This window comes from Danio aesculapii, chromosome 8 (genome assembly GCF_903798145.1).
Source record: "Danio aesculapii chromosome 8, fDanAes4.1, whole genome shotgun sequence".
NCBI lineage: Eukaryota > Metazoa > Chordata > Actinopteri > Cypriniformes > Danionidae > Danio > Danio aesculapii.
This window is the reverse complement of record NC_079442.1, coordinates 44,636,966-44,709,054: the sequence shown is the minus strand read 5'-3', so window position 1 is coordinate 44,709,054 and position 72,089 is coordinate 44,636,966. Positions and strand designations below refer to the sequence as shown.

At 33.9% G+C, this 72,089-nt stretch overlaps 4 protein-coding genes across 5 annotated transcripts in view; all 4 read left to right on the top strand.

Moving 5' to 3' along the window:
- Positions 1–8,693, top strand: part of otud5a (OTU deubiquitinase 5a) — a 63,905-nt gene extending 55,212 nt beyond the window's left edge. The window contains exons 8-9 of one of the 2 annotated variants that reach the window (XM_056464040.1): positions 1,965–2,081; positions 8,177–8,693. In XM_056464040.1, the coding sequence (XP_056320015.1) occupies positions 1,965–2,081; positions 8,177–8,298 (239 nt within the window). In that variant the 3' untranslated portion in view covers positions 8,299–8,693. The remainder of the gene's footprint in view (positions 1–1,964; positions 2,082–8,176) is intronic. The other variant, XM_056464041.1, reaches the window with a different exon arrangement.
- A 4,279-nt stretch (positions 8,694–12,972) lies between these two features.
- pim2 (Pim-2 proto-oncogene, serine/threonine kinase) lies at positions 12,973–19,245 on the top strand. Its single transcript, XM_056464042.1, has 7 exons — positions 12,973–13,479; positions 13,725–13,825; positions 13,907–13,957; positions 14,875–15,095; positions 15,175–15,344; positions 16,191–16,367; positions 17,762–19,245. The coding sequence occupies exons 1-7, from the start codon at positions 13,416–13,418 to the stop codon at positions 17,908–17,910; spliced, it is 933 nt and encodes a 310-aa protein (XP_056320017.1). The 5' UTR covers positions 12,973–13,415; the 3' UTR covers positions 17,911–19,245.
- A 17,851-nt stretch (positions 19,246–37,096) lies between these two features.
- On the top strand, positions 37,097–65,831 carry slc35a2 (solute carrier family 35 member 2). Its single transcript, XM_056464039.1, has 5 exons — positions 37,097–37,426; positions 49,747–49,929; positions 50,193–50,344; positions 53,134–53,822; positions 65,161–65,831. Exons 1-5 carry the CDS (start codon positions 37,345–37,347, stop codon positions 65,192–65,194), a joined length of 1,140 nt encoding a protein of 379 aa, XP_056320014.1. The 5' UTR covers positions 37,097–37,344; the 3' UTR covers positions 65,195–65,831.
- Positions 65,832–69,133: 3,302 nt separating this feature from the next.
- The window catches only part of bcap31 (B cell receptor associated protein 31), a 53,591-nt gene continuing 50,635 nt past the window's right edge, over positions 69,134–72,089 (top strand). Inside the window, exon 1 of the mRNA XM_056464038.1 lies at positions 69,134–69,244. The gene's annotated coding sequence lies outside the window, so the exon portion shown is untranslated. The remainder of the gene's footprint in view (positions 69,245–72,089) is intronic.

Genomic DNA, 72,089 nt, shown 5'->3' with positions numbered 1-72,089 from the left:
TTTGGCTGCAGTACCAGATATGACCACCAGATCATACCCAGTTTCCATTTCCTATGTTTTGAGGAATAATAATAATATTTTTTCATACTTTTGACAATATTTGTGAAGTAAACAGACAATTCTGAAGTAGTATGGGAAGTTTGGTTGTATTTGATTTGGATTTAGCCTCTAAAAAAAGTTTTTTACATGTAGATTGCTGTAGCAAAGTAATGCTTTATGAGTGTCCTTGTTGCAAATTAATAAACAACTTTGCTCCGTAATATCTATCAAAACCTCAGACAAGTTTTAAGCTTTTAAATCGTATAAAGTTATATGATTTCATGATTGCTTTATGTTTAGAGTACAATATTATGGTTTAAAAATGCATAATGAAATTAATGAGAATTATCAAGTATAATTATTATCAAAAACTCATCAGAGCAACATTTTATTGTTAAATGTTGTCAATTTTAATGGAAAAATTGTTTATTCGTTAATATATTTTTGTTAATTCATTTTTATCATCTGTTCATTCTATCTTGCATTTGTTTGTTTGGTCTGTCTTCTGTCCATTCTTTTTATTGTTAGTTTGTTCTCTATAATGTTTGTCTAAAAAAAGTTTAAAAAGTTAAATAAGACAATAGTTATGAGCCTTTGTTCATGAAAATAATAAAACAATAAATGTATATTGGCGACGTAGTGGCGCAGTAGGTAGTGCTGTCGCCTCACAGCAAGATGGTCGCTGGTACGAGCCTCGGCTGGGTCAGTTGGCGCTTCTGTGTGGAGTTAGCATGTTCTCCCTGCGTTCGCGTGGGTTTTTTCTGGGTGTTCCAGTTTCCCCCACAGTCCAAAGACATGCGGTACAGGTGAATTGGGTAGGCTAAATTGTCCGTAGTGTGTGAGTAAGTGTGTATGGATGCTTCCCAGAGATGGGTTGCGGCTGGAAGGGCATCCGCTGCGTAAAACATGTGCTGCATAAATTGGCGGTTCATTCCGCTGTGGCGACCCCCGATTAATAAAGGGACTAAGATGAAAAGAAAATGAATGAATGAATAAATGTGTATTTGATTATATTACATAAAATATTTTACAAAACCTGTTTTAGCCAGATATTTACAGAAAATGAAAGCTAAACCTGTAAACAAATTATAACCCAAATTTGAAGTCGATATCTCAAAAAATGAGCTTTCAGTAAGATTTTGTTTGGCTGCAGTACCAAACATGACCACCAGTTGACATCAGTTTTCATTCCCTATGTTTTGAGGAAATTAGTCATATTTTTTCAGACTTAGGGCAATATTTGTAAAGTAGACAGACATTTCTAAAGTAGTATGGGTAGTTTGGTGGCATTTAAGTTGTATTTAGCCTCTGAAAAAACATTTAAAATACTTTTACATATGGATTGCTGTAGCAAAGTAATGCTTTACAACTTGGGTTAGTGTCCTTGTTGCAAATTAATAAATAAATTTACTCAATATCTATAAAAAAAACAGTAACCAGATATAGAAACTTGACAGCTTAAGCTTTCAAATGGTTTATAATTTGTCATGATTGCTTTTTTTAGACTACAATATTATAGTTTAAAAATGTAAACGTAAATGGTCCCACAGGTTGTAGGGTGACAGTAAATGTTTTAATCTATTATTCTTCCTACATAACAAAAAGCAATGGTAAAATATGTATTCAGAAGTCTTAGACCTTTCCGAAGATATATAGTTTATCATGATTAGACTTTATTACAGGATTTTATTGCAAACAAAGTGATTTCAGAAGGTGGGACAGCAACATTTAAGGAGTTAAAATCACATTGCTAAAAAAAAACAAAAAAAATCAAGCTGTTATTTATTTTGATGGGCTTAAACATGACATCTCTGTGTAATTCACCCAAAAGCACAGTATAGTACACAGGGGAACTCTCATAGTTAAAAGCCCAGATCTTTGAACTTGAGTCTTTCATAATAGAAATGTCCCGTCTCGCCGTTCAGGTCCGAGTAACCAGGCTTGCGTTGGACCAGACAGACCCACCTCGTCTTCTCTGGTATCTCTGTATCCAGCACTCGGCTATCGGGCCATTATGCAAGAGATGTCCCCTACTGCATTTGGTGAGGACGCAAAATCACACTTGCCAATTGATCTAGCAGTGCCGCCTGATTCAGTATGAAAGCATGTAGGGCTCAGGAATGTCATGTTAATCGCTCGCCGTCCTCACACAACGGGAATCTGTGATGTGATTCAGTGTTTTTGGTGTGTGAAATGCAGTCATTATGTGCTGTTAAATACGCTAGATTAAGGCTGAGTATCGGCACACCCCTCACACTGTTGACTTGGGCTTTGTTTTGGCTTAGAACTTAAGGAGGTGCAAATAGGGAGTGATTGCTTTTGACAAATGGAGCACTTGTAATGGACATACAGGAGTCTAAATGGTTCGGACACACCTAGGGATATTTATTATTGCTGACTGTCACATTTGGAAATGATAATAAAGGCATTAGAAGTGTTTTGTTGATGTGACCGTTTGTGAACCTGGACGACTAAATCAGTCTATAGGCAATAGACAATAATACATTGTATAGATCCAAATTAATATTTTTTAAATGCCAAAAAAATAGAATAATAAGCAAAGATCATGTTTCAAAAAGATTTTCTAATGCAAATATAATAAAATTCGATTTCTGGTTAGAAATGTGCATTGTTGTGAACTTAATTTGACAACTTTAATAGTGATTTTCTCAACTCTCAGCTTCCATTTATATAAAGAGTTGTATGTCAGCCAAATATTGTCCCATCTCCGCAAACAGTACACCATTATAAAGCTTTTTATTCAACTTTCTTTAAATTACAATACAAAAATGGTAACACTTTAGTTTGTAATAATACATTTAGTACCTGCCAATTATTAAGATATGAACTGTTTATTAGCACTTATAAAGTATGAGCTTATTATACATCCCTAACCCCTAAAACTACAACACCTACAACTACAACATTACTAACTAGCAGCAAATTAGTAGTTTACTGAGCTAAAAATCTTAATTAATGGTTTTTTAATAACGTGAATTGTACATTAAAATAAAATGTGACTATAAATGACAGTATATGATTGTTATTTATGTTTAAAGAGATTCATTTGTAGACACAATAGACTAATGATAAGATGTTTGGAACTATTATGATTTTTAAAAATATTTAGCTTTTTCAGTATTGTGAAATTGAAGGTAAATATTTGATATATTAATAGATGTTTACATGTAATCTGTTCTATGCATTTGCTGTAGGGCTGATTGATTATGGGAAAAATCATAACCACTAATATTTTGGTCATAATTGTAATCACGATTATTCAAAACAATTTACAGTTGAAGTCAAAAATATTCGCCCTCCTGTGAATTATTATTTTTTTAATATTTCCCAAATTAAGTTTAACAGAGAAATTTTTTACAGTATTTCCTAAAATATTTTTTCTTCTGGAGAAAGTCTTATTTGTTTTATTTCGGCTAGAATAAAAGCAGTTTTAAATATTTTTAAAGCAATTTTAAGGTCAATATTAATATCCCCCTTATACTATATATATATATATATATATATATATATATATATATATATATATATATATATATATATATATATATATATATATATATATATATATATATATATATAATATATATATATATATATTTGAATGTCTACAGAAGAAAGTACTGCTATAAAATGATTTCCCTAATTACCCTAACTTGCCTAATTAAGCCTTTAAATGTTACTTTAAGCTGAATGCTTGTAGGTTGAAAAATATCTAGTCAAATATTATTTACTGTCATCATGGCAAAGTTATTAGAGATGAGTTATTAAAACTATTATGTTCAGAAATGTGTAGAAAAAATCTTCTCTCCATTAAACAGAAATTGGGGGTAAATAAAAAGGGTCGCTAATAATTCAGGAGGGCTAATAATTCTGACTTCAACTATATACAGTTATTTTCCTTCCTGTAAATAAGGAATAGGAAATAAATAAAATAGAATAAAAATATGAAACAAACAGTGCTTTAAGCATCTTTACTGTAAGAAAAAAACTTTAATTATAGCTACAAAAGTCCTTCAGTCAAGAGTAGTGAGTGATTTGAACCTTTTGTTGTTTGATTAATGATAAAAACAGTAGGCAGCAGGAATATTGCGCGCTGTCACTTTAAGAGCAGTACGGTTCTGATTTATGGTTTCACTTTCACATGTCTTTTGATTCTCAACTCGTTTGTTTATTACACAAATGAGAGTTAATGTGATAGAAATAGTCACTAAACACCGCGTTTTGACACAGATTCGCATGTATTTGACCATTAAAGCACTCACATTAAGATGACGTTAGATGTGTGTGCTCTGCTCGTCTCTGAGGCTGAGCGCGCACACACACAACAGCATGTAATCTCTTTTACGCTTTTAAAAACATAAATGATTGGAATGTACATCACTGAACGATGCGCATCCCGTGCTGAAAAGGTTACATTACAGTACATGCTTTTAGTAATTTTCACGTGCAACTGAGCTTTGCAGGTGTACAACTGGAAAGGGGGCGGTATATAATGCAAACTCTTTTTATTTTGATTAATGTTTTTCATAATCGTTAGAAGCCAAAATCGAAATTGAAACTTCATTTCGATTAATTGCACAGCCCTAATTTGCAGCATGATTACTCGAATGTCACATGATCAATCAGAAAACATGTTTAAGGGACAGATCAGAGTGCTTCCAAACCTTCATGACTTTCTTTATTCTGTTGAACACAAAGTTAGTCTGAAAAATGTTGGAAAAACAGCCATTGATTTCCATAGCATTTTTTGTACTATTAAAGTCAATGGCTGTTTATTTTTCCAACATTCTTCAGTACATGTTCTTCTGTGTTGAACAGGGCAAAAACAAACTAAAAACAGCTTTTAAACAAGGTGAGTAAATCATGACAAAATAAATTGTTTGTGTGAACTGTCCCTCATTTTGTTCATGTGACACTGTGGAATAAAGTAATGCAGACTGAAAATTCAGCATCATAACAATAAAATACAGTTTCAAATATATTTAGTTGACCAATTATGTTTAATTATAATAATGATAACAATAATTCATATTATTCATATTTTATCATATTTTTGGTCAAATTACTGCAATCTTGTTAAGCAAAAGAAACGTGTTTATATATATATATATATATATATATATATATATATATATATATATATACACAAACAGTTGAAGTCAGAATTATTAGCCCTGAATAAGTATAATATTAATTATTATTAATACTATTATTGATTTTTTTTTCTCCGTTTTTTTATATTTCCTAAGTGATGTTTAACAGAGCAAGGAAATTTTCATAGCATTTATTCATTCATTCATTTTTTTTTCGGCTCAGTCCTTTTAACTATCCGGGGTCGCCACAGCGGAATAACCGCCAACTTATCCAGCATGTTTTTACGCAGCGGAAGCCCTTCCAGCAACAACCCGTCACTGGGAAACATCCGTACAAACTCATTCACACACATACACTACGGACAATTTAGCCTACCCAATTTACCTGTACCGCATGGCTTTGGACTGTGGGGGAAACCGGAGCACCCGGAGGAAACCCACACGAACTGAGGGAGAACATGCAAACTCCACACAGAAACGCCAACTGACCCAGCCAAGGCTCGAACCAGCGACCTTCTTGCTGTGAGGCAGCAGCACTACCTACTGCGCCACTGCGTCACCCCAATTTTTTACAGTATGTCTGATAATATTTTTTCTTCTGAAGAAAGTCTTATTTGTTTTATTTTGGCTAGAATAAAAGCAGTTTTTAATTTTTTAAAATGCATTTTAAGGTCAAAATTATTAGCCCCTTTAAGCAATTTTTTTTTTGATAGTCTACAGAACAAACCATTGCTATACAATAACTTGCCTGATTACCCTAACCTGCCTAGTTAACCTAATTAACCTAGGTAAGCCTTTAAATGTAACTTTAAGCTGTATAGAAGTGTCTTAAAAATATCTAGTCAAATATTATTTACTGTCATCATGGCAAATATATAATAAATCAGTTATTAGAAATGAGTAATTAAAACTGTTATATTTAGAAATGTGTTGAAAAAATCTCTCCGTTAAACAGAAATTGCGGAAAAAAAATAAACGTGGGCTAATAATTCAGGGGGGCTAATAATTCTGACTTCTACTGTAGATAACAGTGGTCCTAACGTATTTCCTATTTTACATTTTTAATTACCATAGCTTCTGAGAATCCTAAAAGGTCCACATATTGATAAATAAATATATGAAAGCTGTTTTAAAGGTGTTTATGTAAGTTTTTGACTTTTAAAGCTTAAAAGAACCATAATATATTTGCAGATATTTAAGAAACATGCGAAGTGAACATTCTTTTTTATCTGAAAAACAAGTCAGATATTCTGCTTTGAAAATTTGAGTTCCGTGCCAGAACGCTGTCTTTGTTTCGGCCAAACTCGCCCAATTCTACTTTAGCTAATTATATTTAAGCACCTTGGGTTGCCTTGGTGGAAAACTGTGTATTTCATTCATTCAGTCACGTGCCCACGACCAAAATGTGACCTCATGGTGGACAGAACCAGATTCCGAAATGAGACGCAGATTCAGAGTTCCACATGAGGTGGTTATTAATTAGCAAAAAATATAAATATTATGAATGTAAATATGAGGTAAGCAGGTTACATTGTAACCCCGATTCCTAACAACATGCTATGTGACGAGATTTACAGTGATGTTTGGCTATTTGCACTTAACGAAACACCACACAAATTTAAATATAGCCATTCAGAAGCACAGAATACTGCACTTAGTGCACTCCAACGAAATAATGAGGTTAATAATCTAATTAATACATATTAAACCTCTTTAACATTATTAAATGTACATGCTGAATGACTGATATGTGTTGGTTTTGAAGTGAGTCACAGCTCTAAAGTTTAATTTCAAATGGTTTCTTTTATTTCCAAGATCTGAGGTGAACTATCTGCTGATGCTTACAGTAGTATGGCAATAAATGTCATGTAAATGGCATTCAAACTCACATTATTAGCACTTAACACTGAATAAAGCACATGAGGTGTACCTGAGCTGATCATTGTCAGTTTTCTGTTGTTCAGCTGCAACAAGTAGAAGTTTCTAAAATATAAAATCCAGGTGTTGTTTAGAACAAAAACTCCTTTTATTGTGGATTATTTATTCTGCTGTTGCTTTTATTTAGAACACTACTTAAATGTGCCTTAAATCAGCCTTCAGGCTCGATAGTCAGCCATGCTGTTGATGTCGTCACTCTGACAACCTGCGCTTGTGTGTGTTTTGAACCAGGGGTGCAATATCTAGTTCATCTACTGGGTGTCAAACTTACATACTGCACCTTTAACATTGAGACATGATTGAATTGTCTCTTGTTATTAAGAATAGTTTAACAACAAGCAGGAAATGTTCATGTGCCGATGGCATCACCACATTGAAATCTTTTACTGGTAGCATATATTTGTCTACACATTCGATTTTAAGCATTAAAATTTACAATGTTTATTTCACGAGCGCATATTGTTATTCTTTAGGTGAACAATTAATCTGTGCAAGTTAATCCACTGAAATAAAAAAGTTTGTTTTGGTAATCTTTAATAAAAATCTAAATAATTTACTTATTCATTTGAAGTGGAGGTCCTTCTCTATTGACGTCAGTTTGATGGATTCAGATACAATATTCTTAACCACACCACTCTTACCGGTAATTTGCTATGAGCGAATGATGCGCACAATAAAAGCCCCGCCCCCTACTTAATATTCCTTTTCAATGAGAAGCACATCAACATACTGAAATAAAAGTCTCATCAAATTTCAGTTCACCCAGAGTTTTAAAGGGATAGTTCACCCAAAACTGTTAATTCCGTCATCACTTACTCACTTTTCACTTGTTCAAAACATATTTGAGTTATTCTGTTGAACACAAAATTTTGAAAAAAGCTGGGTTGGTGCTGGCACCCATTGACTTCCATTGTAAAATTACTTCCATAGCACCCAACATTCTTCAAAATATCTTCCTTTGTGTTCAAAAACGAAATAAATGAGGTCATTTTCACATTTGGGTGAATTACCCCTTTAAATCTTTAGATGAGAAGTTCTGGTGTGTGTGTTTGTGACCTGTTTTGTCGCTCCCGTTTCCGCAACAGGCCTCACGGACTGGGAAGACGACGAGATACTGGCGTCGGTCTTGGCCGTGTCACAACAGGAATACCTCGATAGCATGAAGAAAAACGCCATGCATAGAGAACCTTCTCCAGACAGCAGTTGATAATGGAGGCTCGAGGCACAGCCGAAGCAGGAGGCAGAAACACGGGGATCAAACCAATCACATTCTCTCCATCATCATGCAGGTCACACTGTCCTCCCTCTCCTTTATCCATCCATTCATCCATCTGTCCATCACTGGCCTCCGCCATCCAGCAGTAATGGCCCATTGTCGTGATACTCGCCTAACCACTCCTTTTCTTTCTTACTCCATTCACGCCATCATCGGACTTCTTTAGGTGCATGTGAAAACCAACATGACTGATATCATTATAGAATACACCGGGAAAACGAAAAGTTATTGAAAAAAAGTCATACTTTATCCTCTTAATAATTGATTAATATAATCTTGTTTTATTTTCTTGTTTGGGATGAAAATGCTCTTTTTTTTCTTGGAATAAAAAAAGAACTTTCTGAAGAAACCGTTTTATTTGATGGTGTCTTATTTATGGTATAGCAGTATCACTAACAATATTTGGCCATGATTTACTAGATTTTTATTAGCGTTTGCTTAATTATTTAAATCACCTCTGTACAAGTAACACTTAAAGGGATAGTACACATGAACTAAAACACAGTTCTGGCTCATCAGCCGGCAGCTAGCTCTCTGCAACTCTTACATGGTCGCCCACTGAAGCTAAGCTTGGCTGCGTCCGCTCAGTACCTGGATGGGAAAGCTAGGTTGCTGGCAGAAGTGGTGTTAGTGAGACCAGCAAGGGGCACTCAACCTGTGGTCTGTGTGGGTCCTAATGCCCAGGTATAATGAAGGGGACTCTATACTGCTCAGTGAGAGCCGATGAGACGGTTAACCGAGGTCTAAACTTTGTGGTCGTTAAAAATCCCAGGATGTCCTTCGAAAAAGAGTAGGGATTTAACCCCGGCATCATGGCCAAATTTGCCCACTGGCCTTTGTCCATCATGGCCTCCTAACCATCCCCATATCATAATTGGCTTCATCATTTTCTCCTCTCCACCAATCAGCTGGTGTGTGGTCTGGTACAATATGGCTGCCGTCAGTCATCCAGGTGGATGCTGCACACTGGTGGTGGATGAGGAGATTCCCCCCAATGTGTAAAGCGCTTTGCGTGTCCAAAAAAGCGCTATATAAATGTAAGGAACTATTATTATCATTCACTTGTCACAAACCTGTTTGAATTTCTTGTTTTTAATTTATCTAACTTTAAACGTGGCATAGTTGTTGGTGCCAGACAGGCTAGTCTGAGTATTTCAGAAACTGCTGATCTACTGTGATTTTTCACGCACAACCATCTCTAGGGTTTACAGAGAATGGTCTGAAAAAGAGAAAATATCCAGTGAGCGGCAGTTCTGTGCGCAAAAATATCTTGTTGATGCCAGAGGTCAGAGGAGAATGGCCAGACTGGTTCAAGCTGATAGAAAGACAACAGTAACTCAAATAAGCACTCGTTACAGCAGAGGTATGCAGATGAGCATCTCTGAATGCACAACACGTCCAACCTTGAGGCGGATGGGCTACAACAGCAGAAGACCACACCGGGTGCCACTCCTGTCAGCTAAGAACAGGAAACTGAGGCTACAAATGTCCACAATTGGACAATAGAAGATTGGAGAAACGTTGCCTGGTCAGATGAGTCTCGATTTCTGCTGCGACATTCATAAGGTAGGGTCAGAATTTGGCCTCAACAACATGAAAGCATGGATCCATCCTGCCTTCAATCAACGGTTCAGCCTGGTGGTGTAATGGTGTGGGGGATATTTTCTTGGCACACGTTGAGCCCATTAGTACCAATTGAGCATCATGTCAACGCCACAGCCTGCCTGAGTATTGTTGCTGATCATGTCCATCCCTTCATGACCACAGTGTACTCATCTTCTAATGGCTACTTCCAGCAGGATTACGCGCCCTGTCATAAAGCGCAATTCATCTCAGACTGGTTTCTTGAACATGAAAATGAGTTCACTGTACTCAAATGGCCTCCACAGACACTAGAGCTCAATCTAATAGAGCACCTTTGGAATGTGGTGGAACGGGAGATTCACATCATGGATGTGCAGCCGACAAATCTGCAGCAACTGCGTGATGCGATCATATCAATATGAACCAAAATCTCTGAGGAATATTTCCAGCACCTTGTTAAGTCTACACCACGAAGGACTAAAGCAGCTCTGAAGGCAAAATGAGGTCCAACACAGTACTAGTAAGGTGTACTTAATAAAGTGGATGGTCAATGTATTCAAATGGGGGGGGGAAAGAAGTCCTTTCCATGAGGTCAATGTATAAACTGTATTTGACTGAATTTACAGAAATGTTACTAAACCATGTTGTGTATCATTATTATATATGACTATACTGATGATCTATAACGCTATATTAGTATTGTATAAGTGTAATATGTAACACTACAATAAGGTTATAATATTTAATGTATTTACTAACATAAATAAACAATTAACAATACATGTATTACTATATTTATCTTCATTAATGGAAATTAAGTGGTTCATTGTTAGTTCTCGTTAACTCACCTTGCGTTAACTAATGTTAACAAGCATAGATTTAGATTTTAATATTGCTTTAGTAAATGTTGACCTATCATTAGTAAATGTTTCATGAGTAGTGTTCATGTTAGTTAATACATTAATAATTAATGAAACCTCGTTATAAAACGTGACCAGTTTTTGTGATATTTTGGGCATATGCAGGCTTTATGTCAGAGTTTAGATGACTTCATTGCACAATTATTCTAAAATGTGCATCAATTATTATAGTTTTACCAATCATTTGTAGTTAATACGCTTATATAATAATTGTGGTCATGAAATTGTTCTGTTTTGATGCATGCATCTTTAATGCAATGCTGAAATCTATACGAGTCAGGCGTTCGAACAGGTCGTCAAGGTTGTCTTGGTATATCTGCACAAACCCAACGCTATCGTTTCCGGTTCCGCTTTTCTCAGTAAATCATCATGGATATGAAACCGCATTAGATTTTGAAAATAGCTGATGTGGGACTGTCCCACATGCGCAGAGCTAAAGGAAGAGTCAAATACCTATTTCAAGCTGCTCTAAAAACATCTTATTTATGCATATGTGGACCATGCTTTGCAAAATGGCTGCCCTTCAGCAACTCGTTATATTGTTTGTATTTTTTTTTAATTACTTGTAACTGAACAGGAGGAAGTATTGTGTTTATTGCTGTAGTTGTTGTTCATTAATTATTATGTTTACTTCGTAGTTATGTGTTATTACTGTTAGAGAAATTTATTTAATATCTTTTTTTTATGGATGAAGACTTTTATTTATACGTTAATTATTTTATTTTTGACATGTATTTAAAGTTGTATGTGGCATTTACCCCAGTTTCATTAGTAACTATTTATTTAATACTTGTAATATTTTATTAATATTTATTTCAGTCTTATTTATACTTTGACACCATATCTTGTTGTAAACAAGTGCATTTCTTGTCAGATTTATTACGAAAAAATATTTTTATATATTTATTGTTATGATGGAGGACTTTTATTTATTTATACATTAATTAATGATTTTTTGACACATTTATTTACGTCTAAATGAAATGCATTTAACGTTGTACGTGGTATTTACCCCAGTTCCACTTGTAACTATGTAGTAAGTGCTTGTAATAATTGATTAATATCAATTTCAGTCTTATTTATACTTTGACACCATATCTTGTTGTAAACAAGTGCATTTCTTGTGAGATTTATTCAGAAAAAATACTATTTTATCCTTTTTTTTTTGGAGGGAGACTTTTATTTATTTATAATTAATGATTTTTTTTAAATTTTTGACAGATTGTTTTTACATCTAAATGTAATGCATTTAAAGTTGTACGTGGTATTTACTATATTTAACTATGTATTTAGTACTTGTAATAATTAATATTAATATCAATTTCAGTTTTTATTTATACTTTGACACCATATCTTTGTTGCAAACAAGTGCATTTCTCATCAGATGTATTATGAAAAAACACCTATTTTATCTTTTTTTTTGTTTTGGAGGGAGACTTTTATTTATTTATGCATGAATCAAATATTTTTATTTAATTTTTGACAGATTTGTTTACGTTTAAATGTAATGCATTTAAAGTTTTATGTGGCATTTACCCCAGTTGCACCAGTAACTATCTATGTAGAACTAATTAATGTTAATATAAATTTAAGTTTTATTTATGCTTTGACACCATATCTTATCCAGTTGTTGCAAAGAAGTACATCTCAGATGTATTACGATTTTTAAAAAATAATTTTTTGTTATAGAGGGAGACTTTTATTTCATTTATACATAATTATTTTATTTTTGACAGATTTATTTACGTCTAAATGTAATGCATTAAAAGTACATGGTATTTACCCCAGTGTCACTAGTAACTATGTATTAAGTGCTTGTAATATTTGATTAATTTCAAATTAAGCACTGTAAAATCCTGGTTGCCTTAAATTTTAAGCTGAATCAACTTAATCTTATGATTCCATTGAACTTGTATTATGTTAAACCGACTTAAAACAGCTTGCATAGCTTGTAAAATTAAGTTAGAACATATTTAAGTTTAATAAGTTAAAACGACCTAAAACTAGCATATGCTGTCAGGAGTAATTGTTCATATAGTATACTTGCTGCCGATTTATTACGTCAAAATACTTCATTAAAACGCAAAACACTTGATATGACTCGCATTAGCACATAACCGAGTCCTAATTTTACGCTAATAATAATGAAACCCTCAAAATACTCCTGTAATCCCGCGCGCGCTCTTTCTGTGAAGATTCTTAGAATTGAACCGCTCATTATTATTCATTGATTTGAATCTATCCGCGATGTGATTGGCTCGTCTGTTCAGAACACTCCAAGCGTGGCCACGATTGGGAGGGACTGGCGGAGTGAGAGGGGCTACACATGTAAACTTAAAAACAACAAACCGTGTGAGATGATTCAGAACTGCGCGAGTGTCTGAGGCGGAGGACGCGTGATAACGGTGGAGTTTGAATTGAAAACAAACTGTGGATGAGAAGCAACTAACGGACATGGATATGCTCTGCTGAGGCGCCTACTTTTAATATTATTCGACTGTTTTTAATTTTTTTTGAGTTTCGATTCTTATTAAAAACCTGAAAATGTTGGACAAACGGATTGTTGACGTGCGTTTGGATCAGCTGGAAATCGTGAAAGCCAAAAATGGTAAGTTTATTACTATTTGTACGCGAGCTAACTAATAAATCTCGATTTTTTTTTTGGTTTTTTTGTTTCTGCGTAGTAATTTTGTGCAATTTGTTTCACAATCAGAAGTATTTAACTATTAAGTAAGGTAAAAATTAGTGTTTTAATTCATTTGTTATTAACATAATTCTAATGCAAAATTTACGTTACAATTAGCTACTTGGTTGAAATGTGGTTTATTTAATATTGTTGTTTTTATTATTCAGGCAAAGAGCATTTTGAGAAGCAGTATACTATGGGAGATCTTCTGGGAAGCGGTGGTTTCGGTTCAGTTTACTCCGGGCATCGGATTTCAGACGGACAAAAGGTAAGACTGATTAAAAAAACAATAATAAAGATGCTTATGTGTATGCATTCCTCATCTAAATTACCGTTATTCTTATTTTAGGTTGCTATCAAACAAATCTCTCGAGACAGAATCCAACAGTGGTCAAAAATGGTGAGTATTCGCGTTTATCTAACGTTACATGTTTTGATTTGTTATGTGTTTTAATGTAAAATATACGTGGTTTCAGTTAAACATATTTAAAAACTCGTCATGACTTTGAATGTATACAAACAGCGAATAAGCATTGACACTAGCGCCCTCTATTGATTGTTTTGGTTCTTACTGGAAGCTCGTCGCGCTTAACAGAAAGTGACGTAGGCGTGACGTTTCGGATTTTTCAAAACATCTTAAAAGGGAAACTGAATGAATGGACTTTCCATGTTGTGTCAGAATCAGTTTTAGACCTGCACGACGAGATATATTTGGATTAAAAACAAGAAGTGCGTTTTAACGTGTCGTAAAAATGTGGTTTCCCTTTTTAATAACAGTTATGTCCACGGTAGAACCCCTGGATATCACCTCAGGGAATTTTCTTTACATAACTTAACCAAAATCGGTAACTCTAGGTTGTATTAGTTAATGTTTTTGCTAACGTAGAACAAACAATGAACAATACGTTTGTTTCAGTCATTATTATAGTGGCTAATTGAAATGAAGTCGGTCATGTTACTCCACAGTGTATTAACTAATGCTAACAAGCACCACATTAGATTTTAATAACACATTAGTAAATGGTGTACATGTATGCACATTCATGGAAAGATTAGCCATGTGAATTGGCTTTTTTAATATTATATCAACATTTTTCGAGTGCCTCAGACTGGTTTTTGCTGTTAATTCTGATAAATCCCTTACCCAAAGTGCACCGACACCTTATTTAAGCCCCCCAGAGCCCTTTTTGTTTGATATTGGTGTACAGATATTGTTCATTAATTCATGTTAGTAAACACATTAACTAATGAAACCTTATTGTAAAGTGTGACACTAGAATCTAACCTTAACCATTGTCTTTTCTGAAACACCCACAGCCTGGTGAAGTAAACCCAGTTCCCAATGAGATCGCTCTCCTTCAGAGTCTCGGTGGAGGATCGGGGTCTGTACCCGGCCATCGAGGCATCATCCGGATGCTGGACTGGTTTGAAATACCCGGTCAGGGATACCTCATTGTGTTTGAAAAGCCTCAACACTGCCAGGACCTGTTTGACTTCATCACTGAACGCGGAGCTCTTGATGAGCCCCTTGCACGGAGGTGAAAATTGATGACAGATTTCTCACATTCTTTTAATGTAAACAGTGAGTGAAAATACTGATGAAAAGTGTCTTTTCAGGTTCCTCAAGCAAGTCATTGAAGCTGTGCAGTTCTGCCACTCTAAGGGAATTGTTCACAGAGACATCAAGGATGAAAACATCCTCGTTGACACACGCACTGGAGACATTAAAGTCATCGATTTTGGATCAGGAGCAACGCTAAAGGACTCCATGTACACTGACTTTGAAGGTACAGAAGATTTCCAGTGGTTAATTATTTTATTCTATTTCAGATTTTTCACAAGTGATGTTTAACGAAGCAAGGAAATTTTCACAGTATTTAATATAATATTTTTGTTCTGCTTAAAGTCCTTTTTAGTTTAGTTTGGCTGAAATAAAGCAGCTTTTACATTTGATTTTAAACAGTTTTTAATGTCAATATTAGCCCTAGCTCTTAAGAATATTAGATTATTTCATCAGAGCGAACCACCCAATACCAATATTTATTGCTGTTTATTTTATCTTCCAGAATCATACTAAGTTTTTTTTTTTTTGCACTTAATCATTTACTCACCTTTTAACTTATATGAGTTTCTGTTGAACCCGAAAGAAGATACTTTGAAGAATGCTGAAAATCCATAACCATTGACTTCTATAGTGTTTTTTTCCTACTATGGATGTCAGGTTTCTTATATACTTCAACATCTATATGTTTTGTGTTTAACATAACAAAGAAACTCATAAAGGTTTGAAACAGCTTGGTAAATAATGAGTAAATGTTCATGTTCACCCAATACCTGTTGTAAAATGACTTGCCTAATTACCATAATTAAACCAGTTTAGCCTTTAAATTGTACTTTAAACTGAATACTAGTGTCTTGCAAAATAACTATTGAAATATTATGTACTGTCATCATGGCAAAGACAAAATAATTGTTAGTTATAATAAATGAAATATTATAAATGTGAAAAAATATCTCCATTAAACAACACTTGAGAAATATTTGAGAAATATTTGAAATAATAATAATGCAGACTTTAACTGTATTTAAATAAATGTGAATGTGTTTCTAACGGACCCCTTTTTTCTCTTTAGGTACCCGAGTCTACAGTCCACCTGAGTGGATCCTTTACCACAAATACCACGCTCTTCCGCTCACTGTGTGGTCACTGGGTGTGCTCCTGTACGATATGGTGTGTGGAGACATTCCCTTTGAGCAGGACTCTGACATTGTAAACGCCAAACCAAGCTTCAATAAACGCATCTCCAATGGTGAGCCCTCAATCGGTCTTAAAGATTGAAAATTCAATCATTATTTACTCACTTGTTCCAGAGTTTCTTCTAGGGCTGGGCCCATAAACTATATTATATCGGATCGCGATAAAATGTATGTCAATAACAATCATAAGTTCTGGAATTTTTTTACTCTATATTAATCTAAGAGCCAATCACAAAGCAGAGAAGTGCAACAATGGGAATCTAAAAGTGTGTTGATATTAGAGATGCACCGCATTTTTGGCCACTGAAAATTTACTGGACGAAAATGTTATGCCATTTAATGGATGCTCTAATTTTTGTGGCTTCAGTCATTGTTTGGGTACTCTTAAATCTGAAAGTATTAACAACTTGTATCAAAATATATATTGTTTAATAATTATCGAAATAGCCTTTTTGCCATATCTCCCAGCCCTAATTTCCTCTGCTAAACACAAAAGTAGATGTACTGAAGAATGGTGGAAACCCGTAACCATTGACTTCAATTGTTTTTCCTACTATAGAAGTCAATGGTTACCGGTTTTCAACATTCTTCAAAGTTTCTTCTTTTGTGTTCAACAGAAAAATGAAGCTCTTAAAGGTCTTGTGTGTGAGTAAATAGTGTGTGCATATTTGTTTTTTGGGGGAAACATCAACATTTTTAATTTAATCGGTTATGATTCTGTGTGTGAACACAGTAAAGCACTGCCTAACATGTTAATGCCTCACATTACGGAAGTGATGCTAGTTGCAAAATATGCTAACTTTCTTTTTTAACCTAAAATAAAGCACATTTATGCATTTACAAGCAATATCCATCGTATCATAGTTCATACTGGTGCTGGAAATGCTTGAAAAATGCTTGAAATTTAATATTGTGTTTGAAAAAGGGATTAAAACTGATTGAAAATTGAATTGAAAAACGTTTTGCTTTAATAATTTATCTTACTAAATAGGTGATAATAATATATAAACTGTTTTACATATAAAATTGTATTTATATAATATATAAACTCACAGAAATATTTAAATTAAATAAATCTTAATAATGAGAGCAATGCTCAAATTTCCTCAGGATGCTATACTATAACAAATATCATCTGTTATAATGTGCTGAGGTGTGTGTATGCATGTAAATATGTGATTTGCCAGACTTGTAAAGTGCTTAAATCAGTGGTCTCAAACTTAATTCCTAAAGAGCCGCAGCGCTGCATAGTTTAGCTCCAACCACCTCCAACTCACAGCTGTTTAATAGTCTCTAGTACTCTTGAACACCTTGATTAGGGTTGGAGCAGAGCTGTGCAGAGCTGCGGCCCTCCAGGAATCCAGTTTGAGGCCTATTGACTAGAGAAACATGATAGTAAACAATACCATGTCCATGTGTATTCAACATGTACTCTCTTTGATTTCAGATTGCAGGTCTCTGATTTGCTTGTGCCTTTCATACAAACCGGGGGATCGGCCCAGTTTGGAGCAGATTTTACAGCACCCTTGGATGGTGGAGAGCTCTGTGGACAATGGAGATTTGCAAATGGAAAGCAAAATCAAGCCAAGCCTTTAAACCCAAAAAGACTTTGAACTCACACTCACTGTTTCGATATACACTGGACTTCCCGAACTCTAGTTGCTGGCTTCCGGATTCTTCCTTATTTATTTTTTCAGTAGTTCTTCTGTCTTTGACATCCGTTTAGTGGGGATCTGTGCTTCCACGACCCACAAAAATAGCCCTGGATTGCTGCAGGTTTTACTTTATGAATGAATATTTCCATCGCAGCTGAGCGAGGGGAACGTTTTTCTTATTTATTGCTATTTATTTTATACTCCAGAATCATACTAAGTTATTTTTTGCACTCTATGGATCATCAAGTTTCCGAAGCAGTAAACTGTGTTCGATTTATTGGTTCATTTCAACTCATTTAAAGGGATAGTTCACCCCAAAATATCATTTACTCACTGTTTAACCTTACTGTAGAACCCAAAAGAAGATACTTTGAAGAATGCTAAAAACCGGTAACCATTGACTTCAATAGTATTTTTTTTCCTACTGTGGAGGAAACTCTTAAAAGGTTTGAAACAGCTTGGTAAATAGTGAGTAAATGTTGTGTACGATGGTTTTACCTGGTTTTACAGGTTTGTTCTGTACAGTGTTATTCTCCCCCCGTTCTAAGGGGTTTCAGAAAGACTTTGGATCTACTTTCCAGTTGTTTCGATAGTAACAATAATTGAGGATCTGCTCCCATTGATCAACACACACTCGCAACTAAGAGAAGAGGAGCGTCCTTGTTTACTCTAAATGAGCAATCCTGGTTCCTCAGAGATGTTAGCCAAAGAGGGTTTTGGTTTCTGTTGGTGTTGCTTGTGAAATACCTGACCTGTGACTTTAAGTGCTGTCTCTTTGTCATGCACACACTCAGTTGGAAGTTCCCAATGGTCTGTGTTATGTTAGGGGCTTCACCTACTAACCCACTGTTGATGTTTACTAAAAAGTGAGCAGTTCTGATCAGTTGATTATAACACACCAAAGAGCTCTGCCTTATGTGAGGTTTATATGCATAATACACACAATTTGGACCTAAATGTATTTATTTATTCGAAAGTTTGTTAGTGTGGCTCGCTTTTTGTGATCCAAAGCAACACTGAAAGATTAAAATGATTGTGAATTGGATTTCTCTCAATGTAACGTGTCGTGAATGCGTGTAAACACTGGGGATATTTTTTGTTTTTGATAAAGTCAGATATCTTTCATTTTGTTATAAAAATCCTTGCATTTTTGGCTTGGGTTGGCACAAAAGCTTTCCTGTTAATACTTGTGTATTGAATAATGTGATGTGGCTGTTGTCACTCGATGTTTAATTTAAGAGATTCTACAAATAAAAAGTTATAGATGCAACATCTATATTTAAATAAATATGTGTCTCGTCTTTTACATGCAAAAACAACACAAAAGAGATGCTTTTTCTGCATGGCTAGATGTGAAGATTTTTGTTCATACTTTCCTGTTTGTGGGAAATTAAACAGGACTTGCCAGTCAGACCTTTCAGGTTAGCTATTCCCGACAGGTGAAGAATTGTTGGAATGTTTTACTACATTCACATGCTTCACTATAATGACAGAGCAGATTTTCCCACATGACTAGTTTTTTCCCACATGACTAGTTTAAGTTTACCTGGCTGGAGCAGTAAACATTTGTTATTGTGTTCAAGTCCATTCCAATCACATTGACTTTATTTTAATGGTCCATTTGTTGAACTTAAGTTACATTGCATCTACATGCCAACTAATTCTCATTTGATTATAAGTAGACTGTTTGCTTACTGTAAGTTGACTTGTACTTGCAAAGTTACTGACAGTTACATATCTGTTGAAGGAGCATATCAACAGACATTAAGCAGACAGTCTACTAATACTCAAATGGACCATCAGTGTTACCTATTTAATTAATGAAACATATTCATAAACCTATTTAAAGGTATAGTTCACTCAAAAATCTAATTTACTCTTACTAATTTACCAATTAATCGACCTCAACTGGTACCAAACCTTTATCAACTATCACTACTAGCTTAATAAACTTAATTAGCTGTTTAATAATAGTAAGGTCGAAGTTAAGTTTAGGTTAGGATTAGGGATGCAGAATAAGATCATTCTATAGGCAGGTAATTAACAGCATGAATTGTGACTTAAACTTAAGTGTTACCCAAATACTAGGGTTAACAGTTTCCAACATTTTTCAAAATATCTACTTTTGTCTTCGAGTGAGTAAAAATCGTCGGAATTATTTTGGGTAAACTCGCTTTAAGAAACTTGCAGAGACTAACGTAATGCAGGATTTATAGGGTGTTAAAGCCCTCTAGTGGTTTGTGTAAAGCAAGACAGTAATACTTTATGGTTTAATTTTTTGGTTCCGTGTCAATAAACTCGGATCGTGTGGGCAGATTCGGGTTGATGTTTGATGATGATGATGATGATGATGGCAGCAGAAAGCAGTGAGCGTCCAAACAGAAACACCCCTGCTGAAAAAAACAGCTTTCACCAGCTATGTCCAGCCTAAACCAGGTTGGTCAAGCTGGTTTTAGCTGGTCATTTTCCAGCCTGGCCAGCTAAGACAAGGCTGGAAATGGCCAAACCCCCTCTAAAACCAGGCTGGTTGACCAGATAAAACCAGCCAACCAGCTTAGGCAGGTTTAAGCTGTTTATTCAGTAGGAACTGAAGACAAAACATTATCCCGAAGACAGAATGAAGGTAAGAAACATCATTTTATCCACACCTTTTCTCTTTTAAAATCGCCCCAGGCTGCTTAAAGAGATAGTTCTTTAAAAAAGGGAAAATTTTGTCGTCATTTACTTAGTCTTGGAAACTTGTAACCACTGACATCCATAGTATAAACAAATACCGGGAGTCGTTGATTGGATGCAACTCAGATTGCACTGCACCACGTCTGCATCCAGACCCCTCTCCACAATTCGGTATTAACAAATCATTAACTAACACTAGGCTACTAGCTTAATAAAGTTCTCATTAGTTGTTTATTAACTGTTAGTAAGGTAGAAGTTGGGTTTAGGTTTTGGGTAGGATTAAATGCAGAATAAGATCATACTTTATAACTACTAATAAACAGCCAGGGTATATTCCAGGGTTCGAATTATACATTGACAATCAGGGGTTGTCAACTTTTCGGTTATGTTTTGTGTAATACATGCTTCAGTGAATCAAATTAAATGACATCTATTTTATTAATGCAACACATTTATTTTTTCAGTGTTTTGTGGGATAGCTTGTGTATTCTGACTTACAATATCCTGTGATTAGCCATTTCAGAGGTTACTGTAGGTCAAACTATACAAACTGCATCTAATTTTACTGTTAGGCTATACACCTACATGCTTCAGTGAATCAAATTTCTGAACGTAATTAAATTACATCTAATTTATTAATAAACTGTTTACATTATTAGTGTTTGAGGAATATTTTGTGACTATTTTAGAGGTAACTATAGGTCAAAACTATACCAATTATGTGTCTAATTTTTCTTTTTTTAGGCTACATGCTTATATAAACACCTATTTTACAAGAAATGTGGTTTGTGGATACTTAAGATGCATGTGCTCTAGAACAGCCAGTTTCAGACTGTTGAATTATATTTTTCCTAGCATTGATTGGTGTGATAATGCATTTACAATGGTATGCACCGTTATAGGCCAATGTACATGTATATTATAAATTTTTAAATATTAATATTTAAGATATAGATCAGCGATAGCTATTTCTTACTATTAAAGGGCTGACCTCCCATACATCTTGTTTTAATGTCCTCCAGGGGGGATCAAGCGTAAATAGGGGGTGGGTGTGAATTTTGAGAGCAGAGTCCAAACAGAAACACCCCTGCAGAAAAAAACTGCTTACACCACCTATGTCCAGCGTAAACCAGGCTGGTCAAGCTGGATGTAACTGGTAATTTTCCATCCTGACCAGCTAAAATCAGGCTGGAAATGGCCAAAACCCCCTGTAAAACCAGGCTGGTCGACCGGCTAAAACAAGCCAGCTTAGGCTGGTTTAAGTTGTTTTTTTTTTTCATCAGGGGCTGAAGAAAAAACATCCTCATGAGGACAGAATACAGGTAAGAAACATCATTTTATCCTCAGTTTTTCCTATTTTTTAATCGCATCAGGATGCTTAAAGAGGGACAGTTCACCCAAAAAGGAAAATTCTGTCATCATTTACTTGAAAACTTAACCCCTGACATCCATAGGACAAAACAGTGTTAACAAGTTCGGTATTAACAAATCATGAACTAACACTACTGTAAAAAATGAATCTTGAGGCTTGTAATTTTCATTAAAAAAATTTATGAGGTCATTAAAAATAATGAGCATATTTTCTTTAAAAAATTGATATTCTGGATTTATTATAAAATATTAAGAAGATTTCGCTAATATAACTAAGATTTTAATTTTACTTATTTTTTTAAGAAAACTAGTGCAATTATTAAGCTTAATTTGAGAAACCAGTTAAGCTAATAAAATTGAGGAAAGATGGCTTCACGTTTATTTTAAGAAAATTCACTCAATTATGTGGATTTGATTGAGATGTTTGCATTTGAATCTCAACAACGGCAGTGATCAGACGACATTTTGAAGAAGCAGATCAACAGCGAGCATGTTAAGAGGTAAGCATTAACAGTTTATCATTTTATTGTCTTAAGTAGCCTAAGCTCTTTCAGGAAAGACACATGCTGTTCAAACTTGTTCAGGAGCTTAGTTTTTGCCATATGATGTATATAGGGATACATGGGTATTTTTAACCACCCATTCCTATTTGAAATTGATTTGCTTCAATGTTCATTCTGAATTATATAATGAAGTTGAACAAATTATTTGCATCGTAATATTTAACAGCAATGATCAGGCAACAGTTAAGCAGATGAACAACAGTGAGCTTGTTAAGTGGTAAATCTAAGCTAAGCTAAGCTAAGTTAGCTAGCTATTCAATGGGGTTTATGTACAGCTAGTGCTTTTCCATTTCATAAGGATCCTTTTACAGCTTTGCTGATGTAATGTAATGAACTGTTTATATATAATACTGAACATAAATACTAATATTTGTTTGCTTCATTTTTCAGTTTAATGAAGAAAACGTTCGCAGAGTTTTCCCACTAAAGAGGAGCAGTTTATTGAGGCAGATTTTGATAAAGAGAATGGGTGCCATACATCAGGTATTTTTAATATTGTTATTTGTGTATTATTATTATTATTATTATTATTATTATTATTATTATTATTATTAAATCAGGGATGAATCGAGAGATGTCGTCCTCTGTTGCTGGTCTATCTGTATGAATAAGAAGAAGAGCTCATCCAGGAGTGCAATGTAAGTGTGTCAAACTGTTTCAGATATTTATGATCTTCCGAAAACTGCATTTTATATTTTTGCATGCTTACAAAAAAATATATAGCTCAAGCATTACACTGTTGAATGCACTATTCCTTGTATAAACATGGTATGTTTTTATAAATGTCTGTACACTAGTATACATTTAAACACCCTGTCCATTATAAGTCAAAATACTTGTGTATTTGTGTCAGTCAGCAACATCTACTCAAACATTATGAAGAATTACTGTTCACAGATATAAAAAGAAATGGTTTATTTCCTTAATATATTTCCTTAATGTGTTTTGGTAAACCTTAAACATTTGAAATGTACAACTGCATAATTTTAATATAATAAACGTAAATGTTTATTTTACAGTGTGGTAATGCACAGAGAATTGCTGTCTGTCAGAGGGATGACCAACCATGAGGACTTCTGCATTGTCTTGGAGGATAAGTGAGTCATGGCTAGCCTGGAAAATCTAGAATCGCTGAACTGGATTTATACAAATATTCCACAAATTAAAATCACTTACAAAGAAACGAATATTAAGTTTGCGATACACAAATTCTGTCAAATATTGTCTAAAATGTGACTATTCCTACAAAGGAAAGTTGACAGGTCAGTTTTTTCCAGGACATGGATAAAGGAATTTTTATCAGAGATTAACATTGCTGTAAATTTTATATAGATTTGTTTGATGGATATTGTACCATTTTGTTATCAGTGTAACATGTAATAAAATGATATTTGGCCTAAATGTATTGTGTATGTATTTCATTATACATTAAATATTTAACATTTTATGAATGAGTAATTTTCAGTAATAAATTTGAGTAAATGGTGATTTATCTATCACTTAAAAAAACTAGTAATTTTCACATGATTCTTTCAAGTGGTTTTTGTTAAAAAAAATAAATATGAGTAAATGGTGGTGGATTAACTTAAATTATAAAAGCACATTCCGCTAATAATATTAAAATCTTCATTTATCACTCAAAACATTTAGTAATTTTCACATGAGTCATTCAAGTGGTTTTTGCTAAAAAAAAATCAAGTCTTGAAATTTACTTAAAAATAATACGTGCAATAGTGTTACCACAATTTTTTTTTGTAAATAGCACATAAGATTTTTTACAGTAGCTTAGTAAATTACCTATTAGCTATTTATTAATAGTTAGTAAGGTAGAAGTTTATGTTTTGGGTAAGATTAGGGATGCAGAATAAGGTCATATTTGATAACTGATATACTTTATGAACAGTTATATCGTAATAACGGGCAGGTAATAAGCCAGTAATTAATAGCATGAATTGTACCCAAATACTATAAAAGTCACTGCACTTACAAACATTTTTCAAAATGTCTTTTTTTGAGTTCAACAGTTGAAACTCAAACAGGTTTGGAACAAGTAAGGGGTAAAAAAAAAATGAATCGTCATTTTGGTAAACTATCGCTTTAAGAAACGTAAAATTACGAGACTATGCAGAATTTATAGGGTGTTTGAGCCCTCTAGTGGTTTGTTTAAAGCAAGACAAAAATACTTTTTTGTTCCACTTTTTTGGTTCCGTGTCAATAAACTCTTTGTGTGAAGATTCAGGTTGGTGTTTGATGATGATTATGGCGGCAGAAAGCAATGAGAGTCCAAAAATAAACACTGAAGACAAAACATCCTCCCGAAGACAGAATGAAAGTAAGAAACGTCATTTTATCCTCACCCTTTCTCTTTTTAAACGTCGCAGACTCCTTAAAGCAGGGCTGTCCAGGAGAGTTTAGCTCCAACCCTAATCAAACACACTTCCTGGCAGGTGTGTTGAAGCAAGTTGGAGATAAAAACTCTCCAGGACACTAGCCCTCCAGGACCGAGTTTGGACACCCCTGGCTTTAAGGGATAGTTAGTTCACTCTAAAAAGGAAAATATTGTCGTCAATTACTCAGCCTTCACTTGTAACAAAACATTTTCAATTTCTTTCTTCTGTTGAGCACAAATGAGGCTGTTTTTAAAACGTTGTAATGTTGACGTATATAGTGTTTGTTTTTCTTAATGTGAATGGTAACTGAAGATTCTGAAAATATCGCAGAAAATAGCAACTCATAAATGTTTGAAACCCTTGAGGGTCAGTAAATGGTGAGTGCATTTTAATTTTTGTGGTGAACTATATCGTTAAGGACGCGATACTTTGGTTGCCAGATCCAATAAAAAGAGGTCAATGGACCTTGTACAATGCTAAGCATAGCAAGTTTCTCTCTCTTTTTAGACTACACTGTTTAAGCACTCTTTAGTTGTCAAAAACAAAAAGATACAAATAAATATTGTAGTGATGAGACCTCCATTTAGGATATAAATTAACATACATATAATATTTTAGATATATAAACTGAATGACATTTTAGGGGATATTTGGTGTCTTTTATATAATTTGTTGTTTTAATGAGTGAAACTTCCCCTTCAGTGTGTCTTTATGCCATAAACTATGTACTTTTTCATAGGTCTAAAAGGTACTTTCAAAAATAACATTGGGTTATTTTTTTAGCCCCTCCAAATCAAACAAAACATACTGAAAATACCACAATAACTTTATTATTGACCATATTTAAATGCCATATTTTGACTTCTGACAGATTGGAGGTTTAGTGTGAAATCAGTTAAAGGTGCAGTAGGTGATCTGCCAAAATGCTAACTGGTTAGCATAATACCTTTCAAATACAATCCCTCCCCGGCTGTTCAAAGCCACGCCTCCTGGAATCACGAACATGCACATTAAAGATGACAGACCCACTAGATCAGTGGTGGGCAAACGTTTTAGACCTGAGGGCCACATCAAGTTCTGAAAACCAAGTGAAGCGCCACGTTAAATTCTTCAAAAAATTACTTTTATATATAGAGGCAGTATGCATGGAATATGTAATTTTGGACAGAAACATGTCACATTGACACAAAACAGATTTTTTAAATATTATTAAGTCAAATTTACAAGTCAAATTAAGTTGCACTACTTATATTTACTTATCAATCATCATAAAACAATAAAATAATCCCTTAAAATATAATAATAATAATAATTATAGTGGAGAATAGAAAAGATATTGTCTGACAGAAAAAATCTCATATTAACACATTAAAAATAATTATTAAAGTTTACTATTCAGTCAAATTTACAATAATCTAATTTGCACTGCATTTAGAATATACAGATCAATCATCATAAAACTTGATAAAACCACAAATCTTTGATAAAAGAACTTTTTAAAGTGGATGTATATAATGGAAAATATATATATTCTGTGACAAAAATGAACACATTTAACCAGCAATTATTATATAATTTGAGTCAAATTCACAACAATCTCATTTGAGCTTGTATTAATATGCTCATATCAACCATTATAAAACTATGAGATAAAACGGAAGAAGAATCTTAGTCTTTGTTATTCCAAGTCATGTTATTATGAGTGTGTTAATGCAAACAATGAGCCTGGTCCCCTCTCTTCGCCCTCTCTTCGCAAGGGTGTCAAAGTCTGGAGTCTGCCATGGCAAAAACGCAAGGCGTGCAGGCCGCATAAGCAGCGCGCACAATTCTCGCGGCCGTTAGTAAACCATTCAAAAGAGGTGCCTCTTAACGCATAAAGCGCGTTCTGCGTTCAGAATTACACTTATTACTAAGCCATACTTGCATGCTATTTCAGACCGATTATTCAGAGTAGCATGGTAAACAATATAGAGAGCGCATCACAGGTTGTCATTGTTTAAAACGAACCAATGTGAATATAAAAGCAACTTCAGCTCAGTAAAGCAGGCTAGGCAGAATAGCGCTATTTACTTTGTTTTTAAACTAAATAAAAATCTACATTATCGATGCTGTAAAAGGACCGTTGTGAAATTGAAAATAATCACATCAGTCTTTCGCCGGAGGATTTCAGTGGCTGAACAACACTTCTGTGCATATAACCCATTCATAACAACAACATCTACACCAGCTAACAGGGTTCATACACATTTTTACTACTAAAATTTAACTTTTCCATGACTCTATATATGGTATAGTATTGGTATGTTCTAAAATGTTTTTAACACTTTTGTTTTTCATCGTTCAATGTCGTATTTCAATAAGCCTTTATTTAAGAATGTGATAACTGACTAAATATCTTTGTGTGTGTGTGTGTGTGTGTGTGTGTGTGTGTGTGTGTGTGTGTGTGTGTGTGCGTGTGTGTGTGTGTGTGTGTGCGTGTGTGTGTGTGCGTGTGTGTGTGTGTGTGTGTCATGCAGTTAAGATGGTGAAGCTGATCAGTCTGCTGATTCTGGTGATCCAGAACGCTTCACTCATCCTCAGCATCCACCTTGTGTGGAATTTGGCTGGAGATCATTTTCTGGGCTCGTCCGCGTTCCTGATGGCTGAGATTGTCAAAGTCTTGTCTTGTCTGTTTATCATCATGATGCAGAAGTCAAGCGAAACTAGCTCTTACGGTATTGCTTGGGTTGGAAAAACTGTTTCACTGTAAATACTTGTTTGGAAAATGGCTGCATGATACTGGGAACATGTGCTATATTACATTATGCATGAAACAAACAAATCTTTAGCACTTGTTCGTGTAACGCTACTCAATCAGGCCAACAACATTCCAATCACTGACAATCCGACTCTATTTAGAATCTGATTGTAATGCAATAATGTGGAACTTTTATAAATCTGCTTTCAATAACTATTTGAAAGCGCTATACAAATAAACTTGAATATATGGAACAATACCATATATAATAAGGACATTTACAAGATATTATTTACATTTACAAGACATTTAGTTTGTTATAGTTTTTGTGTATGTATACAACTAGGGTTTGCTTGTTTTTGGCACAGTGTTTACAAAATGTGGCTAAGAAATAATTAATAGTTTTTTTGATGGGGCAAGTAATAATCTATACCAGTGGTTCCCAATCATGGCACAATGACAGGGGGTCGCCAGGTGATTTCCAAAAGTCAAATAAATTTTATTAAACTATTAGAATTACCATATGTTATCCATAACCCACAGTAAATAAAAATTGTATTTAATAGTTACATAAAAAGCAACAACATGCAAATAAAAAGACTGCAGCCTTTAATTTTTGTCATAGGATTGTGTAATAGATTAGATTCTACGTTAGTTTAACAACACAGACTGATTTTATAGCAGCAGGTTAAACTTTCTGACTCCTTTATGTTAATCAAATACAGTAAAAAATAAATACAGGCCACAACTGAACACTAAGGATGATCTCCAAAATTAAACAAATAGACATGCTGAAAACATGGTGTCCACCAGTCTCATTGAGGAATTATTAAATTAAACTAATGAATAAATGATTGTTAAGAATGTTGCACTTTTTTGTCTTGGCAATATGCTCATGTTTATATAGGCCTATTGTTGTGTGTGCAACATTTGTGTATTTATAACCACCTCTGAGGAATGTCGGGGTTTCAAGTCACCGGCATTGTTATTTTGGGGCTCGCGGGTGGAAAAGTTTGGGAACCCCTGATCTACACCACTGGCCCAACTGGGCCATTAAACCATCCTTAGCATGTAGTCCTGTATAAGACTGAAATTTAATTCACAGTGGTTTTAAAAAAGACTTAAAAAGTCATAAGGGTAATTCTTCAACTATGCGCACTTTTGTGTCCTTTGATCATATATCCAAAAATATATATAATTTTGGTCAAATTTCTCTTTCTTTGTCAAAATAACAATAAAACCTACCTTAAAAAATGTACTACTTTTTACTAAATTTACTATTACTTTCTAATATATTTTATTCATATTATTCATCCTCCTTTTAGGTGTCAAAATCACTGTTTTCATCTTGTCGCACACCCAGAGTTTTAAACTTCAACAATGAAAATAACATTTTAAATATTATTTATCTGTTAACTATTAATGTATCTTAATTAAGCACTAGTGAAATAATTTAAATATTTTATAGTTAATAATGTAAGACTATTCTCAATATTATTTTTTTATATAAAATATAGCTGTCGCACAGTATCAGTGATATTTCAGCCTGATCTCACGAGAAAACGTAAGTATTTTCCGTTTTTTCAGTTTAGTGGCTAATCCGTACGTACGAAATGATACGATTTTAAAAAGGAGGCGTGGCACCTAAACCCAACCGTCATTGGGGGATGAGCAAATCGTACGAAAATGTACGAATTAGATCGTACGAATTCATACGAATTAGCCACTTAATCAAAAAGTTACGAATTGCCGTGAGATTATGTTGGTCATTTCCACCACAACACTGTAATGTCGCTTTAAAAAGTTTGTGTGAAAGGTTATTTAGGTGTTTTTTTATGAAAATGAATAGTGCCATCTGAGAACATCTTCAAGATGGGGGGAATTCAATTTTTATCAACAACACTTGAAGAAAAATCAAGGTAAATATTGCTTGATAAGGAGATACATTTATTCTACGCCATTTCCAAACATGTTGTACCTTCAAAGATGTTTTTAAAAACCAAACAAAATTAAGGTAAATAAGTGTATTTTGTATACAAGGCTAGTATCAATTTAAAGCTAATCGGTGAAGCTATTTTTTATTTTTTCACAATAAACTGTTGAAATTTCATTTCCACCACAGTCATTTCCATTATCACACACATTTTTAAAAAATATTTAAAAAGTTTTCATTACACATTAAAAGTGTGTTCACAATGTATAAGATCATGCTCTATTTAATATACAAATTCAGTTTATTTATTTTCTAACAAGCTCTTAACCAAATTAATATTACATTTTAGAGTGTGACTGGTGTACAATTCAGCATACAACTAATTTATTTCATTGACAAATATAACATGCTCTGACCATAGACTGTAAAATATAGGCTCTGACCAACACCTAGTGGTGGTAAGCTTCTTCTTATCCAAGAACGTCATCTAGCGGTCACATACCCTAATAGCATGTTACTTGCTACTAACCACCCCCCACGGCCAAAAGGTCCAGCATTTGTCCTTTTATTGTTATTTTATGTAATTTAATATTATATATATATATATATAATTCAGCATACAACTAATTTATTTCATTGACAAATGTGTAACTATTATATATATATTGTGGAAAGATTGGTTAAACTAAATACAAAAATGATCTTGGACAATGTTTGACTGCATGCCATTATTTATTTCATTTTGAAATAAGCTGTTAATTGAGATGTGATGGAGATGACATTTGTTCAGTTCACGATGTTAAAAATGTTTCTCTTCTTATCTAAGTTTGTCCTCTTACAGATCTTAAAACTAGACTAATTGTTTAAACTTATGAGGCAATGTTACATTAATTTTAAACAAGTTTTTTTTACTCTACTTCACAAGGCTAAAAGTGCCCGTAGTTGAAGAATGGCCCATACATTTAAAATAGTGACTGACACCAGCAGAACCCATGGTTGTGATGTTCTTTTCCACTATGGATTTTTAGAAATATCTGTGTTACAATACATCACTCTCTTCTTTTTTTGTACTATTATGGTTACATCAAAATGAGTTGACTAAAAAGTATTAAATATTAAGCCAAAAGAATATAAAACCCAATTATACACTACTATTTTCCTAAAAGAACAAGTGCAAATAAAAATACACACTTTTGTCTTTGCATTAACTTGTGCTGGATTACAGTTTTTCTCAGTCGCTGTGGTACATTTCTCAGATGTTAAATTAGCAAAACAGTAAATACATTTCTCAAAACAGCAAATACAAATAGCAAAACAGCATGGATGACCCGCAAAAGCCAATCTCTTGCTTAAAATCCTTACTTCATCTCTGAATGAACATGTCAGTGCCATCAGAATGAAAATTCCTTGTGTCATTGTGTACGGATAAGACAGTCCGTCATGTTTAGGGCCAGACTGAATCTCTGGACATTTTTTGCTATTTCTGCACAGAACTGTGTTAAAAATCTGCAGATTTATGTGGAATTATTTTGGGAGTATCATAACTAAAACCTTAATCTATTGAATAAAAGTAATACCTTTTAAACGTTTATTCAATGTTTACAATCCAAATCCAATTAGATCCTCTTTATTTGGTATACAAAGCAAGTCTTTCGTATAATATCTCTACTAAAAGACAGAAAATATTACTTTACAAACTGTATTGTAAATAAATCGTATGAATATTTTCATATTAGTCAATAATATTACTGTAAATAATTTAAAAACTGAATAAATATAGATTTACACACATTTACTCAAGTAAATAAACAGAATCAATGATGGGCTGAGTCTGTGGAATTCTGCGTGTGTCGATTCTGTGTGGACCTAGTCCTGTTGTCAGTATAACAGTGTACTCTGGAGGGGTGTTCTGATGTAAACTGTGGCTATTTTATTTATTTTGCAGTTTGTACTGGGATTTGTTGCCAGATCCTGTCGCTGTGATACAAAAAGGAAACGACAGCACTACATAGGATAAAGAAAAAACCAAAACAAAAGTAGAAATGTGAACATAGGACAATCTCCTTTCAGATGCACCTTCATTAGACAAAGTCACGATTGACCTGGGAGCAAGTTACCAATTATAGATTTAGAAGAGTCTAATGGAAATGTGTAGAAAAATGCATTATGATTAAATATTATGACAACTTGTTCAACTTCTTTTAAATATATAACTTGACATTAACTTTTTTTCTCACCACCCACTGGTCATTTTCACAAGACGCAATGTTGTTGTTGGTTTTTTATATACTTAAATTTGACTTTTGCATGCTAAAAGTACTTGAGTAAGAGACATTTTACTTGATCTTGGTCATTAAAATAACTCGGACTACCAATACTATGATATAGGTAGCCTATACCTGCTTTAGTCAACCTAAAACCTACAGTAGTTTGACATAAAACCAAAACAATACCCATTCTTGCCTTAGGACATTTTTATTAAGGCAACTTTTTGAACAACAGTAAGTTCATGACATGTTAAATATGTAGTATATTCTGCTGGTTTTAAACATACAGAATAGTAATAAAAAACAGTAATGTAACAACCATAACATTATCATTATGTCTTAGGACATCTTTGATTAGCTTTTTATTACCTGGACCAAATCTTGACTAATTAAGGTACATTTATAACAACTATTTTATTTGTTAGACTACTTTATTGTCAAACCATGTTGCATACAAATGCCTTCAACAGACTTATATGACAATGTATTGCTGTAGAGGACAAATAAAACACGAGACAGGTGTTTAGAAAGAGTATACTTTATTTTGTTTGACCTGCAAACTTATTTAAACAAGATAAACTTTTAGAAAACAGCACGGAAACATTATAATGCGCGCGTTCATGAATATAACCCGCGGTTGTCTTCAACGGTTGTCTTCAATAGTCCTTCTTTGCTCAACAACTGCTGAAAAACAAAGCAAAACATTACAACAGCCAGACATACAGTTAAACATTACAGTTACCATGGTTTCTATTTTAAACTATAGTAAACTAAAGTTTGAAACTATAGTTTAAAATAGACGATGAGTGGGCCTCGCTGCTCCCACCCACCATAACCCTCGCAGCGGGGTCCCACTACCGGCCTCCCGTGTTTCCCTGAGGGTCCTCAGGGCTTGTATTGATCCCTGCCTAGGGTTCACAAGCCGCCTCGCCCCAGGGAGTGCACGAGCTAACCGGGCGCCAGTCCGTGCCAGTGTTCACTGGGATGTTGCTCGGCGGCACATTTCGAGCAACAAACACGTAATATTCTTCGCGATATTGCGTTTATGTACGCAAACCGCAAGGAACTACAGCACAGACGGGCCCGAGTGAAGCTTCACGAAGCGGACTTCGTGAGATTGGCGTGGCTCCACTCGTACCGTCAGGTATTGAACTCACCTTGGTCAAGTACAAACAGCAACACCGAGCGAACTGACAAAGAGAGAGAGAACCGACGGGTTTTATAGGAATGCAGATGCAAATGTTTACGATGCGACGTCACTGCTGTGAGTCTAGTTGTCATGGTGAGCGCTGAAGAGAGCACACCTCATTGGAGCACACAGGCTCGGGAATCTCCGTCACGGCGAGTTGCGGTCGGGTGTGGACAAAAACATATTAAATATATTGATTATATATTTTAACATTTTTGGTGCTGTGTAATATTCTGGGATGCAGTAGAATATGGAGACAGATTAATATAATTAAAGACAGATGCGGGGCATTAGAACAGAAAGTGAGCCCGGCTAGGACACTGCTCTGACCAACTCCTAGTGGTGGTAAGCTTCTTATTATCCAAGAGCGCCATCTAGCGGTCACATCACTAGGGCCAGACGGAATCTGCGGACGTTTTTTGCTTTTTCTGCTGAGAATTTTGTTAAAAATCTGCAGATTTCTACGGAATTATTTTGGGAGTATCATAACTAAAACCTTAATATGTGAAATAAAAAAGTATTATCTTTTTAACTTTTATTTAACGTTTAAAACGCAAATCCAATTAGATTCACTTTATTTGGTCAGTAATATTACTGTAATTAATTTAAAAACTGAATAAATATAGATTTACACACATTTACACAAGTAAATAAACAGAATTAATGATGGGATAAGAATCTGCGGAATTCTGCGCGCGCAGATTCCGTGTGGGCCTACACATAACCTAATAGCATGTTACTACTAACCACCCCCCACGGCCAAAAGGTCCAGCATTTGTACTTTGTTATTTTATGTAATTTAATATTATATAATATATTTTTATTCAATATATATTCTCGTCACGTCCATGTTTATGAGGCTGTTTGGTCACTTCATTCGTTTTATTCTGATCAGATAGCAGATTGCTCAAACCACTTCAGAAGGTGATCTGGGATGCATTCCAGATGAAACTGGACAGGCATAATCATTTTTAGACAAAATTAATATAAACAAAACAAATTATGACCTGGAGAAAATCTGATCTGCGCCTGAAACACCTGTAGGTGCGCTTTTACAGCCAAAACTCTATTAAAAACATGTTTATTATAAGCATAACTTGCGTTCTGTGAATGAACGTCGCCTCGTTGTTCCATCCCAAAGAGGGAAGAAATCACTTTCCCGAACTCTCACATTCAATCTGCCCAGTTGGTGGAATGAACTCCCTAACTACATCAGAACAGCCGAGTCACTTGCTGTCTTCAAGAAACGACTAAAAACGCAACTGTTTAGTCTCCACTTTTCCTCCTAATCTGCAATTGCCTCTCTGGCTATACCACTAACTGAGCCCTCTTTCTCTCTCTCTCTCTCTTAAAAAAAAAAAAAAAAAAAAAAAATTTCTACTAATGTTTTGCTTCTTAGACTTTTACACGCCTGAAACTTGTCTATAGCGCTTGTTCACTGCTGCTCTTATAGTTGTGTAAATTGCTTCCTTGTCCTCATTTGTAAGTCGCTTTGGATAAAAGCGTCTGCTAAATGACTAAATGTAAATGTAAATGTAATGCATAAAACATGTTCTAACTGTTCAGGCCTGTAGCCAGGGGGGTTCGGAAGACCCACCCCTCACTGACAAAGGTCCAGAATTTGTCCCATACATGAGCTCATTTGTCCAATTTTGACTGCTATGCCATCATAAATAATGAAAAATATCCATCGAAAAAGGCTTTAAGAACTAAAACCTGATGTAAGAGAAGTCTTCTTTCACACCTGTATTGTTTTTAAACAAAGAAGACATTTTTCAGGTAACTTTATTCTAAATCTTGGACCTTATTTCTGAAATAAAAATGAGCAATAAAAAGGTGTGAAGCACCAGAAGCGGACCATATTAAATTTATTTGAATATATTTTGGCTATTGTTGATATCCAGGAATTTTCAAATGTACTTTTTTTTACCAAAGAGACTAGAAAAATTTTGAAAAATTCATTGTTGTTTTATTATTATTATTATTATTAATAATAATAATAAAGTAAAAAAAAAGGAGGGGAAAGTAAAAAAAAAAAGGGGAAAGTAAAAAAAAGTTTTTAAGTCAAAATTCTGAGTTATAAAGTCACAATTCTGAGTTATTAAGTCAAAATTCTGAGTTATAAAGTCGCAATTCGGAGTTATAACGTCACAATTCTGAGTTATAAAGTCAGAATTCTGAGTTATAAAGTCACAATTCTGAGTTAAGTCAAAATTCTGAGTTATAAAGTCAGAATTCTGAGTTATAAAGTCACAATTCTGAGTTATAAAGTCTCAATTCTGAGTTATAAAGTCACAATTCTGAGTTTATATCTCCGAATTCTTACTTAATAACTCAGAATTCTGACTTTATAACTCAGAATTGTGACTTTATAACTCAGAATTCTGACTTTATAACTCAGAATTTTGACTTAACTCAGAATTGTGACTTTATAACTCAGAATTGTGACTTTATAACTCAGAATTGTGACTTTATAACTCAGAATTCTGACTTTATAACTCAGAATTGTGACTTTATAACTCAGAATTTTGACTTAACTCAGAATTGTGACTTTATAACTCAGAATTGTGACTTTATAACTCAGAATTGTGACTTTATAACTCCGAATTTTGACTTAATAACTCAGAATTGTAACGTTATAACTCAGAATTGTGACTTTATAACTCAGAATTCTGACTTTATAACTCAGAATTGTGACTTTATAACTCCGAATTTTGACTTAATAACTCAGAATTGTGACGTTATAACTTAGAATTGTGACTTTATAACTCAGAATTGTGACTTTATAACTCCGAATTTTGACTTAATAACTCAGAATTGTAACGTTATAACTCAGAATTGCGACTTTATAACTCAGAATTCTGACTTTATAACTCAGAATTGTGACTTATAACTCCGAATTTTGACTTAATAACTCAGAATTGTGACGTTATAACTCAGAATTGCGACTTTATAACTCAGAATTTTGACTTAATAACTCAGAATTCTGACTTTATAACTCAGAATTTTGACTTTATAACTCAGAATTCTGACTTTATAACTCAGAATTGCGACTTTATAACTCAGAATTCTGACTTAATAACTCAGAATTCTGACTTTATAACTCAGAATTTTGACTTTATAACTCAGAATTGTAACGTTATAACTCAGAATTGCGACTTTATAACTCAGAATTCTGACTTTATAACTCAGAATTGTGACTTATAACTCCGAATTTTGACTTAATAACTCAGAATTGTGACGTTATAACTCAGAATTGCGACTTTATAACTCAGAATTTTGACTTAATAACTCAGAATTCTGACTTTATAACTCAGAATTTTGACTTTATAACTCAGAATTCTGACTTTATAACTCAGAATTGCGACTTTATAACTCAGAATTCTGACTTAATAACTCAGAATTCTGACTTTATAACTCAGAATTTTGACTTTATAACTCAGAATTCTGACTTTATAACTCAGAATTGCGACTTTATAACTCAGAATTTTGACTTAATAACTCAGAATTCTGACTTTATAACTCAGAATTTTGACTTTATAACTCAGAATTCTGACTTTATAACTCAGAATTGCGACTTTATAACTCAGAATTCTGACTTAATAACTCAGAATTTTGACTTAAATTTTTTTTTTTTCCCCAATTAAATTTTTTTTAATTCAGTAGCGGGAACGGGCTTCCATATAATCCAGCAAAAAAATCACTAAAATGCAGTATTTAAATCTCATAGTTAAAAAGAAACTGAGGCGTATAAGTGCAAAAAATATCCACTTTTTGAAAAAAAAGAACCACCACTTTCACCAGGCTAACTACGGGCCTGTACATGCTGTTTTCACTTTGACTGTTGGTGGACCCAGATAAACCAAATGAAAGTACTTTTAAATATGTTGATAAAACAAATAAATACCACGCTGCTTGCGTATTACGTATTTACGTGGTGCTTTTATTATGCTAAATGTGTCTGTTCTGAGTCTTCAGGCGGCGCTCATTCGCTTCGTAAGTCCAGAACGCGGGAAAGTGAAGAAGAAGTGAAGAAGTCTGATTGGTCACTTCTCTAGGACGGACGCGACCAGGAAGTGCTTGTGTGTTTGGGGACGTCAACACTTTTCCTCGAGCATCTCTGATCATTCTCACCTCGTTCACCGACTCCGGGAGCCGCTTCATGGAGGAGCGGCGGGGAAATTAACGTTAAAGTCGGTAATCATCGCAGATCGTGTGAGTTTCGTGGGCAGAGTTGGGTTGATGTTTGATGGTGATGATGGCAGCAGCAGGCAATGAGAGTCCAAACAGAAACAGTGAAGACAAAACATCCTCCCGAAGACAGAATGAAGGTAATAAACATCATTTTATCATCAGTGTTGCTCTTTATTTATAACCCCAGGCGTAAGGACTCGATGATTTGGTTGCCAGATCAAATAAATCGAAGATGTAAATGAACCTGTGCCGAAAATGTACCTTGGTAACCATAGTTACCATCCAAATTACATATTCATCACTGTTAAAACCATATTATAATATTTTTATATTTTATTCTGTACATATAAATGCTTATACCACAAGTAGCACAATATAAATACACGGCATAGTATCATGGTGCTATTGTGCTGTCATCTGTAACCATTTCTTAAATGTAAATGTAAATATTACCGTGGTGTTCTTTAAAATATCTTGAATTACCATAGTATAAGAGCTTGACCGTGATGGTAAGCAAACTATTATGGTTCTTACACCACAAAGTGTGGGAACTTTTTTCGTAAATCCACTAAATTGCAAGTATTTTTGTTTATCCTATGCTAATTCATTATGAATGTACAGTAGCAACAGTGGTATAGGTGGTAATGTGGTATTTCTTTCAACTGAATCCCTATAAAATGTTTTGAAATATCTACTATAGTGTTTTTAAGCAACATGTATGGCAAGCTGTTTGACATTAAATCTATAACCCATACTAGTGCATATTTTTAGTATCTTTTCCATTAAGTACTAGTGCTTATTCATTAGTTAATAGTGCCTATTCATTAGATACTAGTGCTTATTATTTAGATACAAGTGCTTTTAAAAAATATACTAGTGCTTATTCATTAGATAATAGTTATTTTTATTAGATACAAGTATTTATTCATTACTCAATTAGTATCTAATGAATAATCTCTAGGATCTAATGAATAAGTACTAGTATTTTATAAGAACTAGTGTCTTATGAATAAGCACTAGTATATATTTTTAAAGGACTAATATCTAATGAATAAGCACTACTATCTAATGAATAAGCAGTAGTATCTAAAGAACAGGCACTAATATGTAATGAATAAGCACTAGTATCACTAGTATACAATAGATATTAGTACAGGTTATAGATTAAATGTCAAACCGGCTTCCCGTACAACTTAGTGTATATATATATATATATATATATATATATATATATATATATATATATATATATATATATCTATCTATCTATCTATCTATCTATCTATCTATATATATATATTTATATGAGTTTAGATGGAAAAACCTCTAAAAGCCCTTTGATATTTTCTTCTAAAATTTGCATTTTTCTCCAACTCTTGTTTTACATTTATAATTTTACGTTTATAGTGACGGACAAGTTCTTTTCTTTGCCTTTCAAGTGACAACTGAACATAAACATAGGAGGTTGAGAAAAATTCTCATTTAAGGAGGAAAAATTTCAGACGGCATTTAGAGGGTTTTGCATCTGAACTCTTCATATATCAGTCATTTGGTACCATGGTAAATATTAAAGACACTGTTGTTATTATTATTATCATTATCATCATCATCATGTTGTATATAGTTACAGTACTTTATTTTTGTGAGGGTAGTTTTTGTGTAGAGACCAAATCTTAAAAACTAAGAGCAAAATTTGGCACTTTTTTCATTACGTGTCCTTGTTTACCCTCCATTTAAGGTGAAGCTTTGTCTGTATTTTGTTTTACTTCAAAACAAAACTGTATTAATTCCAGGGCTGCACGATATTAGAAAAGACGTTGCGATATGTTTATTGCCATATAAATAGAATTTCACAGTATGACTTATAACTCTATTTGGAAAGAATTCTTATAATTTTATATAGATTGTGAGGATTTTGTACCTGTGTAAAGTATATTAAACGTATTACAAGCATAAATTCATAAAAACAAATATAAAAATGAAATAAAATGTGCTTTATGGTTTTCTGGAGAGTCTAACAGTATTGAGGCAAAGAAATTAAAAGATCAAATGTAAAATAACACTAAAACCTTTCATTAAATATTTAACTAAATCCATTCTTGTCTCAGGACAAATAAAAGTAACTTTTTTGATCCCCTTCAAATGTTGACTACTATAGTTTTCATTGTAGAAATAATTAAATGCAGTTATTCTTTGCTAAAGCTGCACATTTGATCATTTCTAGTGCCCAAATGGTTTAAATTCGCTTGAAATCTTGCATAGTCACATGCAGGCCTAAAAAAAAAGCAGTGTTTTCTGGTTAATTACAATCCCAACTCAACAATGCAGATCCTGCGATGTGACTATTGCAGATTCTCACATTGCGATATCAATGCTGAAACGATATATTGCGCAGCCCTTCATTCATTCAAGTAAATTGTTTATATGTCCACTGTAATAAAAGATGGTTTCTAGATCACAGCAAACTCCGCACACAATAAGCATTTATTAATCTAGGATAATTTTCAAATAAAAAAATAGATCTAGAACTAACAAACATAGCAATATTTATAAATCTGCTTATTTACATAGATTTAAATAGACGGTGTAAATTGTTGACTGTTAATGACTGAAATAAAGTTCACAAAACTTAACTTGCTTTAAAGTTTTTTTTTTATTATTTATCTGCTGATTTTGAGTAAAAACGTACTTGTAGCTGCGCTATACGCGCAAAACCTCAAGCTTAATGGCTCTCGTGCATTCAAGGGTTAAACACTTCAGTGATTTGCTCATCTAAAGTACTTTGCCATTCCTCAGTCATTGTAAAACTGTGGTATGAACATTAATGTTTGCCATTGACATCTTGCAGACAAGCTCTTTTTACATGTTTCCTGTGGCAGAGGCGTGGCAGAGGGCGTGTAATACCTTCGTCAGTCCATTCTCATTTACGACTTTCTTTACAGAAGAAAAGACTTCAGCACACACCGAAAACTGGCAAAACAGGATCACAAGTTTCACAATTCCGGTTCATCTTGCCTTTAGTATTCAAGCTGTCTGAGTTTTATTGTCATCAGAGTTATGTTTTTCTAATGATATTTTGTTTTTAATCTCTGCTAAAATGTTCCTTTTTATCTATCTAATCTTTTAATATAATTTAATTCAAATAATAGTACAATCGTGCCTATTTTATAGCCAGAAATACCAGTTTTCCAGTGATCTGCTTTTCTAAATTGAGCTAGTGTAGTGTTTCTGTATGCAGTAGTGTGGTGGATGAATGAAGCGTCTGTATGCAGGGTGTTTCCGCAGGGCTAAACAAACATTCACCTGATGCTGTCTTCAATAGGTGTGTCTGAACTGAAAACACAAGCTGAATGTTGACTAGCGTCATTCAGAAACATTTACATGTAATTTTGCAGACGCTTTTGTCCAAAATGACGTCTGCGCGCTGTTGCTTTACAATAACACTTCTGAAACGCTAGCAGTAGGTGTTTATGTCCCTCTGTGTAGATTTTTTTCATGGGTGTTTTGTTTTTTCTGAACGCTACCTTAATGTACAAGTAGCTAAAGCTTGCTCATTCAGAGGTGGGAACCGGTGGACGTGCAACAACTTAAATCATAAAGTAAACACAAAAGAAGAGTTTCCATCTGGGGGGTATTCCAGAAAGCTGGGTTAACTTACCATCTGCTAAACCCTAAACTCTCGGTTGATTAACCCAAAATCTGCTTACCGCAAGTATGTCGGTTCCAAAACAGCTGATAGGAGTTCGTTAAATCAACCTCCTGAAGATAACCGCAGATTAATGCGCGCGCACACGGCGCATACCTGAAGGCATTTTCAGTAGATCGCCAAATTCGCGAGTCGCCATAGAAAGTCACGGTGAGAAAAAAGGGCAACACACTTTACAGAGGCGGAGGTTTTAATCACAGATTACACATCTGCATCAGTGAAGGAAATAAATATAAGAAATAGATAAGAAAAGAAAAAATAAATAAGAAGAAAATCTGTTTTCTTCGGAAATCCCTTTTATTGTAATGAAAAATTGAACGTCTCTTTAACATCCTTTTTCAAGAGTTCACACTTAACTGATAATCAATAAAGCGTATTTGGCATGCTGTCCCGGGAGAGAGCCCTGAGCTCGTAATATCCTCGAGCCCGGGGCTCCCACCCGTTAGAAGGGCGAGAGGGGAGTTCGAGCTCAGGTAGGTCTCGAGAGCTCCCCTGCTTGTCGCTGCGTGAGAAGTGTAAACTAGGGTTGTTTCATTGATAATTTGTTTAGTCGATTGACTGTTTTATGTTTTTGGACGGTGGGAGGAAACCGGGGGAAACCCACGCGAACACGGGGAGAACATGTAAACTCCGCACAGAAACACCAACCAGTCCTATAGGAAGTTGGACTAGTGGTGTTCTTGCTGTGAGGCCACAGCCCTAGCCGCTGGGCTACCGTGTCATCCGTCGGAAAAAGAGGGTGGAAGGGGGGAGCTTTAAGACGAAGATAACTGGAGTGAAAAACTCTGGTTATTTATAATGCATCCGTAATCATCTAATGGGTCAGATTACGGAGCTAATGAGGAGCCAGCCGTGTTGATTATAAGCACGTGATCCTCTCGAAATGAGTTTATGAATATACCACACTTTGAGTATGTTATGTAACATTCATGCATTTAATTTTCCTGCCATTCATTTCTTAAGGCCACAATACAACTGAGTATTGACTAGTATATAAGGCTTATAGAAATTGTAATCCTTCTGGAGCTAGAAGAACTCTGTCCAAAGTCATAATTAAACACAGAAACATTCTCTGAAAAGGTAATATTTAATGACTGGAGCTGTATTAAACACTCTAGAATATTCTTTCTGTCATGCAGTTAATATAAAGGAGGCTGAGGCCTGTATAACTGCTGTGGGCCACCAGTTAGAGCAGTGGTTCTCAAACTGGGGGTCGCGACCCCTGCGGGGGTCGCAGAATAATTTCAAGGGGTCGCGAGAGTGATTTAAAAATTTTGTAATTTTCAGTGATTATAATAAATATTTTTCAGTATTACAAGTGAAAGCTAATATTTTCAGATTCTTAAAAGATATTACTGAGAAATTCGTAAAGTATTTAGGACACATTCAGGCTGAATGCATATTTGTACTTTAAACGCAGCCTTTAAGAACAGTTTAAAACTTGTCATGTCAACTTGCCGCAGTAAACAAAGCCTTCAGCGCTTGCCCCGCCTTCACGCTCTTCTTATTGGCCCACTGCTCTAAGAACTGAACACGAATGATTGGTTAAAATCAGCTGTCAATCAGTCAACGCCTCCTGTTTTCAGATGACATGAGCTACAACCGCGAAAATGTAAAGCGCTGAAGATGAGAGAATGAAAACAACACTGACAGATTTAGTTTTAGAAACACCTAAAGCTATAAATAATAGCACATCTGATTACTGATCACGTGATGAATGTTAATCCACCCTCTACACTTATTGAAGAGTGGATAAAAGACTTCCATGGCCGGTGAGCGATTCGTCCGTTTATCTTTTGGTCAGTCAATTATGTTATAAAAATGTATTTTCGTGTGATAACGGGATTTCATTGAGACATATTTTCTTCACGCATGCATATATATTTTTTTGCTTGTTAGTTTTGATTAGTGCAATATTAGTGCATTATTTCAAATGCAATAAATCTGTTTATAAAACTTGTAGTAACTTCGATAATTGGTGGGTGCCACTAAATTTTAGCTGGTGCGCCTACATTTTTAAAGTTAGGAGCACCAGTACTACCGAGCAAAAATTTTAATTTCGAGCCCTGTAATGTATAGTAAATATAGTTAAAATATTGTGATCAGCTTAAAAAAAAAACGATTTTATTTGTTTGTATATGCTTTGGTAGTGGGGGGGTCGCGAGTTCTTGACGATCTTACATTGGGGGTCGCTGGTTTAAAAGTTTGAGAACCACTGAGTTAGAGGAGCTGCTCTGTCCTTTAATAAAGGCTCATCAGTGGTTGAGTGATTTGACTTAAACCACACAATCTGTCACTGTTGTAAGTGATTGTTGTCAGGTAGCTTTAGGTTCTTTTTATGCTTTTTGTTTTTCATGCGGACGAAGTTTCTTATGTCTCAACTGACAAGCAGTGTAAGAATTTGTCTTCACTTTTTCATATTTGAATTTCACTATTGTATCATTTACATTTACATTTACTATTTACTATTGTATCACAAAACAATCTTTTATACATGTATATAAAAATTCTAAAGTAGCTGTATAAGGTCCATCTTCAAAGATAAATAAACATGAGCATCACCTTAAGGGGAGAAATATATATGAAAAATGTTACATGTTGAAAGGTGTGTGTGTATAAAGCAGTGTAAAAAATCTCAGGAAATAAAGAAATGAACAGTGCTTCAGACCAAACTATTTAATTAAACATATTTTTTCGACAAATTATATTTCTTAGCACTCTTCCATCTCTTTGGTCTGCTTGGGTCACTGATGTTTCTTCTGGCTCAGGCTGCAGGTAGGGTGTCATCATATAAGGCAGAAAAGGGTATCCTTTGTCCTCCAGCAAGTAACAATGTAGTGCCTAGTAATGATTCAAGTGTATAATACAAATATAATAAAAAGAAACATTGTGTAAAGCAACATTTGTTTTTTTACTATATTTGTATTATACACTTAAATCATCATCCCCTGAAAATGAGCCATTTAGCCTCAACAAAGTGATGAGGTGGGGGCATCATCACTTATGAGCTAGTAAGTGGAAGCAGTAATGACTTTTACAGTTGAAACACCAAAAGATTAAGGACTGAAAATTAAGTTGTACCTGCACATTTATACTATGCACAGATTTCATATTATCAGTGTCCTTTAGTGACCGATGGAGCTTTAAAACCGGCTGCAATTACTGCACACAATAGCATTTGGAAACCCTGAAAAAAATGATATTAAAAAATGTATCAAGTGTGTGTGCGTGCGTTAATAGATGTATACATTTAAACAACATCCTACATCTTAAAATATGGATATATCAGTCATACTCAAATAATCCGTGACCGAAGTTCACTCAAAAGTGAACGTTCTTTCTGTCTTTTATTACTAACACTCCCGTCATTCCTACACTGTAAAAAATAAATCTGTAAAATTTACGGTTAAAAAAACGGCAGCTGTGGTTGCCAGTATTTTACCGTTAAAAATACGGTACAGAACGTAAAAGTAATTTCTCATGTTTACAGTAAACTACCAAATTTCATTAATTTATAAAGGTAATATTTCTGTATTTTGAATTTAAGTTTAAGTTTAACAACTTTATTAATTCCACCAGGGGCAATTAGATTAGGGTAATAGCTTTTCATGATTCAACAAACACAGACAAATCACTTACACACAGTGCTAAAAAAAACAAAAACAATCCAGCATGCTTCATGTATAACTTCATAAATAAACATTTTCACATTTTTTGTTACACAGTTAGACACGTTAGCACAGCCATATGCAAGTGGTGATGAGAAAGTTACATAATGAACCAATGCTCATCACAAACAACTTTTCCCACAAGCAATAAAGAGTATCAGTGTATAGAAGGTGCTCAGTGTCATTCCCATAGCTACTAAACACCAGTATAGTAACACACGTAAAATTAGTCATGAAATAAACATTGTTTATCAACATTAGATGTAATAAATCTCTAATGCACATAACTGATGGGGAAACAACTAAAAAGATCCATATTAATGTCAACAAAAAGCACAAAAGGTGATGTGCCATACAGGGAATTCTGGGAAAGTCAATTTACGGTTATTCGCTGTATATATTAAGGAAACATACCGTTAACCAGGTTACGGATTTTTACTGTAGCATTTCTACAGTTTTTTTAATGTTGAAATCACGGCCATTTTTTTTTACAGTGTACTACTTTCATTCTTTTTCAGTTAGGGATCAGGTCTATTGGAGTAATATAATAAAAATGTTTTGTTGGACACTGCACAGTAGTTTACACTATAATTAATATTATAATTTATTATATTCATTATTATTAAAATTAAGCTATACAATCGATAAAAACGCAAAACCCTTTTTATTGGTTGCTTTTATTTTGACATCGCTAACAGTTGTAATAAGAAACATCCCATTATGCAGCAGTCTCAAGTTAGGACACTTAAAAATGCCTTTTGAGGTTTAAGATGATCAGCCTGCAAAGTCAAGTTTACAGTGTCATGGGTATAGTGCATGAGTAAAGGGGATTTGCCGCATCAACCTCTCATATGCGCTGCAGGTAGGCTGAATGATAATCTTTAAAAATATGCAATACAAAACTTTAAATATATATGCTTTTTGAATTAAAACGGAAAGAAATAAGGAGTAAAATATAATTTAAACCACTGGTCTGGCTCTGAAGCCATGATCCGTCTGCGTTAATAAACTTTGCATAACCATCATTGATGAAACCTAAAAGCGAAACTGCATTGTTACTATAAAAAGTATATGTCTGCCTTAAGTGGGTAACTTAGGCAGTAATGCCCCTTATATGGCATTAAGATGCCTCCTCAGCTATGACATTATGCCGCCGGGCCTGCTATAGCCATACTTTATTGTTTGTAGCGAGAAGAACAAAAAAAAGCTTAAAACCTGGCTGGGGAGACGGCAATAACATGGATTATCCAACACCAGATCGTAGATACGACGTTGCGAAGGCATTTCTCATTCAACGCAGTTCCTGTTTGTGATCATTAATATTAACTAATATTAATTGCATGTTAATAACTCTTCTCTCTCTAGACTTTGCTTTAGGCTTTGTTCTTGTCTGCGCAATATAGGTTCATTGCATGTACGAATCAGATTACGAAGAATGATTAAGAGCTTGCATTTTTATTATTGCATCCTTTTCACAAGTTATTTTATTTATCTATTTATTTTTTTAAGTGGTGAGAACATTATTCACCGGCAAAAATGTTCCTCCCGTACCACCAACAAATAAAGTAGCCCACCTAAGTTAATTGACCTTTTATGTCAAAATGAAAGAATAACTTATAACTTGATTAAATAATAATTAATAAAACATCCGTATAAACGTACGTGTTTATTTTTGAAATTTCGTTAATAAAACAACACGATACTGCCTATAGTAATGTAGTTATATATTAAATAACTTTAACTGCTTGAAACCGTATAATAATAAATAAAAAATACATTTTTAAGAACTTCACTAATAGCCTAAATAGCACTTTACTAATCAGTAATAATATAAATAGTAATAATTATAAGAAGTACAAAAATATTAGCCTACTAGTAACAATTATACTAGTAAAGTCAGATGTTTAAAAAACAGCGCAGGTTCTCTCCACCTTTTGTTTTCTATTCATATTTCAAATTCTTTGCCAGAAAAACTAACATGTTGTCTTTGTCCGGATTAAGTGAAGACCTAATTGGGGTTATAATGTTTCCAGCAATACACGTTCAGACGGTGTGTTTGTAGCACAAATGCACAGATACTTTTTCACAACCGTGCAAGAGAAGGTTTCTTGCTTCTCTTCCGCCAACTGTATATCTCGGAAAGCGTAAGTATTTTACGTTTTTACAGTTTAGTGGCTAATTCATTCATGAGTTCATTCGTACGAAATTGTATGATTTTAAAAAATGAGGCGTGGCACCTAACCCCACCCCTAAACCCAACCGTCATTGGGGGAAGATCAAATCGTACTAAATTGTATGAATTAGATCGTACGAATTCATACGAATTAGCCACTAAATCAAAAATTTACGAATTGCCGTGAGATTGTGTTGTGTTTTTCTATACTGCGGAGCGGCGCGTTCTTACCAAATATGTTGCTCCATTTCTCATCAATGTTTTCCATTTATCACTTTTTCTTTTGTATCTGGCCATTTTGAAAATGCCTCTGCGATACCTGGCTGACTAGCTGGGCGTTTGCGTTTAGAAGACAGGAGTTGACTATACGTGGCTTTTTTTAACCCTCGCCACCGTCAGTCACCACTAGCTTGCATGGTTCGGGACCCGTTAAGCTGCGCATCGATGGATTTGCTCTTCGGTGTTTGGACTCTCAGCAGTGAATATTAAACCACACTTTAACACCTTTTAACACTTAAAAAACTTACAAAAAGCTTAATCCAAATTAATTGGTTCACCTTTCTCGGTCGGCATGAATCCAAAATGTTCCCAGATGTAAGATTTTGTTTTCCATGGTTGAACTTGAACTTGCTGAATCGCGCCTAATGTTATATTGTAACAAAAATGTAATACTTGGCAACATAACGGTAATTTGTGTTTTAAAGTGCGTGACGTCACATACTACCGCTGGTGGCAATGGACAACCACGGTTGTCACGTTGACCATCAGTGCCCTATAACTGTGCTTCTATGTCCATAAATATTCTCATCACAAGAGCACGCGATGCTCAGTAAACTCTTTGAAACAGACAAACTCTGGAACATGGCAACTTACTCTCTGAAGAGAAACTGCTCCGGATCAGGTTATCTTCAGAGAGGAAGGTGCTATGGCTACTTAACATATCCCAGAAGTTACCTTTGATTTTGGAACCAAAGCTGAGGTTATCTACTTACTTACACTCAAACTTACCCGGGTATGTCACATAACCTGCTTTCTGGAATACCCCCCTGGAGCTCCTTCCCAGGACTCGACACTTGTAAACAATTGCTCTATCGGGCTCGCGGCTCTCAGCACCACCCACACTTGTCACCGATACCAAACCGACTAATCACAGAGCTTGCACTACTCGTCATTGCGACATGTAGTTACGTTTTTTGAGAGGTGCACTTCTGCACCTCGGTGAGGGGTATGCGATAATGCGAATGCTGCGCCGGACCATATGTGTGCGCTTGATGCAAAACTAGCCTTTAGAAGGGGGAGTGTGTTTTTTTTAATAGAAAGAAGAGTGTTTCTACAGGTGGTTTGTCAATCCCACTCACCTGTGTGAGGCACAGTTCATAAATGGATGGTTTTCTAATAGATATGGAATTATTGTAAGAAATTGTCTTGTGCAAAAACTGGTGCAAGTATCAGAGAGATGAAAGAGTGTTTTCTACAGGTAGTTTGTCAAGCCCACTCACATGTAAGGCACACTAGAAATTGTTAATGTTTTGAGTTTGTCGTGTGGTGTTGTGGGGGGAGAGAAGAGGGGCTCCTGGTTTTGTTCACAGGGGTTCAATAAAGTTTTTGAAATTCAGCCAGAAATGGGAAGAAAATCAAATTTATTTTTGAGCTCAAGACATGATGGGAATATTTACAGAAGATCCCTCATTGGACATACGAGGCTCACACATAAACAAAATGTCAATATTGCAACAGAAACCAAACTGTTAAACATATACCTGTGGAATGCCCTATTTTTAATGTTATCAGACGTTTTCTTTTTATCTGGTGAGACTTTAAATGAAATATTTTATATGTGAATTGTAAAAAATGTTTATCAAAAGTAAACCTTAAAAAACTGTAACTTTATATTATCATTATTATTATTACTATCATTACTATTATTTATGTATTTTATTTGTGTAATATTAATTGCTGTTGATGACCTTTAATTGTTAGAATATCATTTTTTTTTTTTGCCATTTTATCAATTTTTTTGCCATGACATAGCCAGAGAAGCTGAAATGGCAATAAACTCAAACCTCTCTCTCACAGGGGTTCAGGTGATGGATTAACATAAAATGCTGCCGTATTTCTTTTCCATATCCATAAATGAGCAATTCCATGCAAATGTCAACCTTGCCATGAAAAAAATTACGTTTTCACCTAAAAAGTGAAACCCTTTCTAGGTTTTTTGTGTAGGCTTGTATTTTTGTGTAGGCTTGTATTTTTGTGTAGGCTTGTATTTTTGTGTAGGCTTGTATTTTACAGTACTATAAAAATACTCAAAAATATCTGTCAATGTTTTCAAACTATTATATTTGGTTTACCAAAGTCACACAAATAATTTTGGATTGATATTTTTCTGATCCTTTAACTCTGTGGTTAGTTTTTTAGGAAAATAGAAACAGATATTCAATATAAAGTTAGCATATTTTTCTCTGTGAATTTATGTTTTAAGTTTTCACTGCAAATGTCACATCCATAACGCTGGAATGGTTCAAATTCATCATCCTTCTGTTGCATTTTTTTTTAGATTAGATTATATTAGATTCAACTTTATTGTCATTACACATGTACAAGAGACAAGGCAACGAAATGCAGCTTCGGTCTAACCAGCAGTGCAATAGCAGCAAGTGCAGGATACAGGTATAAGTTATAAAGTGCAGTTATAGAAAAACTATGGTGATATTTACAGATGGATGTACTATGAACATTATATACAGATGTATTAGCTATGAACAGAGATTTACAATAAATTAATATATGTACAGGATGCTATTAATAGCAGAAGTGTGCAGATAGATAAACATTTTTATTTTGCCTATTTACCAAAAAAAAAGCCACTCCATGTTGACTGAAATGTTGTCATACGTGTGTTTCTTGCAGTCAACAAGAAGCTGAAGTACACCAGTCTGGCGATTCTGGTGATCCAGAATGCATCGCTCATCCTCAGTATCCGCTATGTGCGGACGCTTCCGGGTGATCATTTCTACACCACATCGGCTGTGGTGATGGCAGAAGTTCTTAAAGTCATCACCTGTCTGTTCATCATCCTGATACAGAAGAGAGGTGCGTTCACTAGACACTCCACAGCCTCCACATTTACATTGAGCATTAAAAGGGATAGATGTAGTCTGCCATTGTGTTAGGACTTCTGAATCATTTGCAAAAGGCAAGGAATTAGGGCTGCATGGTATGGAACAATTTGAATATAATATTAAAATAAACGTGTAATATGCATTTTTCTGATTTAATTATATCTAATATAAGTCAAGGATCAGTAATATCATACAAGTGATGGTTTTAATTTGTGTGTGTGTGTTTAAATGCAGGTAATGTGAAGAGCTTCGTGTCGTTGTTGTATGACTCTATAGTCATACAGTATTGGGACACGCTGAAGTTAGCAGTTCCTTCGCTCATCTACACTTTACAGAACAACCTGCAGTATGTGGCCATTTCCAATTTACCAGCAGCCACATTCCAGGTAAAAGAGACTCACAACACTCTCTGTACTGCTTGTAGATTTGTGTGATGGTTTTGTTTTCCATTTTATTTTAAGTTTTAGCAGTTTTGTTAGTGCTTGTAATATTTCTCATAGCTTTAAATGTGTTATGTGCTTGCCATTGGTTGTTATTTATACAGAAATACAAATGTGTGAAATCATAAAGTTATTTATTTATTTTTATTTATTCAGTCAAAGACAAAATAAGTGATGTGAATTTTTCGATATGTTTCCCAAGTGGTTTTAACAGAGAGAAGATTTTTCAATTCATTTTTAATCTTAATAATTCTAATAATTAACTACAGAGCTAGTGTTTCTTCCCATACCAATAAACGTCCAGTGAACGGTTAATGTGACTTTTTTTTTCAATTTTATAAGGTTCCTTTCACAGCATCGATGTTGTGATGTAATTAAAATATAATCCGTTAAATAGACTTAAGCAGTTGTTGAAGCATAAAACGAGATGAAAAGCCGTTTACACACACACTCATCAGGAGGAGCAGGCCAGCGCAGAAGCTCCATTGAAAATACTGGAATAAAATCATTGCTTATATTTTAAAGACATGGCACAGAAAAATGGAATTCACTGTTTCTTGTACATTCTGAGACCCACTTTATATCGTATATCAATTAGGCAGTGAAGATTGTTGATTTTTTTTTTATTGTGTTTTTAATAAACGTGGTTATCAACAATGGTAATGGCAGAATTCCTCAACATTGATTTGGTTCAATGTGTATAGCATGGTTGATAACAATATGAAACAAACAAAAAAAAATACATATTATATATGTACACAAACAAACACACATATATCAATATATATATATATATATATATATATATATATATATATATATATATATATATATATATATATATATATATATATATGCAAACCGAAACCTGTAAATAAGTATAAGAGAAAAAACTATATACATAATGTCAGAGAAGTACATAAATGAAAGAAAAAGTGTCTACTAAAATTATTGTAAAACATCAAACAGAAAGAAAAGATAATTTGTTGTCACCTATATCCTGAGACATCTTAATCATTTCTCCTACGTTGTTAAATTAAATCACTTAAGTTTTAATAATGGAGATCAAATTGTCATGTATTTGGTTCTAAGAAGGATTGTTGAAATCTTTGCTCTGTTAATTAAGGCAGTAGACTGTTCTAGTCGAACAATGTCTATAAAATAGTATAACCATTGCTGAACTAACAGGAGATTAGGAGGGAACCTCATAATGTTTTCTTTGCAGCTGTTAATCCTGAGAAGATTGTTGATTTTTAAAGAAAACAGATCCGTTTTTTAAAGAAACATGCCGATTTTGTAACAACATACAGTTCATCGAAAGCGTTTGACCCAGGTTACTTAAAAACTTTAAGTTCTTCTGCATATACCCTATTAATAGAATATAATATTTGACTAGTTATTTAGCAAGATACTAGTATTCACCTTAAAGTGCAGTTTAAAGGTTTTATTAGGTTATATAGGCAGGTCATTGGGCAAAAGCGGTTTGTTCTGTAGCCAATCAGAAAAAAATTCTTAAAGTCCCCAAGAAATGAAAAGTAATCATATGTTTTTATTAGCTCATGTTGCTAGTTTTGAATAATTCATCTGTGCATGTCATTAAGAAAAAAAATAGTTTGACCTTGTGATCTTTTACTGAAATCTGAAAATGCACTTCCTGTTTGTTTTCCGTTAAATTATTAGATGATGGGATTTTGAGGTAATGGACAGGATTGGTAAGCAGGAGGAGTCTGTTAGGTTGTAATAACTCTTCCAAAACCCCTTTCCCGATCTTTCTGAATGAAATGCCTACTTTACTACCTCCATTCAGCCCACGGTCGAAAAAACGAGCCATGCCCGCTGGTTTCTCATTTACAATTTAGTTTCTCTTGAAACTTTGTCACATTACAACAAGAATAACGATCGCAGCTTCCAGTTCACAGGGACTTTAAGGGAGCTAATAATAAATATATAATAAATATATACAGTTGAAATCAGAATTATTAAACCCCCTTTGATATTTTTTCCTTTTTTTTAAAAAATATTTCCTAAATGATGTTTAACAGAGCAAGGACATTTTCACCGTATGTCTGATAATATTTTTTATTCTGGAGAAAGTCTTAATTGTTTTATTTTGGCTAGATTAAAAACAGTTTTAATTTTTTAAAAAACATTTTAAGGTCAAGATTATTAGCTTCTTTAAGCTATATATTTTTTCGACTGTCTACAGAACAAACCATCATTATACAATAACTTGCCTAATAACCCTAACCTTCCTAGTTAACCTAATTAACCTATTTAAGCCTTTAAATGTCACTTTAAGCTGTATAGAAGTGTCCTGAAAAATGTCTAGTCAAATATTAATTACTGTCATCATGGAAAAGAGAAAATAAATCAGTTATTAGAAATGAGTTATTAAAACTATTATGTTTAGAAATGTGCTGAAAAAATCTTCTTTCCGTTAAACAGAAATTGGGGAAAAACAATTTGGGGCGAATAATTCAGGGGGTTTAATAAATCTGACTTCAGCTGTATATATTTCACTTTATGCTTTAACATATTTGTATTTATATAGTAATTTATGTTAGCACTTAAAATTATTTCTGTTTGTTTTTCCAAAGATAAAAAGGATTCATAATTTTTTTTAACACAACATTTAGATAGTCTTTTTACAATATTTTTAGCCTGAAAGAAGCAGGTTAAGTTTAGTAAAAATGAAAAGACTGCAGTGACATGTATTTTGATGACTTCCCCTGCAGGTCACATATCAGCTGAAGATCTTGACCACGGCTCTGTTTTCAGTGCTGATGCTGCGGAAGAGTCTGTCTAGGATCCAGTGGATCTCTCTGGTGCTGCTGTTCGCTGGTGTGGCCATCGTCCAGGTGGAGCAAGAGAGCGGCAAGCAGAAGGAAGCCGTGACTGCGGCCAACCAGAACTACTTCAAGGGCCTGCTGTCCGTCATCATCTCCTGCCTCTCCTCGGGCTTCGCCGGCGTCTACTTCGAGAAGATCCTGAAGGGCAGCTCGGCGTCAGTGTGGATGAGGAACATCCAGCTCGGGATCTTCGGGACTGTTTTGGGTCTCCTCGGCATGTGGTGGAACGACGGCGCCGCCATCGCTGAAAAAGGCTTTTTGTTTGGATACACACCGATGGTGTGGGGTGTCATTTTCAACCAAGCGTTCGGCGGCCTCCTGGTGGCCGTTGTTGTGAAATACGCGGACAACATCCTCAAAGGCTTCGCCACTTCTTTCTCCATCATCGTGTCCACCATCACATCCGTCTACCTCTTCGGCTTCCACGTGGACCTGGTCTTCACGCTGGGCGCCGGATTGGTCATAGGAGCCGTCTATATGTACAGTCTCCCCAAAGCGAACACCAGCACTTCCAGCACAAGCGCGGCTTCATCCAGCAAAGCAGGAGAATCGGAGCTGGATGCGTTCCTTCCAAAGTCAGTCCTGGTGAAATGAGCCAACTAAAAGCGTCTTCTCTGTGTCCCCTTTCATTAATCTCTCTCCGGGTGGAAATCTTAACTCTATTCACTCTTTCAGCTTTCTTTTTTCTCTGCTGCTGTGGGGTTGGGGTCTAAAGCGTCTGCTTCAGATTAGGGTGTTTGTTAAAGGGATAGTTCACTCTTAAAAAAATTACAGATGAAAATTTTCTTCGTTTACACAGCCTTTACTTTTTTAAAAAATTTATAAGTTTCTTTCTTCTGTTGAAACACACAAAAGAAGATATTTCGAAGAATGCTGTAAGAATTGTCTTCCATCTTCTTTTTTTCCTACAATGGAAGTCAATGGTTACCGGTTTTTGGCTTTTCTTTAAAATATCTTCATTTACTCAGCCTTTACTTGTTTTTAAACATTTATAAGTTTCTTTCTTGTATTGAAATACACAAAAGAAGATAATTTGAAGAATGCTGTAAGAATTGACTTCTATTGTATTTTTTTTTCCTACTATGGAAGTCAATGGTTACCGGTTTTTCGCTTTCTTCATAATATATTTGTGATCAAGTAAAATTCTGTCACCATTTACTCAACCTTTACTTGTTTTTAAACATTTATGATGTTTTTGTTTTCTGTTGAAACTCATGAAAGAAGATATTTTGAAGAATGTTCCATGCATTGACTTCCATGGTATTTTTTTCATACTATGGAAGTCAATTGTTACTTCTTTTTAGCTTTCTTAATATATAAAATATCATCTTGTGTGTTCAACAGAAGAAAGAAACTCATAAATGTTTGGAACCGCTTGAGAGCGTAAACAGTGACTACATTTTGGTTTTTAGGTGAACTATCCCTTTAAATGATTTGGAAAGCACAAACCAGAGAGATTTCTTTTCTTTTTTTAAATACCAAAAACCAACAGTGGCATTTTTGTTTTCTTTTCACAAGCATATCTCTCTCTCATTTTTTAATCTCTCTTCTCTGTTGGCCTTAAACAGCATATTCCTGTTAGACAGCTTGATTTTCAGGGAAGAGGATGTGAATATTGTGTGTTGAGTTAATGGACGCTGGGCTGGATTGACTTGAAAACTGATGGGTGAATCTCACAAAAAAACTGCTTTAAATTGAAGAGGAAATGAATGAAAGGATGTTAAAGCTATAGTTGACCCAAAACTGAAAATTCTTGCCATCGTTTACTCTCCTTTTACCTGTCACAAATCTGTTTGAGTTTCTTTGTGCTCAACACAAAAGAAGATATTTTGAAGTAGGCTGGAAACCTGTAACTATTGACTTCCGTAGTATTTCAATTCCTGCTATAAAGGTTGAGGCTTACAGGTTTTCAGCTTGAAATGTCTTGAAAGAAACTCAAAGCGATTTGGAACCTCTTGAAGGAGAGTTAAAAAGCGAGTACATTTTCATTTTAGGCATCGATCATTAAAGTGACATCCATTACTTTAAGTTTCAACATAGATACTCGCATTGTGAAAATGAATCCCATTTAACTCCTAGATTTGTATTTCCACACAATGTAAAAATGATCATAATAGTTCTCTTTATTGTAAAACACTTCTGTCTGCATACAAAATATCTTTAGAATAAGAGCTCATTCATTAACATGAGTTAGTCAGCAGTTATTCAGTTATATGAATGTTAAATAAATATAATACAATATTTATGGCTCTAAAATAAGCAGATGAGAACTTATTGTAAAGTTATTTCATTCTATTATTTTTCAATGCTTAATCATCTTGAATTAAATTCTGTAAAACACCCGCTATCATAACATGTACATTTAAATAATCCCTTTCTTACCACTTCATGCTAACAAGATTTAATGAAAGTAATGTGCTTATTTTTTATTAAAAGTCACAATGCAAGACTTGTCGATGATTTATAAAGGCTCTTTTTTTTTTGTTTCATAAATATACTTTCTTTGAATTTATAATATAATTATTTATTTATAAATAAATATAAAAGAATACAATATTTATAGCTCTAATATAAGCAGATGAGACCTTATTGAAAGTTACTTTATTATTATTATTATTATTATTATTATTTATAATTTAATCATCTTGAATTAAATCCAGTAAAACCCCCACTATCATAACATAAACATTTAAATTATCTATTTCTTACCACCTCATGCTAGCAAGAAGTTATATTAGTATTTTTATAAAAAGTCACAATAATAGTCAATAGTCCATAAAGCAGGCTCTTTTCTCTGTCATAAATATATTTTCTTTTTTATTTATATTTTTTTCTTCTTGTATTATTAATTGGATTTTTAATTAATTTCATTGATTTATTTTTGTCTGTGAAATTGAACCTCGACCTCATCTTTACTGTAAAACACTGTTCTGTCTGCATACAAAATATATTTACAATAAGAACACATTTATCAACACAAGTTAGTCAGCTGTTATTCAGTTATATGAATGCTAAATATAATAGAATACAATATTTATTGCTTTAATACAAGCTGATGAAACCTTATTGTAAAATTACTTTTATTATTATTATTATTATTATTATTATTATTATAATTATTATTATTCATAATTTAATCCACTTGAATTAAATTCTGTAAAACACCCGCTAGCCTAACATATACATTAAATAATCCCTTTCTTACCACCTCATGCTAACAAGACTTTATATAGGTATTGTGCTTATTTTTATAAACAATAGTCACAATGTTAAATAATTGAATTCGTAAATACATTTCTAATATAATATTTTTAATTTATAAATAAATATAAAACAATATGTATTAATCTAATATAAGCAGATGAGACCTTATTGAAAGTTACTTTATTATTATTATTATTATTATTATTCATAATTTAATCCACTTGAATTAAATTCTGTAAAACACTTGCTATCTTAACATATACATTTAAATAATCCCTTTCTTACCACCTCATGCTCACAAGAATTTATTTAGGTATTGTGCTTATTTTTATAAACATTAGTCACAATGCAAGACTTGTCAATTGTGCATAAAGCAGGCTCTTTTGTCTGTCAGAAATATACTTTCTAAATATTTTCCTTCATATATTATTTATTACATTTCTAATTTGCTTCATTTGTTTTAGTCGGTGTAATTTCACCCCGACCTCATCTTGATTACACTCAAAAAATGACTTTTGCTTCCTGTTTAATCTACTTCTATAAAATGAGTTGAAACGACACAATTCTTAAGTTTTTTTTTTTTTGGACAAAACTGAATTGTTTTATGTTCAATCCACTTAAATTTGTAAGTTAACCTAATCTATTTGTGTTGAGACAACATGAAGAAATGTGGAAGCCAGCATTGTTTACAGTGTACATTTGTGAGATTCACCCACAGCTGCTATTTCACGCTCCAAGTGCTTTGCCAGAATCGTAGTGTTGTGAGAATAGAGAATGAAAATAATGGTTGAAATTAAAAGCTGTCTGCCATGTTTACAGATGAAACATGGCAATACCTCATGGCGGAATCCGTATCAGTGGCAAAGAGCTTGAGCGAGTGGTGTCTGTGGCAGTAATATATGGCACCTTGTAGCCTGTGTGATCAACTAGTGAGTGTTTGTGGGATTCCCAGATGAAGCGATGCTTTTAAATCAGCTTGCAGGGAATAATAAGCCCTCCTTTCCAATAATGCGATGTTTGAGATGTCACAATCGACACTTGGCTTTGGAAATGATCTAATTTACAAACGGAAAGTCTCTTAACACAGTGTTCCTCAACCATGTTCCTGGGGGACCTGGGATTTGCATATTTTTCTTGTCTCGTTAACCAAACTCACCTGATTCAGATCATCAGCTCATTAGCAGAGACTAGAAGACATGTAATGGGTGTGACAGACAAAGAAGACATCCAACACATGCAGTGCCGGTGGTCTTCTAAGAACGTGGTTGAGAAACACTTCCTTAACACATGGTTTCCGTGCGGATTCTTGCTTTTCCACCTGTGGTTTCATCTCCGGCTCTTTTCCTTTGCAGGAAACTGACTAACCTGGTTATTTTCCAACCTTAACGGCACCTTAACGAAGGCTGTTTTCTTTTTTTGTGTGTGTGAGTGAGAGGGACTAGTTTTGCTTAACCGACAAATGGTTAACGCTGTGCCTTTCTCAAATCAACTTGTGACTGAATATATATGGTAACTATATATATGTTAATATAATTCTTACACTGTACATAATATCAAAGTACTATATCTTCTTTTTATGATGCAAAAAAAAAAGGAAGATAGTGGATTTCTCTTTACGTTGTGTATTGTACAGAGGAATTTTGTGCACATATTTGATACAGATATGCCAAAACTGTTCTCAGTAAATCACCTCAAGAGCTCGTCCTGATTATGAATGTTGTTTTCGTTTTATTTGTAATGTTTTTTTAATTTCACAGCAAGTAAATGTTAAGGTGATGGATGGATCATGGGTTTGAGTTTGGTTGTGGTTTCGGTAACGTTGATTTTGGGTTTATTTTTGAATGCATGATTGAGTTTGTATAAGCTGAAAAGGACTGGGTTAAGTGCTGCTTGATTATTTACGAAGCAATTAATTACGTTGATTTATTTTTTATGATTTTGAGGGAAGGAATGTGGCCTGATTCTGTTTACTTTCTTTGTTTACATGAGCATGAATAGACTTTTGACACTTTACAATGAGGTCTTGTTTGATAGCATTAGCTCACATCAACTAACAAAGGATAAACGTACACTTCCTGACAAAAGTCTTGTCGTCGATCCCAGTTGTAAGAGCAACAAATACTAACCTGACTTATAGTTGATCATTTGGAAAAGTGGCAGAAGGTCGATTTTTCTGATGAATCATCTGTTGATCTGCATCCCAATCATCACAAATACTGCGGAAGACCTGTTGGAACCTGCATGGACCCAAGATTCTCATAGAAATCAGTCAAGTTTGGTGAAGGACAAATCATGGTTTGGGGTTACATTCAGTATAGGGGCGTGCAAGAGATCTGCAGAGTGGATGGCAACATCAACAGCCTGAGGCATCAAGCATTTGTGCTGCTTATTACATTACAAATCACAGGGGAGGGCAAATTTTTCAGCAGGATAGCGCTCCTTTTCATACTTCAGCCTCCACATCAAAGTTTCTGAAAGCAAAGAAGGTCAAGGTGTTCCAGGATTGGCCAGCCCAGTCACCAGACATGAACATTTATTGAGTATGTCTGGGGTAAGATTAATGCATTTGGTAAAATGAGCATAATCTAGAGGCATTTCATATAAGCCACTTCTGATACCAAATAATCAACTAGAAGTCAAGTTATTACTTGTTCCTAAAACTTTGATAGGTGACAAGACTTTTGTCAGGTAGTGTATTTTTACAACATTTTTTAACATTTTAGCTTTGGTAAAAACTTAATTGGGTCAATTCACATATGAAGTAATATAAAGTAATGTTAATAAATGATTTGTTATAATCACTGTTAAAGAACTTTTCTATTGTTAGCTCTTAAAAACGAAATATGTGAAATGTTAACAAATTAAACAACATTGTAAAGTGTTACTTTAAAAAAGTCAACATGAAATCATGTCAGACTCTATTTACTTGGTTACAAGTTGCTGATCTTAATTAACCTCGGGACTAGTTATTTTTTAGTTATCCAAAAAACAGGAACAATTTAATAATCGTCAACTGCATCCTGTAATAATAGTTCAATTATTATAGTAGATTACATGTCGGATGAATCGTTACATTATTTGCAAAAGAAAATGTTTACAATGTAATTATTTATCCGACATGTAATCTACTAAAATAATTGCAGGATTATTACAGGATGCAGTTGACGAGTTTATTATGCAGTTTATTTTATTTTTCCAGTTTTTTTTTTTTTTTAATTACTAAAAGTTACTTGACTTAAAGTACGTTTTAACAGAAAAATGTATATATTTATAATCTTTATATATAAATTAATATATATTAAAAAATACACACACACACGTGCACACACACACACACACATATGCACGCACACACAGGTGAAGTCAGAATTATTAGCCCCTATTTTTTTTTTTTTTATGTTTGCCAAAGGATGATTAACAGAGCAAGGGAATTTTTACAGTATGTCTGATAATGTTTTTTCCTCTGGAGAAATTCTTATTTGTTTTACTTTGGCAAGAATAAAAACAGTTTAAAAAAAAAAAAAAAACATTTTAAGGTCAAAATTATTAGCCCCTTCAAGCTATATTTCAGCATAATTTATTGCAACTAGTTGCCTGAGAGACATTTTTCATTTAGTTTAACTTGATGTCTTTAACTTGATAAATCAAATTAAATTATAGTTTGGTTTTATTATTTGATATATTTATTTATTTAATTTAATTATATGAAATACAAGCATAAATGTCAGAAATGCGCTAAACGACTACAACTCAAACAAATTAAAATGTGAACAAATAGAAACAAATAAAACGTTGATAGTATGATAGTAATGATTCCGTTTTGACCGCCTTTCAGCTAAACATCACTAAAAATAACTAAATATTTCAGTATGATGACGTATTTCCAACAAAAATACAACATTTAGTTTTAGTTAATATTTGTGCTCCTTCCCTCATCTTTCACACTAAGCAAACAAACTAACGGTAGAAGGGGTGTGGCTAAGGTTATTTCACCCAATCCGTCAATCTCACATCATCAGAGAAGAACTCATTCCAGAGCAGAAGCAAATGGTTAGATTTTGATTGAAGATTACCACAACAAAGTGTTTAATTGTCCACTTTAACATTAGCAACTTGCGCTAGCAAAATTAACATTGTAAATTTGCCTTTAAAGTCTGTGCGAAATCAAAATTGACGTTTATTTGCTAGTTCTCGTTGTTATTCAGACGAACAATTAACCTGTGCTACTTAATCCACTGAAATAAATCTTTTGTTTAGGGTAATCTTCAATCAAATCTGATCATTTGCTTCTGCATTTGGAGGGGCGGTCCTCCTCTGATGTCAGTTTGATGCTTTCAGCCACAATAATCTTAGCCACGCCCCTCCCATCGTTAGTTTGCTGAGGGATTGATGCGCACAAAGAAAGCTCCGCCCCCTACTCAATATTCCCTTTCAGTTGGAAGTAGATCAACATCCTAAAATAAAAATCTCCCGATTCTGACAGTCTTAAGTAAAAAGAGTCGCGAATATCCTTTCATGTTGACTTTGAATCACAAACATTAATGTTACCAGTTCCCTGCAGGTCTCAAGCTGATAGTCTAGATCTCAAAGCCCATCACTGGATTGTTTTCAGAGACTTTATCAGAAACTATGAGCCGAAAGTGGCCTCAGGCAGCTAAAGTCAGTGTGTGTGTTTGTGTGTGGTTATAGATATGTAATCCAGAGATTTGTGTGTGAGTGTTTGAGAATTTACTACAAGCCATTTATTTCTGACGCTTATGCATAACGTTTGACCATCATGCAAATCTTTCGTATTTGTTTATGATCATTCTTATGATGGTTGCGTTTCAGAATGTGGTTTGAAGTGAATATTAGGGTTAAAAAAAGATGGAAATCCTGTTTTATTTTCTACTTTTAGCTCGTCGGCTTGGTTTTTAAACGTGAGCCGATCACATGTACAGGAATATGAAACGTTGCACATGTCCGGTTGAGATTTTTTGTTCTGTTGAGTTTTTTTACGTGTCGACTGTCAACACGACACGATTGCAGACAGACTGCACAGATTTCATCATCGCAGCAGATTAAAGAGGACGGTCTCTGTAAAGCTGGTCTCTGGCACTATGATCAACATTGTAAATAGTCTGTGAAGAGCTGAAGTAAAGCCACTGCTGGCTGATTTCTTATAGTGGCCTCTTTCTTGAGGCTGACAATAAACATCCAATAGAGAACAGAGTTTCTGTTTTTTTACATGAGCCTCAGAAGTCAGTCTTTCTTGCGTATGTGTGTGTGTGTGTGTGTGTGTTTGCACAAAATATCAGTCATTGAAAAATGAGTTGAATCTGATTAAAATGTGTAGATATTTGACAATAATAAAATAGGATTTAAAGTTGAAGTCATAACTGTTAACCCTCCTGTGAATTTTTCTTTTAGATTTTCCAAATAATGTTTAACAGGGATTTTTCCACAGTATTTGCTATAATATTTTTTCTTCTGAAGAAAGTCTTATTTGTTTTATTTCGGCTAGAATAAAAGCATTTTTTTGTTTTTAAAAAACATTTTAAGGTCAATATAATAATATAATAATAATAATTATTATTATTATTATTATTATATTATTATATTGACCTTAAAATGTTTTTTATTATTATTATTAGCCCCCTTAAGCAATATTTGTTTTCAATAGTCTACAGAACAAACCATCGTTATACATTAACTTGCCTAATTAGCCTAGTCAATTTAGGCTGAATATTGGCGTCTTGAAAAATATCTAGTCAAATATTATTTACTGTCATCAAGACAGAGATAAAAGTAAATCAGTTATTAGAAATGAGTTATTAAAACTATTATGTTTAGAAATGTGTTGAAGAAATCTATTCAGGGGCTAGAAATTCTGACTTCAACTATAGGTCAAACTGTACAGCGTGTTTTGTGTTGGCTATAGTTAGCATGAACTAACAAAGAACAATTGAGCAGCAACTATTAATGTGTATTTAAGATTAGAAGCTAACATTATTTCATGCACTGTGAACTAACATGAACATTTGTGTTACTTAACAAAAGGAATTATGTATGGCCCTTTAGGCTATTTACAAATTAGCCAATGTTATTAAGTTTTACCTGGAATTTGTATTCTTCTTCTTCTTCTTCTTCTTATTATTATTATTATTATTATTATTTCGTAGATTCCATGAGTTATTATACTGTAGTCAGGTAAAAACTTTATGGTTAATTTAGTTGAAATGTCAAATAAATATAACTTATTATAGCTACAGTAGTTGACAATTAGCTGGCAAGAAGGTCAGTACTGGGTTGCAGCTGGATGGGCATCCGCTGTGTAAAACATGCTGGATAAGTTGGCGGTTCATTCCTCTGTGGTGACCCCTGATGAATAAAGGGACTAAGCGGAAGAAAATTAATAGTTGACAATCAAATATTTCTCAGTCTCCTTTAGTTTTTGTTATAAAAGAACTTGCGCTACACAAAAAAATTATAAATATATTAAAGAAAATCAATATCAGTGACACCAAATCAACACTGTCAAATAGCAAAATAGCAGGACAAGGAAGACAGTATTTTAAAGATATTTCTCTGTATTGTTCTAAATGTTAGATGTTTTTTATACGTAGTGCTCAGCATGAATGAGTATGTCTATATATATATATATATATATATATATATATATATATATATATATATATATATATATATATATTATACATATACATGCAGTTGAAGTCAGAATTATTAGCCCCCCTTTGAATTTTTTTTCTTTTTTAAATATTTCCCAAATAATGTTAAACACTGCAAAGAAATTTTCACAGTATGTCTGATAATATGTTTTCTTCTAGAGAAAGTCTTATTTGTTTTATTTTGGCTAGAATAAAAGCAGTTTTAAATTTTTTTATGAACCATTTTAAGGTCAAAATTATTAGCCCCTTTAAGCAATTTTTTTCGATAGTCGACAGAACAAACCATCGTTAAACAAAAACTTCCCTAATTCCCCTAACCTGCCTAGTTAACCTATTTAACCTAGTTAAGCCTTTAAATGTCACTTCAAGCTGTATAGAAGTGTCTTGAAAATATCGAGTAAAATATTATTTACTGTCATGAAGACAAAGATACAATAAATCAGTTATTAGAAATGAGTTATTAAAACTCTCCGTATAAAATAAACAGAGGGGCTAATAATTCTGACTTCAACTGTATATACATACATACATACATACATACATATATATATATATATATATATATATATATATATATATATATATATGGACACACACAACTATGTGGTCCTTCACTACTTATAGAAAGGCTTATAAAATCAGCTTTCAGTAATGAAAACTGTATTTTTGGATGTTAAAAGTTGCTGCAACCACAGCAAGTTATTATAGGTGATGTTTCTCAATGTCTGCATGACTGTACTAACTTCTGTCTAAACCCTTGCAAAATAACATCCCTGCACTTCTTGCATTCAAATACCTGACCAGAAGACTGCATTTTGAGATGGTTTTTCCACTACAGATGGAGCAAATGTCATATCACATTCACAGACCTTTATGATGCAGACTTTCTCAAAGAGAACAATTATAACCAGTGTGGGAAATAAGTATTGAACACGTCATGGTTTTTTTCCTGAGAATAATATTTCTAAAGGAGCTGTTGACATGGAGTCGAACCAGATTTTGGTAAAAATCCAAACAATACAAACATAAGAATAAAACAAAACATAAAACAATCTGAAAAATGAGTTTAATAACAATAAAATGACACAAGGAGAAAGTATTAAACTACTGAAATGTTTTAATACTTTATATAAAAGGCTTTTTTGGAGATGGCAGCTTAAAGACGCTCTCATATGGAGAATGAAGTCACATGCATTGCTTAGTTTTTCACAGACTTCAACAGAGTGTAAGAATCTTGATGATTCTGTGGGTCTCGTCTCAAATCTGATCTTTATTGTGTATTTTCTATTGGATTCAAGTCAGGTGATGGCTGGGCCATTCACGAGTTTACACTTGCAATAGTTTCAGAATAAAGCGTATTTGGCGTGCTGTCCGGGGAGAGGGCTCTGAGCTCGGGGAAGACACCCAAACTCGAGTTATTCCTCTTATTAGGAAACAGAGAGGAATTGGGATTCGAGCCCGGCCCCAGAACGCTTCCCCCTGGATCGTAATGCTTAAGAGGTGAGGTGACGGGGTGGTGGAGGGATGCTAAAGTCGTAAGATGCTGCAGGTAAGACAGCTTTGGTATATATAGGGGTTTGGTCAAGAACTGATTGGATAATAGAATAATTGTCAATGGCGTATTTGATACTGAAACTTCTGCGTGTGCTCCTCCTGAAATTTGTTTATAAAACATCACTTTTACAACTTGATTTTCTTTCTCTGAAACCTTTTGAGAGTTTCCTTGGCTGTGTTTTGGATCATTGTCTTGCTGAAGTGTCCACCCTGATTTCATCTTCATCATCCTGATAATGTTGAACTGAAGCAGCTAATATTCATTTACACCGAGGAACGTCAGAGGGTTGCTGGTGACGAATTCAATACTTATTTCCCCCACTGTAAATAGTTTTTTGTACCTGGTAATAATAGTGTTATCAAAACAGGAAAAAATTATTTTGGTTACAAAGGTGTCGCATGCTTCCAGTCATGTAAAGTGTAATATACATGCATACACACATATATTTAATGGATCTTTTTCTTCTCTCTTTTCTTTTGCTTCTAGTCACAAGGCGCCAGGAAAGAAGAAAGGAAATTGAACAAACATGATACATTGGAAGAAATTAAGAAAACTCATTACACCTACAGGTCCAACACTCCTGCTTTGTTTCCAAAGGGAAAAGAAATTAGGGTTATATTTCAAGTGCCTTGTTATGCTCACAATATTAAAGTCTGATTGTGCTGACTTACTTTATAGAACCTCATATTTATGTGATGTGTCTGATATTCTGATCGACTGAAGTTGTATAAGTTGCTAGTATAAAAAGGGATATTTTGTGTGTTTTGAATGGTGGAACTGGAGATAAGTATAGATGAAAGCGTCCTCGTCAAACTTAAAATTCAGAAGGTACTGTGTTTTTTATACATTTTTAATTTATTTGTACTTTATTTGCATTCCTATGCTTTTTGACAAAGATGTTTTGCAGTGTTGTGTGTTTATATAGCTATCTTTCTTGTACTAGTGCCTTATACATTTGGACTGTTATGTGTGTGACCATTACAGACCTTCTCCAAAGTGCGAGAGTTCAGCTGAACTGTTATATGCATGAATCTTACTCCAGATGATGAAGGATGATTTGTAGATGATGAAATCTGCATCTCAGACACGTTGTGGGTGTAAGTCGCCTTTTCTTGGATTTTGTCATAATATCTAGGCCTTATTAATATGGAAAGCATCTTGAAGCCTCTTGAACAAAATAAAAGCTTCGTCTTTTCAACATTAAATGTTCAGTCATTTCAGAAGATAAATAAATCCTATGGTTGGAATAAATACTGTTTTAAAATCTGATCTGCCTTGTTAATGTCAATGGGTCAAATAGAATTACATTACATTTTGGTGTGTGTGTGTGTGTTAAATTATATGTAAAACTATAGTGTTTTATATAAATAGTAAGTTGATTAAGTGCTAGTAAAGTTCTTTAAATCTATTTTTAAAAACACTTATAAACTTTAAATATCGAAATATGTCTGAAATAATGTTTAATTGAGTGTAACAAACTGAGCTTTTGCTGCTTGTTTAAACTACTTATTTAAAATTAACAACACAATTCTTAAGGTTTTTCTGGGGACAACTTAATTGTTTTATGTTCAATCCACTTGAATTTGTAAAATGATTAAGTTAACATAATCGATTTTTGTTGGGACAACATGAAGGACTATGTGGAATCCAGCATTTTTTTTACAGTGTATTTAAAAATGAAACATTATTTGTCAACTATTTGTGACTCTTTGAGCACAATGTACTGTCAGATGCAGAGGCGGGATTAGTGATTTGGGGGCCCTAAGCAGTTCCAGTCATGGGGTTCAACAGTCCTTAAACAAAACTATTTGTAGTTTTATAATTTTTAAATTAATTTTGCTGTCTTTTTTCTATCACTGAATCTCCTTTTCAGTGTTTTATCTTAAAGAAATCTCTTCATTTTAAATGATTGGTTTTCTTAAAATTAATTCATAACAAATAAATAAATAAATAAATAAATAAATAAATAAATAAATAAATTTAAATTGAAAACAATAAATAGTTTTTAAAACTGAATCTTTACCTGACTTGACTGCTGGACTGCTCCATGATTGAGGGTATAAGACAAATTTGAGTATATGTTACAATTACATTTAAATTGAATTTGTTAGACCCTCACCAATACAAAATATGATAGAAAACGACGTTATGTGTATAATTTATACTTCTAGGTATTTATTGGGGGCCCCCAAATTTCTTGGGGCTCTAATCGGCTGCTTACTTCACTTATTGGTTAAATCCGCCTCTGGTCAGATACACTGGTTTATTTGGGGATACAGCCAAAAAAGCATCGTATGTGCCAAACAGATCCAATTATCTTTTATGACAAAAATCCTGTTCCATGATGCCAATTTTGTACATTTTATACTTAGTCTTGCTAAACACTTCATATAGATAAATATAAAGGCAGTTTTCTCAATATTTTTATTATTTTAAACCCTCAGATTCTCAAATAGTTATCCAATGTGGTCTCCCATCCAGGTACTCACCAAGCTCAGCCCTGCTTAGCTTCAGTGAGTTACCAGTCTTGGGCTGCAGGCTGATATGGCTGTGGTCCAAGCTTGTATTTTATTGTATTTTAACTTGCTGATATATGGAAAAAATCTAGTTTGAAGGCTATTGATGAAGTATAAACATTTAAAATGACAATTAATTACTATTTCGGGGGAAAACTGTGTTCCTTAAATACAGTCTTTTAATATGTCATTAAATAACTCTTGTTGTAAATATGATGTTTTGTGTATATTACACTGAATGACATTTTAACGAGCGTCTTCTGTAATTCATGGTTAAAAACAATGCTAGCTAGTGTATGTGCAGTGGTGGAAAGAGTACTGAAAATTCATACTCACGTAAAAGTACCATTACTTGCCTAAAAATGTAGTGCAAGTAGAGTAAAAGTATCTGTTGTAAATATTACTTAAACTCTGAGTAAAAAGTAGCATTTTCAAAAGGACTCAATACTAGTGAGTAGTGAGTATTACACTGTAAAAAGCTGATGCATTTACATCTAATTTCTGGATGAGTGTAAACTTAACATTCTGTAGTGCATTTATTAATTGCCCAGCAGGCACACAACGCCACAAGACGTTAATATTAGGTTAGATTTAGGTTGTGACGTCAGGTGATCAAAATTCAATGTCTAGCCAGCATCTTTGGACGTTATTTTGACGTCCAATAACGACATCAAATGACGTTGAAATTTGGTTGATTTTAGGTTGTGTTGATAAGAGACCAAAATCCAACGTCGAGCCAACATCTTACACCAACATCATATTGATGTCAAATACTGACATTTACTCATTAAATATGGCAACCAAAATCCAACATCTGATAGACGTCATGGTGGTAACGTCCACACAATGTCAAGCTGTAACATCATTAGACGTTGATATTTTGTTGATTTTAGGTTGGATGTTGGACATTGAGGTCGGCCTGACGTTGGGTTCTGATGTCAAACCGATTTTCATTTCCAAACAAAATGCGTCGCCCCCACAACATTGGGGTACAACGTCAATCTGACGTCATGATGCCATTTTGGTCATCATACAGTAAACATCCGTCATCTTCTCATCAGTGACATGCATCTAAATAGTCTCTGGGTCAATGCATGTAAAGATTTTGCACATATTTTTGGACACTTTTAATGTTTCCAAACAGTTTGCTGCAATTATAAATCACCCATAATATTAATAATAATAATAATAATTCCTTACATTTATATAGAGCTTTTCTGGGCACTCAAAGCACTTTACACATAGGGGGGAATCTCCTCATCCACCACCAGTGTGCAGCATCCACCTGGATGACGCAACGGCAGCCATTTTGAGCCAGACCAAAACTACAAATTCTGCACTAAAACTGAACTCAAGTGAAAACTAAAAGTACACATTTTTAAAACAACTTAGTAAATTTCAATTTTTGAGAAAAACTACTCAATTACAGTAATTTGAGCATTTGTAATTAGTTAATTTACACCACTGTGTATGAGTAGATAATATCCTAAAACTGTTGTCCTGTTGTTACAGCGCCTTCTGGCATGTTTTAAATATGCCGTTTGCAGTCGATCATTTTCATTACTTTAGCCTCATTTTTATTATTCATTCATTTTTTTTTCGGCTTAGTCCCTTTATTAATCTGGGGTCGCCACAGTAGGATGAACCGCCAACTTATCCAGCATATGTTTTACACAGCAGATACCATTCCAGCTGCAACCCATTACTGAGAAACACCCATACACTCATACACTACGGCTGGAGGAAACCCACGCGAACACAGGGAGAACATGCAAACTCCACAGAGAATTGCAAACTGACCCAGCCGGCACTCGAACCAGCGACCTTCTTGCTGTGAGGCGACAGTGCTCAGTTTTACTATACGCACACGGCAATATAAAGAGACTTTTACTCTATCATTTCCCGCCTTCGACACGGGAAGTAGTCATCCCGTAGAGTGAGTTGGCACGCATACCGGAAGTTGATTAGTGTGAAGTGGAGTCAGGGTGCACAAGAAGTTTTGACAGATTCCTGCAGGCCTTTCCGCGAATATTTCTAATATTACTTCAAATTCAGTAAGTTCTAATAGAGTAACATATAATATTTGTATTCAGTCATATTCAGACTGTTAATTACGGATACGGTTAGTTTTGTGTTTACCTCAAACATCAATGCGAATTCACTGATGTGTCGTTAGTGGTCCAGAAACATGTTATGGTTTTGAGTTTGTTTACGTTTTCCCACTTATTTATACGTGTGTTTTATAAATATATATTTTATATTTATATATTTATTATGATAACTTTACGTATTATTTAAAACCAATCTAAGCTGAAGCAATGTATCTGTAACGTTATTTCATTATTCGTAGCCAACATTTGATACGAGCTCTTAATTAATTTTCTATTTACGTTGTTTAAATATCAAACTGTCCGCTGTGAGATCAGGGATTTTCATCTTTAATTTCTTTCATTAATATGGTGATATTTAGATTTGTCCTGAATGATGGCCAGTTTTGTGCTTTCTATGAACCACATGTTATGATTTATTAGCTAAACTTCTACCACCAATTCGTTTGTCGTTGTAAATGACACGTATTTGTTATCGATCATGTCTGATAATCCGTAAAGGCCTCGTTTTTTGTGGCTGAGGGTTCTCTGTAGTGTACATAAGATGGTGCTGTTGTACCAGAGGACTTGACTGACTTCATTTTTAACATGATAAGAGGTAAAAGGAATGAGTGGGGTTTGCCTTAAGGCTTTTTGTTGACACTTGATACACAGGCCCGAAGCCAGCCTGGTGAAAGTGGTGGTTCTTTTTTCTCAAAAAGTGGATTTTTTGCAATTATATACCTCCTATTCTGTTGAATTATGAAATTTAAATACTGCATTTTAGTAACATGTTAAGCTCTATTCTGAATTGGCTTGTTGAATGGTCATCATAACCATACTTTGACTCTTTTAGCCAAAAGAGTATTCAAATCAATTTTAGTATAGGCCACCTTCACTCCATTTTTTGGTTTCAAAAGTAAGGTCTAAGATTTACAATAAAAGTTAATTGTAAAAGGTTTTCTCCATTTAAAAACAACACAGTAGCAAAATATGACCTCTTGTACGTCCGATTGTATGTTTTCTTGCACAGCTGTATGTTGAACTCATGAAAAATAATTGTGTGCATTGGCCAAAACTGATTAGCTGAAGTCACACCGAAGCAACAGCCAACAGAGGATTCTGCTTGGTCTTAAAGCCTTTTCGATAGCTTATTTTCATTTATTATGATGGCATAACAGTCAAAGTAAGACAAATAAGCTCATGTATGGGATATATTCTGGACCTTTGTCAGTGAGGGGTGGGGCTTCCAAACCAACCGAACACCCACTTGCTACGGGACCTGTACAATATATTTTCCAAAATATCTTGTCTACTGCTTTTCACTGCTTGTGTTTTTGTAATGTGCTTGCTATATAACAGAGATGTCCAAACTAGGGCCTACGGGTAAACTGTTATTTCAAATTTAATGTAACATTTTATTGTTCTTCTACAAAAAAAGCTAACTGAGATTGCATGTTTCAATTTAAATGCTGTCATTTAGTTTAAAATGTACGTACCATCACCTGACGGATAGAGGACAATGCAGAGACTTTGGTGAGCAAATCAAGTCAAAGGAAGATCCTGCTTGACTAGTGTATTCAGCATTGAACTCCACTGTGTTAGAAATGTGATTATGTTTTTTATCCAAGAAGTTATCATTTAAAAAGTTATACTGCGTTAGTTAATACAATTTTAAAGTAGTATTTGCTATTTTCTTTTTTTATTTTTAAATATTGTGAAATAAATTACCCATAGCAACTTTCTTGTAATATAGTTTAGTATGTTTATCTTTGGCCCGCGGCTCTCAATGATATTTGATTTTTTGGTCTTCATAAGGGCACCCCTGCTATTGCTGTATACTGTAGGTGTTTTTGAGTGCTTTGAAACACTTTATAACCCTTTAACTGCCTGCTCTAAGAAATGGTTGACCATATTTTGACTGTTTTAAATAATGGCTGTTAAAGTCATTTTAAAAAAGATTGGTTTAAATAATGGTTTACACACACAGAGCATTGTTGGTTTACAAAAAAATCAAACAAACATGATCCTGTTGCACTACTACAATTGATTTTGGTTTTATTGTAAAAAAAAAACATGTTAAATCAAAATCTGAAATATTTTAAGGCATATTTCAATAAATAAAGATGAGTTGGTATTCAAAAATGTATTTTATTTTATTCTTTTTTTTTAATAAATTGGTCTTACACTTCATATTTTTTAGAGTTTTCATAGTATATATGCAATAATTGCGGCACTGTTACCCTAAACTGACATATCAACTAATTGTTAGCGGTTGATATTTAGAAATTATGGGATGTGTTGAAAACAATGCGTTGAGTGTGTTAACTAGCGACACAGTGAGTTAAGAAATGCATTCCAACATTTTTTTTTCTTGGTGGGGCAGTTAAAGGGATAAATAAAAGGTATTATTATTATTAATTTATTTATTTTTGCCAGATTTATTTATTAACATTTTGTGCAGATACAATATCATATACATACAAAAATAAGTAATACACTGTTCTGTTATTTTACAGCTAAGAACCACTGACCATAAAAACAATATAGTTATTAAATAACACAGTAAATGTAAAAAAATAAATAAATAATAAAATAAATTACAAAAAACAACAACAACAAAAATAAATAATAAAAAAAACTTTTTTCCTCTTCTGCGTCAAGACCAATGGTGTCAATATAATTCAACAAAGGTTTCCATGTTTAGTAAAAAGATTTTAAAGACTCTCTTAATGAAAACCTAATTTTATTCCTCATTATTTTAACAAATCATATGCTTTGTTAAATTATGTTAAGGGTATGTTAATTAATA

What these genes read in the sequence shown, in the direction of transcription:
- pim2 (XM_056464042.1), top strand. Translation starts at nt 13,416, where the DNA reads ATGTTGGACAAACGGATTGTTGACGTGCGTTTGGATCAGCTGGAAATC. An exon ending in TCCAACAGTGGTCAAAAATG is followed by an intron (nt 13,958 to 14,874) that starts GTGAGTATTCGC and finishes AAACACCCACAG; the next exon opens with CCTGGTGAAGTAAACCCAGT. An exon ending in CATGTACACTGACTTTGAAG is followed by an intron (nt 15,345 to 16,190) that starts GTACAGAAGATT and finishes TTTTCTCTTTAG; the next exon opens with GTACCCGAGTCTACAGTCCA.
- slc35a2 (XM_056464039.1), top strand. Translation starts at nt 37,345, where the DNA reads ATGGTGATGATGGCAGCAGCAGGCAATGAGAGTCCAAACAGAAACAGT. An exon ending in CTCCCGAAGACAGAATGAAG is followed by an intron (nt 37,427 to 49,746) that starts GTAATAAACATC and finishes TGTTTCTTGCAG; the next exon opens with TCAACAAGAAGCTGAAGTAC. An exon ending in TACCAGCAGCCACATTCCAG is followed by an intron (nt 50,345 to 53,133) that starts GTAAAAGAGACT and finishes CTTCCCCTGCAG; the next exon opens with GTCACATATCAGCTGAAGAT.